The 72089-nt window shown below is 46.8% G+C and overlaps 2 protein-coding genes across 2 annotated transcripts; both read right to left on the bottom strand.

The window, feature by feature from the left end:
- Positions 1–471: 471 nt before the first annotated feature.
- Positions 472–1410, bottom strand: LOC146182484 (uncharacterized). Its single transcript, XM_084575958.1, has one exon. It carries the CDS (start codon positions 1408–1410, stop codon positions 472–474), a length of 939 nt encoding a protein of 312 aa, XP_084432084.1.
- A 103-nt stretch (positions 1411–1513) lies between these two features.
- Positions 1514–58410, bottom strand: LOC146182485 (uncharacterized). Its single transcript, XM_084575959.1, has 9 exons — positions 58041–58410; positions 25182–26761; positions 19346–19507; positions 17181–17291; positions 14978–15152; positions 11653–11758; positions 11357–11483; positions 10130–10389; positions 1514–1658 (listed from the first exon to the last, which is right to left on the bottom strand). The coding sequence occupies exons 1-9, from the start codon at positions 58408–58410 to the stop codon at positions 1514–1516; spliced, it is 3036 nt and encodes a 1011-aa protein (XP_084432085.1).
- Positions 58411–72089: the final 13679 nt, after the last annotated feature.

The raw sequence follows: 72089 nt of genomic DNA on the forward strand, positions 1-72089 counted from the left end.
CGAACAACACACCATGCCCTGCCGTATGTCCGTCTGTTAGTTAGCAGCAAATAGCTGTGTATACCTGCGGCACGCTACTTGTAAAATACAAGTAGCGTGCTTGACAGCTGTCGTGAGCTGGAGCCAGGCCTTAACCTTCAAATATCCAGGAGTATAGTACTGAGGTTTCGAGTTATATCGTGCGGTTGACTAGTGAACTGACCTGGCCGGCATGCGCTAAAATGGCGGCTAAGATCAGCAGAATATCCTATACTACTGGGCCGATAAGTTTACTTTCGAAAGACAATGCGCAGCGCACATGGTGGCCGCCATTACTGGTCAACGTTCACTGTGTGTTCATGAAGTAAAAGACTGCGTCTTCGCGTTACACTAGTTCCAAGCGTGCGCAGCATGAACTGAGCGCATACGAAGCCAACTGTTAGCAAAGAGGCCCTTTCTTTATGTACACGCACAAAGACACAGAGAAAATCCCTACATGTGGGGCGGCGGCATCATGTGGCCGTAGTCCGGCTGCTGCTGTCCGTAGTCTGGCTGCTGCTGTCCGTACTCCTGCTGCTGGCCATAGTCCTGTTGCTGCTGGCTGTAGTCCTGCTGCGGCTGACCGTAGCCCTGGTGCTGGCCGTAGCCCTGGTGCTGCTGGCCGTAGTCCTGCTGCTGCTGGCTGTAGTCGTGCTGCTGAGGCGGCATCTGTTGCAGCAGCTGCTGCTGTTGGTAGTAAGCTGCGGTCGCCGGATCGGCCACGGGCATCGGAGCTCCCATGCCTGGCACACCTGGCACGCCTGGCATGCCCGGCATGCCCGGCATGCCTGCAGCCACGCCGTAGTAGTCTCCGTAGTAGGCGCCGTAGCCTTGAGGCGCTGGGGGAGCGTAGTACGTTGTTCCATAGGGAGCCTCCCAGCCAGTCGCCGGGGCACCAGCTGTGGCGTAGGCGGCGTACGTGTTACCGCCGGTGGCGGCAGCGTAGTCGTAGCAGCCATAGCCGGCTGCGGGGTTCATTGCGGCCCCGGCGACAGCAACGCCACCGTCCATCGAAGGGTTGGAGCCAGCTGGCGGCACCGTGGGGGTCGGAGCGCGACGCATCATCTTCCGCTCGAACCCCGCCTGCTGGTAGGAGCCGGGACCTCCACGACGTGACCGCGCCCGGAAGGCTCCACCGCCGCGAGGGGTCCTGGCCTTGTCGCGGGCCCTCTCGACGCGGAGCAGAGCGCCGTTGACGATGGCGCCGTTCATCTCTCGCACCGCCTCATCCACGAGCGAGATGTCCTCAAACTCGACGAAGGCGAACCCAGGCGGGCTCTGGGCCATCCATACCTCCTTGAGAGCGCCGTACTTCCCGAACTCGCGTTCGAGGTCCTCCCGGGTCATGGCGCAATCCAGCCCGCCGACAAAGATGCGCCCGTTGCCGCTCATTCTGGCACTGGTGGACGACCTGACGCTACTGTTGTGGGTACCGACAGATGGTTTCTGGCCGGCGCCGCGCTACTACGAGCCCCGCTGCTCGGTCTGGGAGTTCCTACGCAGAGGCCTTTCGAACGTTGCTCTGGCGCGCGAGCCCGTGACGGTTGCGCTTTCGCCCGGCTACTTCGTCGTCGTCGCAGGTTGCCGCCTCGTTCCACGAGCCCCGAACGCCGGCACCACTCGTCTTTTCTTCTTCCCGCCTTTGCATATGGCACATACCCACAGCGGAGGATTGGCGAGAGTTCAATGCATGTGTAAGAATTGAATACATGATGCCGACTTAGACTGTATGATACATAACTTGGTAATTAGGAATTAGTGTTCCTAACATAATTAGGAAAATGTTTCAGATGATAGGAAGAGTAATCAATAAAAGAAGAATGTTTTGAAAAACGCCAATATAATTTCTCAGTCCTGACCTTGTGCCGCACTGTCGCACGCGCCTCGTGCCTCGGAGGCAATCTTAAGCTACGGCATCTAAACGGGAAGTGCACGTGGACAAAGGTGATGAGCTGGCCTTCCGGGCGAGGAGACTGGTGCAGCGAATAACAGCAAAACACGTCACCTAAATAATCGCTGCCTGCGGTTCTAATTGCTCGTTGCAATACATACTTTTGAAGGAATCAGTTCTATTTTCCAAACCAAGTTGTGGAGTTAAATATGCGCAATGTGTTACACCCCGATATGAACAGCCGTGGGCTGTGCGCATCTACGAATAGGATCAAGAACGAAAAGGACGAAGTTTGGACGCAGGTTTGGTTTGAGACAACGACAGCCCTTCCGCGCAGATATTTTTGTTCTTATTCAACTCTACAGTCTCCTGTCATACATGTTTTTCTTTATTTAGTCAGTTACTTATTTGTTACACTAAGCACCCTCATCAGCTTCCATACAGATCATGCAGTACTTTTCGCGCTGCTCATTGAACTCTAGCCAATTCTCCCTAATGGGTACGTGCCATGATCTCAGAAACAAATGAACAAATAAACAACAACAGCAAAAGAACGTTAGTAATCTAGTAGCGTCGTTTTGCGCCTTGGAGCCAAATGTTTTGACATTGCTTATAGCACTAAATGGAGCTGCTTTAATTGGCTAGAGGCATCGCAGGCCTTCCGCTCGTGTCCGCGGGCTCCATGAAGCGCCCATGTATCCTGTCACAGATTTGGTCGAAACAAAACGACTCTCGCTATGAGGAACATTATAGTAGAGGGCTCTTGATATACAACCACCTAAGACGTTTAACACGCATTGACATGGTATAGATCGTCGGCCACCGCAGCCGACGCAATTGATATCGAAAACTGGTTCTCTTGCTCAGACATTGCCCCGCCGGGGTGATCGATTTACAAAAAACTGATTGATTTATAGGAAGGGAAAGGCGTGGTAACTGTCTCACTTGTTTTCTGTGGACACCTCAACCGCGCCGTAAGGGAAGGGAGGAAGGTGGGAGTGAAAGTGGAAAGAGAGAAAGAGGAGTCATAGTGGTGGGCTACGGAGTAATTTCGACCACCTGGGGATCTTTAACGTGCGCTGACATCGCACAGCACACGGACGCCTCTTCATGTCGCCGCCATCGAAGCGCAACCGCCGAGGTCGGGTTCGAACCCGGGTACTCCGGCACATCTCCTCTTTCTCACTATCCACTTTCAAACCCACCTTCCTCCCTTGCCTGACGGCGCGGTTTAGGATTCCACGGACAAGTGTGAGAGATACTGCGTCTTTCCTCTCGTGTGAACCGATTATTATTATTTGGTTTTTTTTGTGTGTGTGGGGGGTTTAACGTCCCAAAGCAACTCAGGCTATGAAAGAAGCCGTAGTGCAGTACTCCGGAATTTAGACTACCTGGATTTCTTTAACGTGCACTGACATCGCACAGCACACGGACGCCTTGCTTTTCGCCTCCAGCGAATAGCGGCCGCCGAGGCCGGGATTCGATCCCGCGTTCTAGGAAACAGTAGTCGAGCGCCGTAACCACTGCGCCACCCAGGCGGGGTATTATTATTATTATTATTATTATTATTATTATTATTATTATTATTATTATTATTATTATTATTATTATTATTATTATTATTATTATTATTATTATTATTATTATTATATTTATTATTATTATTATTATTATTATTATTATTATTATTATTATTATTATTATTATTATTATTATTATTATTATTATTATTATTATTATTATTATTATTATTATTATTATTATTACAGCAATTTGTGAAGACGGGCTCCGATAACTACACCTGCATTTAATTTAAAATTATGTAGTTCATAAGCGCTTCGTTTTCTATGATTCTACTATAATTCTACTGCCTTTTGTCCTCAAATCTCAATATCCAATTGATACGCGCCACGTTCAGTACGTCATCCGCGCTCATAAGCGTCCCAATGACGCAGGCATGTCATCACAAGGCAATCCCAGTTAAGTTTAATTGGAGTAAGTACACCAGTCATCAGTCTTGCCAAGAGCGCTAAGTCGTTGCTGTGGAGAGCGAGGTGCCCCGGTATCAGCCGCCACCATTAGAAGCCGCAACGCTGAAACGGCTGAAGAAGTTGCAATAGCGCTCGCGTGCGTCGGAACGCAAGCCAATTTCATGAACAGCGATAGCAAAACGGCTATTTGAATTTTGGAAAGGATAGGGTCTTGCCGGAAGCGGCAAGGATTCTGGCCAGTAGACTACTATACAGGAAAACTCGCCTAATTTGGAGCCCTGCACACACGTCCGTTCCTGGCAACGAAGCGGCCCACGAGTTAGCCCGAGCTCTCTACTTCCGGGTAACTGTGGAGCCGCCCGATTACCGGAACATGGACGAGCGTCTGCAAAATTATACGGAGATTCTTCAAAATTACAGGTTAATCAGGAGACTGGTGCCACCACCGGATAAAATTCTAAACAATAGGGAGGCAGTCGCATGGCGGCGCCTGAAAGCTGGGAACTTTGTAAACCTGGTCTGGGCATATTATGTCCAAATGGAAGATAGGAGCAACGATAAATGCAAGCACTGTGGGGAGAGAGGGACCCTCGACCATATAATCTGGGAATGTACTAGCTCCCCAGGGGCTAAAACAAATATAAATTGTAGAGAAGCCTGGGAAACCCTGCTGCGGAGCGAGGTCCCTGCTTCACAGCTACAAGCCATCCGCCTGGCGGAAAAAGCCGCGAAGAGCCAAGACCTCTTTGCCTGCTTCTGATCGCGGAGGTCTCTGCTCCCGTCCCTTAGGCCTGCGTGCCGGGGGCGGGAACTGGGGGCCTCCTTATCTGGTGGAAAATAAAGTTATCATCATCATCATGAAAGGAAACGGGGGGTGGCTGATCCTGGCTACCACCGTATCCTGGCCCTGATGGGGCTGGGACAGGTAGGTTACTGCCGCTTGCCGCGGGGGCTAGCCTGCCACCGAATGTGTATCTGTTGTAGGCCGTCATTGCACCCGCCACCACTTCGGTGGTGGACGACGGCTGTTGCGGCGCGCGTCTTTCTCTTCGTCTTCTTTTTGTTTCCTCTCTGTTTCCCCTTCTGTCCGCACGAGGCAGCGGAGGTGCCCCGCCGGGGTGGTGCAGTGGTAAGACACCCGACTACCGTGCCGGCGTATCGGGTTCGAACCCGACCTCGGCGGCTGCGTTTCGATGGAGGCGAAACGAAGAGGCGTCCGTGGGCTGTGCTATGTCAGCGCACGTTAAAGATCCACAGGTGGTCAAATTACTTCGTAGCCCTCCACTACGGCTCCTCTTTCTCTCTTTCCACTTTCACTCTCACCTTCCTCCCTTCCCTTACGGCGCGGTTGAGATGTCCACGGAAAACAAGTGAGACAGTTACCGCGCCTTTCCCTTCCTATAAATAATTAAATCAGTCTAAATCAGGCAGCGGAGGTGGCCCAGCTACAGAGCCAGTAGCAGGCCCGTGCATTTTTTTTTTCTTTCTTCCCACAGCCACAACAGTCGTTGCTGGGAGGAGCAAATGCATGTATTTCTGGGGCTTACAGTGACTCGCTCAGCACAGCCTGCATACAAATAAAGCTGCAAAACTCGAGAACTGCAGGGCATACTCCATTCCGCTTTCTAGACAAGTTTTCCCACTAATCAACGAACAACAGCGTTGTTCGTACTTTATGCGGGACAATATCAGGTCTCTGTTTCGGCCATTCATAACGTCTATGCGTAATACCAACGGTGTAACTAAACGGAAGAGATTTCTTGTGCTGATTCCTTTTTGTTTCAAAACATCTTTATGCTTAGTGTTTCAATGTGAAACCCTAATGGTCCTTGGAAGTTTACACACAGCAAATTTTAATAGCGTATACGGAAAGCATTCCAAGTGTACTATTCGCATCTACAAGACGTGCAAGGAAATAGCGAAGGCAAGCAATAAGCAAAACATTTTATTTTGATTTTATATTGCGCATGACCGCAGTTGAATGACCTTGCACGGTGTATTGCGAACGGCATCAGTAAGATGCATGAATTGGGGTTCAGAAACGTCCCGTCCTACGCACGTGTGATCAGCAAGGCAGGCAGAACATTCGACTGCTGGCAACGTATACGGTGCCGCATCTACAGCAGAAAGTCTTCTTTTCTTGAGCTGCCCTGCTTGTGACCTGGTAACGAGTATACTTATTTTCATAGATTCGAGACTGAAACCACTGGCATGCGGAAATAAATTATTCAGGGCGCATTGGTACATACTAGGCGTGTTACAGGGATTCTGACGCTTCTCTCCGTGATTGAGCCCTCAAATGCGACATATAGATTTGATGCATCTGCCTCTTTATTATAAAAATGATATGCATGTCCGGTATCGATACGACATGTACGCAAAGGCTCAGGGGCCACTTCTTCTGTCAAAGAAAGGTAAAGATATTCTTTTTCATGACATCTACACCAAAAAATAGCAACAAAGCAATCGATACAAGCATAATGTACTGCGCCTCCTCTAATCTAGGTATCGTAGTGAAGACGCATGCGATCCCGATGTTCCTCACTCAAAAGTATCTCGACGGGAGATCGCACTCAATCACAAGCTTTGTGCGCCTGACACAGACAATCATGATTTGGAGAGCTTCAGACGATCGTGCCCAGTTGGCTACGTGCTACCATTACATTTATGGCTGTTTCAGAAACGATAACAGTTTCCCAGAAATGAATTGCGTAGGACCATTAACGCCCTATAATTTTGAATTCCTATCTATGCATGCATATCTCGACCACAGATCGCCCACCTATAGGATCATTATATAAACAAACTCACGGGGGCAAGATGTAAAAAAGAAAACAATTTCGAGGCATATTCTGGTGTCGTACACGACAAGTGACATGTAACTACAAAAAAAAACAGCAACAACAGCGCCAACAAGTTCAACACGGGTCGGCTTTTCACAACAGGCCGGGACTTCTCGGAGCTCTGTATGACGCGACTGCAGAGTTCACTTTCTTGCTTACGCACACTGTACAGCGCACTGTCCTTCAGAACAGCGATCCACTTGGCTCGGACGACGACCAACGCGTACAGGCCTCGTATTTCTCCGTGGCTGAGCTGAGTAGCCTGAAGTTTACATCCTTGGACGGAATGCGGAATGAAAGATTCCGCAGAGAGTTGCACCTAGCCGCGTACGGCGCTTCCATCGGTTTCAGGACACCCTGCAGAGAGCGAACAAGAAAATAAATATGTATCTATGACCAGCAGCCGAAATGGCTAAAGGGCCAGTCACAAGAAACTGGGGCAGGTATTTATCTATAGATTACTGTGCTCTAAGAACAGTTGCCCTTGGGCGCTAGTTAGTATGTGGAACATCTTCTCTTCATTCCACGTCAAAGGACAAGACAAGGGTCTCGCTAAGTGACACGAAGATACAACATCTAGGAGCCTATATTTACAAAAATGAACTTGTTCCAAACCAAGAAAGGTAAAAACACAATTAAAAATTGAGATGTCATCACTTATGACCAGCAAACTGCGGTGATGTCGAGATAAGATTTATTTGCTCCTAGCTACTCAGAAAATTCGGTGTCGGTGTCGACATCGACGTTGTGTGCGAGAACCTGGCATGGGGCTGGCAGCACCGTCAGCACGGTAAGTCGCAGACCTAATGGTTATCATGAAGTCTATCGTGGTCATGACGAAAACAGCTTGAAGCGAGAAGCGGGGAAATTTTTAAATCCAAATTTCTTAACAAATGCGCTTTTTCCCCTGGCGAAGCATCCATGTACTTTCTGCGTGCCCAGAAATTTCAGGAAATGGCTCTTTTTCAACAGTATAATGTTTATGAACGCAATTTTCGCGCATGCTCTACAACTGAAGCATAACACTCAGTACATCGTGGATTCGCCCTCAGAAGTCATGCAGTTTACTGCTATTCATCGTCAAAACGTACCCACATCATTTCCTAAGAACGTTTTAATAACTCTGAGCACAGAGCAAATTTTATTGGCAAACATATTCGCTCTGCATCAGGAGATCGTAAGATTTCCATCAATAAATATGTTTCTAAGAATTACCTACACTATTTCACAGTTCCCTGGCTGACAGTTATTGTCGGAAACACACACATTGACTTTCAGTGGCATTCTTTACTACTTCCTGTGAGAGCAGGATGCACTTGGTACGCAAGAGTTTGCTTCAAATCAGATTTCAACTCTCCCACCAGTATGTTCATGACAGTATCTTACACAATTTAGGAGAAAGCTTAAGCTTTGCCTATGTAGACGAGATAAAAGCACACAACAAAGCGGCTTTAAAGCTGTATTTTCATTCCAAACTTTTCTAAATGGCCTATAAGAAACGAAACACACAGTATCTGTCGCACTTCCCCGTGGATACGTGAACCACGCTGTACAGGTAGAGGGGAAGGTGAGAGTGAAAGAGAGAAGTGCCGTAATGAAGGACTGTGGAATAATTTCAACCACCTGGGGTCCTTTATTGGTTGTTTTTGTTGGTTTTGTGGGGTGTAACGTCCCAAAGCGACTCAGGCTGAGGGAGACGCCGTAGTGGAGGACTGCGGAAATTTCTACCACCTGGGGTTCTTTAACGTGCACTGACATCGCACAGCACACGGAACACCTTTGTGTTTCGCCTTTATAGAAGCGCTTTCGCGGCGGTCGGGATCGAACCCAGGTACTCCGGTTCAGTAGCCGGGTGCCAACCACTGAGCCACCACGGCGGATGATTTGAACAAACTGATTCATAAGAAAGGTAAGGCCTGGTATCCGTCACATTATTCGATGGACACCTGAACCACGCCGTCAGGAAAGTGGGGAAGGTGCGAGTGAAAGCTGAAAGAGAGAGAGGTGGCGTAGTGAAGAAGTACGGAGCAATTTCGGCCACCTGAGGATCTTTAGCCTGCACTGACATCGCACAGCACACAGACGCGTCTCTGTTTCACCTCCATCGAAACGCAACCGCCGGCGGATAGGTTCAAACCAGGCTACTACACACAGTACTTGGGCGTCCTATCCACTGCACCAACGCAGCGGGGCAGTGAAGAAAGGGGTGCCGTAGTGGAGGGCTCCGGAGTTATTTCGACCATCTGGGGATCTTTAGTGTGCACTGACATCGCCAGTTAATAGCGAATTTAGTTCGTTTGCATGGTTTTGGGGACAAAGGAAGGGGCAGCACCTCTCTCACTGCTCGGTGCACCCCCACAGTAAATGGTGAAAAATTAGTGGTAGATATGTCGTTGGTTCGAATCACTGTGACAAAGTAGCCACCATCCTCACTAGCAGATAGGCGCTGTATGATTGGTTTATAGGAAGGGAAAGGCGCGGTGTCTCACTTGTTTTTTGTGGACGCCTCAACCGCGCCGTAAGGGAAGGGAGGAAGGTGGGAGTGAAAGTGGGAAAAAAAGAAACAGGAGCCGTAGTACCCTGCCGGAGTACGGGTTCGAACCCGACCTCGGCGGCTGCGTTTTGATGGAGGCGAGGAGGCGAAATGAAGAGGCGTCCGTGTGCTGTGCGATGTCAGCGCACGTTAAAGATCACCAGGTGGCGCTGTATGGGAAGCGAAATGGAATGAAACAGCCTATCTGCACAAAGAACGGTTTCATGGCAATTTCTGTACTAAATCGCGAATGAGGCGACACCAGACGCCGCCTCCGACGGTCACATTTCGAAAAAACTACCTGCATACACTCTCTTGCAAAATTTCGTTGGAGGCACTTAGACTTTCCTGCAACTATTTACACTCATTTGCTTCTCCTTTTTCTCTTTTTTGTTGCCTTTTTTGCTCTTTAGTTTCTTTTTTTAGTCTGCACTGTTTTTCTCTTTTGGCTCTATTTCTCTAGTTCCACGATATTTAGCACATTTTTAACGTATTTTGCATTGTTTCGACGTCCAAGGTTGTTTTGACATCTTCACGCCATATCGACATTCTTGGCTATTTTGACGTTTAATTGACTTTTTTAGCTCTAATTAATTAATTATTTCACATCAACAAAAGTTTGTACACAAGCACTTTTTTTTCACCTTCTACCTCTTACAATCATTCTTTTACTCGTCAATCAATCCTTTTCCCGACAGTGACAGTGTGACACCTTCCGCAGACACACAAACTCTGTCCACACTTATGAGCCTGAAAGGCTTTCGCCTTCATATTGCAAGCTGCCTCTTGACCAAGAGTTTTGTCGAAGAAAGCTCGTACGCTGATACGATTATTGCGTAAGGCCACAACGTACCCTCCAAAATGTGGCTGCATATCGTCGAGCAGCAGGCACGACGAGTAGAAGCTGGTGTCGAAGGGCGGCAGTGGCTGCTGGTCCAGGGGGAGAGGAGAAGCCTCGTCGGCCGAGTCCTCGCGTGAGCTCAGCGAGTCTCCCAGGTGGCCCAAGGCTCGAAGGTCGCACATGTCAAGCGCCGCCAGGGGCTCCTCTTCCTCCTCAGCCGACAGAGACCGTTGCTGCTGTTGCATCAATATGGGCACCTCCAGCGAGCACTGCTGGCTTCCGCCTCCACCTCCTCCTCCTGCGCAGCAACGCGGTCGCTCTCTCTCAGAAAAGGAGACCCCAAGTGGGAAAGCGTCGGGACCGATATAACTGGTAGTCCAGTTGGAGCTATCATCCTCATCAGCAGCAGGGCGTCCACAAACAGACATGTATGCCTGTCTTACTGGTCACCACTTACTCGCAACCCTTACCAGCTGCTGTGATTTGTTCCGGAGAATTGTCTAATTTTACTCGTGCAGCTCACTTCCTGTCATCGCCCGCTGTATTTTATTTCTCTTCCAACACAATTACTTTCCCTATGGATCCATTTTTACTTCGCACTGCATGCCTTGCCTATATGCACATACGTTATTGTTGACATCAAGCAGGATATTATTTCACGTTTGTTCTCTGACCCAGATTGCTGTGTTGCTGTCTCACCGCGTTACATCCATCACTTTTCTCTCCATGGATGTACGCGGTTTCCTGAATTTAATTTCAAGTCTTTTCTCTAGCTTCCATACCTCGTCCACACAGGGTAATGCTGAGAATGTCAGTACTACTTGCTTCTTCTTTCAGATATGCTGGTAAGGTAGGTATATGTAAGATACCTACATATATCTCCCTGCCCTTTTCTTCCAATGGCACAGACCCGCATAAGTGCTTCCATGCCCTGTTACTTTAGGATACGAGGCTAGAATTAAAGCGGAGTCCTAACTAAGAGAGATAGATGATACCTGGCTGGCTTGGTTGGCTGGGGCAGACATGGGACAGCGTTATTTGCTGGGATGCACATGTACCCTTTTTCTTACAGTGAACATCATGACGATGATTATTATCATGATGTGGGCAAGCAGACATTTTCACTCCCACCTTCCTCCCTTCTCTTACGGTGTGGTTGAGGTGTCCACAGAAAACAAGTGAGACAGTTACCGCACCTTTCTCTTCCTATGAATAAATCAGGCGGTGCTCACCTTCCACAGAAGTGAAGTGAACGTCAGAGCGGGGCACTTCGAGCAGAACGCTGGTCGTAGGACTGCGGGGAAGGCTAGTCTCCGTGAAGGAACTCGTCCGGAACAACGGGATGGGGTAGCCCTGGGGTTGTATTCTGCACAGGAGACAAAACCAGCGGCTTAACGTTAAGAAATTGCCGCTCATACTAGTTAAAGGTTTAGGTAGCAGTACATTACGGTTTCTCTTTTTTAACAATGGCGCGGACTGGAACCGCCGTCCCAGATCCATCAAATTTTTCGAAGAATCAATAATAATTTACATACTTGTCATCCCAGAGACCAGGGCTGCGGGCGTAGCGGCTGTTAGGCGACGAGCGGCATCGGATGTCGTTGTCGCTGTGGCTCAGCTGCAGAGCCCTCGACGTAGGACCTGGAACGACATCGACGCGGGCGTTTTGTTCTATGTGTAAACACAAGAAAAATTATTTCAGCTTTGTTTGTGTTGAATTTATTCCTGTTCTCAGAATGTCAAGAGAAGATTCTGGACCCGAAGTGCAATAAAGGCAACATGCCAACGTTCACTCTTATAAGTAAGTTGCCTCTCATTATCTATCCTACCTCTACCAGATGAGAGTATCTTCATTCTGTTACAGCTCAATTTCAAAATTGTATGCACTCTATTATTTAAACTCGTCGCGATGGTGCAGCGGTTAGGGCTCTTGACAACGTTTTTCCCGAGGATACGGGATCAAAACCTCGAACGCGGCTGTCCCTTTTAGAGTGGGGCGAAAAGCAAGTAGCCCGTGTGCTGTGCGATGTCAGTGCACGTTAAAGAACCCCAGAGCGTCGAAATTGCGGAGCCCTCCACAACTGCATTTCTCATTGCCTGGCCCGCTTTGCGACGTTAAACTCCATAAGCCAAATTTTATTATTTACTATTCAGTATTCTGTCCTAGGACTGCGGTGCAGCGCAAAAAGATTTAATTTGCAATGTTCGCGCTAAAGCTCTTAGAGGTACGACGGCCACAGTGCAATATAGATGACGCAGTTTTGATAGAATCCTGGAGAAATCCTGCGCGTTTTCAATAAGAGGCGCCCTAATCCCTGTACTTTAACAGCCTGAGTCACTTTGGGACGTTAAGCCCCACAAACCAACCAACCACAAGCAATTTTTCTCACACTAAAATAAAAGAAAAGAACAGAGTTACGTTATTCGAGAGCAGGCGGCACTGAATGCTATCCACATAGTGCGCATGCGTGGTGGTAAAAAACATTACGAAGGCCAAAAATAAGCGAAATTACAAAGTAGCAAAGCACACAACGCACACGGCTTCACTCTTCCTTCAGACATCTGCTGTCGAAGCCCTGCCCTACTGAGTGGATGTCGGCATGTAGTACATAAAAACGTTGGCTCCGCATTGTTGTTGTTGTTGTGGCTGTAGGAAGCAGGAAAAGAAAATGCACGGGCCTGCTACTGGCTCTGTAGCTGAGCCCCCTCAGCTGCCTCGTGCGGACAGAAGAGAACTGATTAAACTGTTTGATTTAGAGGAAGGGAAAGGCGCGGTAACTGTCTCACTTGTTTTTTGTGAACACCTCAACCGCGCCGTAAGGGAAGGGAGGAAGGTGGGAGTGAAAGTGGAAAGAAAAAGGAGCCGTAGTGGAGGGCTACGGAGTAATTTCGACCACCTGGGGATCTTTAACGTGCGCTGACATCGCACAGTACACGACGCCTCTTCGTTTCGCCTCCATCGAAACGCAGACAGAAGAGAGCGTGATTGATTTATAGGAAGGGAAAGGCGCGGTAACAGACAGAAGAGGAGCGGTAACAGACAGAAAAGAAAATAGAGTAGAAAAAAAGGAAGAGGGAGAGAAAGACGCACGCCGCCACAACAGCCGTAGTCCACCACCGAAACGGTGGCGGGTGTAATGACGGCCTACAACAGATAAAAATTCTGTGGCAGGCTAGCCCCCGCCGCAAACGGCGGTCACCTACCTGTCCCAGAACCGGCACATTCGTGGTAGCCTTATTCCACCAGGGAAAATGTCGAGATAATAATTGGTTCACAGGAAAGGAAAGGCGCAGTATCTTACACGCTTGTTTCTGGGGAAACCTGACTCGTGCCGTAATGAAGGGAGGAAGGTGGGAGTGAAAGTGGATAGATAGAAAAGGAAGCCATAGTGGAGGGCTGCGGAAAATTTCGACCACCTGGGTCTCATTAACGTGCACTGACATCGCACAGCGCACGCATGCCTCTCCGTTGCCCTTCCATCGAAACGCAGCCGCCAGCGGTCGGGATCGAAGCCGGATTCTCCGGCACAATAGTCAAGCATCTTAACCACTGCACCACCACGGCGGGGAAAGAAAAATCTCGAGAAATTGCATATTTTGCTAGTTCTTTCGGACCATTTCCGAAGGCAGCACGACTCGCGCGGCCTGGCTTTGGTGTCGAGTTGATGTTAACTTCAACATAATTACTATTTTAGGCACATATTTTTCTACTAACATGTGTTTAGGGGACAGATTTATATCCGCGATGTTCTTTTACACGACAAGCGCGTTTAGTTAAACCAATATGGTCAAATGTCGGGTTAGAAAAATATTTGGAACACTAGAGCTTCGCATTTCAAGGTGGGAGGTGACCACGTTAATGGCTTCCACCTGAGGGTCCCCTTGCTAATCGATATTCGTGGATATGCGCTTTTTTACTCCCTTAAAGACTAATCATTTAATCCCTTAAACACTAACCGCTTAATTTACGCGTCTATTATCCGACATTAGCGTGAAATTGTATAAGCAATCAGAGTATGTGGCAGCTTTAACTGAGCCGTACGAACATATCTTCGTGTCTTAGGACTAGCGTCTCCGAATAGAGAGCTAAGGGTCAAAGAGAGTTTTGTTCCCTCCTCGCACAGGCATCCGAAAAGAGATGCCCGAGTTGGCATCTGCCAACTCGTCCAATTCACGTGGATAGTAACACCACACGACTCACCGACCAATCAGTGCCCGGCTATATCACCTCTCAACTACCACCTGCCCGATACATGCCCACGATGTTTCGCTTAAACGTCGCCAGCGTATTTTCCAAAAAAAAAAGAAGCCTTTACGTTGCCGTGTAAACAGGTTCACGTCGCCGACGTCTCTACTTATGGATACATCTCTGACGTCACATGAGTGCGGCTAGTTTAGGCAGAAAGAAATACGCTGCAACCATCATGACAGACAGTGGTTAAGATGGCCGACTACTGTCCCGGAGTAGCAGGGTGCGATCCCGAACGCCGGTGGCTCCATTTCGATGGAGGCGAAACGGAGAGGAGTCCGTGTGCTGTGCGATGTCAGTGCACTTTAAATATCCCCAAATGGTCGTAATTACTCCGGAGCCCTTCACTATGGCTACTCTTTCTCTCTTTCTGCTTTCACTCCACCTCCCTCCCTTCCCTTACAGCACGATTCAGATGTCTACAGAAAAAAGTAACAGATACTGCATTTTCTCTTTCCTTTAAACCAACTATTTATTATTATTATTATTATTATTATTATTATTATTATTATTATTATTATTATTATTATTATTATTATTATTATTATTATTATTATTATTATTATTATTATTATTATTATTATTATTACTATTACAAAGGTGTCCCTCACCTGGCCGGTAGCAGCACTCGTTGACGGAGCTGGCCCCGGGCGACCGGCCGATGCCACTGTCAGCATGCTCCAGCTTGGGACGGTCGCGAGACGCGTACGCCGGCTGCAGCGAGTCGAGGCAGCCGTCGATGGTGGCGCCACTGCCAGCAGACTCCACGTCATTTTCGCTGCGTATCTACGGAGAGAAACGTGAATCAGATATAACAACGTGTCTTCATCCTCGCTGATCTCAGTGCTTCAACGAAACGCCCGTGTCTCGCACCGCCTTTCAGCAGTAAGTAACCTGTAAAGCTATGCAGCCATTGGAGGTAGAAAGGGTGGCACTACGGGGCTGAGACGGTAGGTCAACGCCGCTTGCGGCGGGGGCTAGCCAGCCACTGATTTTTATCTGTTGTAGGCCGTCATTGCACCCGCCACCGCTTCGGTGGTGGCGGACGACGGCGGTTGTTGCGGCGCGCGTCTTTCTCTCCCTCTTCTTTTTTTTTCTTGTCTATTTTCTCTTCTGTCCGCACGAGGCAGCGGAGGTGGCTCAGCTACAGAGCCAGTAGCAGGCCCGTGCATATTCTTTTCTTTCTTCCTACAGCCACAACAACAACAACAACAACAGCATGCAGTCATTGTCGAGGCGCTGAGTACGTTTCGACCACCGAGTGAGAACGTCAGTGAGCGACTAAATGAACAGACGAGTTAATGAGGGAGAAAACAAAGTATTACTAAGTGGATATTAACGAATCAGAGAATGAACCAACCAGTCACCAACGTTACCAGTCACTAAATGTATGATAGCGAATAAATCAAGAGATTATTCTTCAGTTCAGTTCAGGCGTTCAGTCGTGTCCGACTCTTCGTGACCCTATAGACCATGTCACGCCACGCTTTCCGGTCTCTCACTATCTTCTTAACATCACATAGCTTCATCTGCAATGCCTCGAGAATGCCATCTAGCCATCGCGTTCGCTGCCTACCCCTTCTCCGGCGACCCTCAACCTTTCCCAACATCAAATCTTTCTCCAGCGACTCCTCTCTTCTCATCAGATGACCAAAGTAGCTGAGCTTTAACTTTAGAATTTGACCCTCCAATGAGCAGTCAGGGTTTATGGTCGACAATATCGACTGATTTGATCTTCTGGCAGTCCAAGGAACTCTTAAGAGTCTTCGCCAGCACCACAATTCAAACGCGTCAATTCTTCGGCGGTCAGCCTTTTTCACAGTCCAACTCTCGCATCCATACATCACAACTGGAAAGACCATAGCACGGGTTATACGGATCTTGGTTGGCAGACTAATGTATCTGCTCTTTACTAGGCGGTCAAAGCTAACCATTGCTCTCTTTCCCAGAAGCAGGCGTCTCCTAATTTCATGGCTGCAGTCTCCTTCCGAGGTAATCTTGGCGCCCAAGAACAGAAAATCTGTCACAGCTTCCACTTCTTGTCCATTGATGCTCCAGGACTTGATAGGGCAAGACGCCATGATCTTCGTCTTTTTAATGTTCAGTTTAAGCCCAAACTTCTCACTCTCTTCTAGATTATTCTTAGAATCCTAAAATTAATCGGTGAGCGAGTGATCTATTGCAATGATCTAGGTGCATTTCTACCCCAGAATTTCTTTTAACGTTTCCCTCGAGCCCACTGGAAGTGTTCGGTGTATGCCTCGCAGTCTGCTTCCATCTACGGCAGACGACGGCATGGGTCAGTTGAGTGACATTCGCTCGCCTTATTCGCTTAGCGTACCTGAAGCTTTGGCTACTCTACAAGAATATCCTCAGCTCACAAGGCGTTCGCCCGTACACAGACAAGAGCGTTGCTCCTGGTTTTCCCCGCCCAACTAGCAAGAAGGTGCATGGAAATTTTGTAGACCTCAAACTGACTACTAATTATTTGTGCATAACGTCTCCAAAGGCGCTTAACCGTTAGCACCAATGACTACAGACGAAACGCTCGAAAACAAGGAGAGAATCTTTCAACTATCTCAGCAGCAGTCAGCATAGTCTGCTTTGCCGACTTTCCTTTTTTGTTATTTATACCGCTCGAATCATACTGCTAGATTGACGCTCGGTGACCGGTTGTCTAACTCCTCCAAAGTTGCGTGACCATGCTTGACGTAAAAGAACAAGAATTATTCACTAAGTTGAGTCATTGTAATGTGGTCAGTGAGTCGAGTGCGTGATGCGCAGTTACTTCATTTGCTGTGGCTTCGTGCTCACCTTTTTCCTTGCTGTGTCCTCGTTGGAGAGGTGGTTCTTGTAGTGCTTCCGCAGCGAGCTAGGATCCGTGTACCTTTTACAACAACCCGGAACTTGGCATGCGTAAGGTTTCTGCGAGGATCGCGTAACACCGATGGTCACAACACTGCCTTTGTTCGTGGTGCCACGTAGAGTCAATTCATTTGCAACACAAAAGAAAGCTTTGTGAACGGACAGGAGCATCAAGTGTACAAATCACTGCGATTTGTCATACGTACTGCGTCATACGTACTACTCACTCTGGCGGAGGTTTTGCATTGATAATTTTGCAATTTGTCCCGCCAAACACGCTCCAGAATCACTATAGTACTCGTGAACTATAGGCTGCAGTCAAACGCTACGCCAAATTCACGTTTACAGGAATTTACGGGCACTCCGAGTATTCTTTATTACAAATTGGCTGAGCTTTTATAGGGTAACGAATCTTTCACGGGTTAGTGATCTGACCGCATGATGCCGAAGGCACACATTACAAGATGAGTGATTGAACACGCCCCGGCCACTAATGATACATCCTGCGGAATTGCAGACATTTATGTGTAAAGGAACTTCTCATAGGTATAGATACCGATACCTAGCAGCGATACTGAGCCTAGCAGGGTGCTTTGTGAAATTAGATATTTGTACAAGTCGCCTGCGAAGGAATAGCAAACCGACCAAGCGCACTGTTTCCACTGGGCAAGGCCATGAGGTAAACCGTCTGTCAAAAGCACTCTTCTTACTCAGCGATTTTTGTTTTTTCAGTAGTTATCCAGGGTTGCCTGTCGAGAAACTGCAACGCTGCTGCCTCGTAAAATGGCGAGAAGATAATTGTCGTATATTTGCAACTTAAGGGTACAAGGGACTTTCTCGTGAAGGGGAGACCATTGCCGCCGTAGTATTTCGTGTCAGCTCAATCAGCTGATACCAAAAAGGAATACGATCGCGACCTATCCACAGGGTAGGACGCGAGCAGCTGTAGCGGTCACCTCTTCGCTTCAGTGGGCAGTGCAGTGTTCGGGAAAGAGTGGCTTGGTGTACTTTCAGGGCGCAAAAAAAGAGCTACCTAAGCTAACCGCAGCATTGCCCAAGTGTACTGTGCGCTTCTGACAAACGATGTGCTTGATATAGTTGCACGTTCAAGACCCGGGCGAGTCTTTCAGCAGTATAGAGAAGAGAGTTCTGCTTGGGAGCCCAACTTGAGTACATTATTACAGGTTGCACTCTTATTTCCATTTTCTATTTTATGCGTTAATTACCGACCCAGCCCATCGTCTTCAGCACCACGTTTAATTTTAACGCAAGTATGGATTATTATAGGATGTTATTAAGATCATATTGATGTGAATGGCATAATCTTCCGAGACGCGACAAAAAAAACAATTACTTTAAAAAAGCAAGCGTCCCGTGGGAGCACGTGTGGATATATTGACTATTATAGAACCATATATATATGCGGAAAAATTGCGTTAACAAAGAATTACTCTTGGAAATAACGTACTTGTCCTCAATTTCCTGGCATAAGTATATAGTATGCAAAAATACGCCAACCTTACAATGAGATTAATTTACATCAGGCACAGCTACCAATTAACAGACAAATAGTACGGAGCCTACTAAATCATAAACAAGCGGAGTGCGAAATGATGCGTTTATTTCCTAATAACCATTTATCGACGCCTTTCACACAATGTCAAGCAGTTTTATGTGCGTCCAACTACCGGCCTTGAGTGCTCGGATGGTCACGAATAGAGTACAGAGCTTCAGCTACCCACCTCTTGCAGTTGTGCATTTGAACTCAACTCCTGCATCTCTGCTAACCGGCAACGTTGAGAAGTTTTGACGGCAAAACCATTTTTGGCAGTTGCAGCGCCATTTAAGGAGTTTCTTCGCAGGTACAACCCTTCTCCCCTTCCCACACGCACGCCAACACACACACACACACACGCGCGCACGCACACACACACACACACACACACACACACACACACACACACACACACACACACACACACACACACACACACACACACACACACACACACACACACACACACACACACACACACACACACACACAAAGCACAAGTCAGGCAGAGAGCCAACAATAATGCGAAGTGACGTTACGTAAGGTGCGCAAATCCCACCGTGTCTTGGTGCGTTCGCTGGTGCTTGGCTCTGTCCGAGGAGTTGCTGAATGCCTTTGGGCAGCCCGGGAACTGACACGAATAGGGCCGCTCACCCGTGTGGGAGCGTAGGTGAATCTTGAGGTTCTCCAGCCGAGAGAAGGCTTTGGTGCAACCGTCGAACTGCGCGTCAGTATACGCACGGGGCGTATGAAAATCTGGCGTCTTAGAAACATGAGCAACGACGATACTTTTTTTTTTTTTTTGCAAGAACATTTGGAGCCAGAAAGTGTCAACACGATTTTCACCGGTCAAATAACTCCCGTGACATGTGCTCTATGGTCGAGCGTTCCTAAAGGCTGAACAGCAACGACGAAGATATACAGGACTTATAAATTAAGGGTGTATCACAAAGCGTGTAAAATACTTAAGAATTCCAAGTTGACATTTTGGTCATTCATCATTAACTCGCACATATGCCTTGACAGTTTGCTTGCGTAATTGTGGCATCAACCCGCATCCATAATGATCTGTAGAAGAACAGCTGATTGGGCGAGTTGGTGAACCATGGCGGACAGTAATATCGCACTTATATTACTGTCCATAATGTTCTTGTATTCAATTCAATGAAACAATATCAGGTGGTTCTGCTACTTAAAATTTTGAACAACCAAACATTAGAGAGAAAAGTACTCCAACCCTTCGAATGCCTATATGCTACATGTGTGCTGTGTGTTCCTCTGGTCTGGTCGATTTCAAAGACCAAGTTCTTATATTTTCGAGTGTTACTGCATGGAGATTACGGTTGCATGGTTCGCAAATTCTACTGTGATGAACGAATGCTATATCGATCTTCTCAGGGTCACAAAACTCAATCACAGGGTTAGATTGTCCCAGAGTATGAAAATGTATGTGAGTGCATAAGCACGAGCGTTACACCTCGTATCTCACCCGAGTGTAGTAACTAATCTGCACTGTGGCTGCGCTAACGTTTTCTAGCCGTCTTTAAAACATTTCCTTTCACTTTCGCGGCGTGAAAAAAAGAAAGAAAAATACCAGTCTTCCACGACGTTGGTCACCGAGGATAATTACACTATCAGGAAGGGAAAAATATTTTTCTGCTCTACGCGTCAAAACACGCACGACAATTCCCACGTCGCATAGAGCCAGCAGAAAAAGATACGTGTGTTAGTACATCTGTGGCTCTCACAAAGGAGGAACTAGATTGATAGTTGTGCAGATGCGGAGTTATGGTCGGAGCGATAACGCGCGTGATCACACGCATGAATGATGTGTTTGTGATAATTGACGAGAATGCTATATGTATATATGTACGTGTTTTGTCGATAAAAATAAACAGTTGTAAGTTTGCGCTTCATTCGTGTGTCGTCTTTCACTTGTCCCTGTCTATCAAGTAGCGCAGTATTCCCCAGTATGATCAACCAACTGACCCCGTGTTTGCATTGTTGCTTAATTCCCACGCCTCATCCACCTCTTCCGGCACCCCTACACCGTCTTTGGAAGCGCTTGTGGAGTTGCGCCTAAATTATTCATATCGGCGGCGGAGGAGGCACACCATGTGTTCAACACTGCACACGTCCGAGTTCCCAGGCCAGCGAGACGCCAAGACATGCAGCAGCTACGAGTCATCAGACCAAAAGCGAACTATATCAGCGCGCACGTTCTTTGCAACAGCACTGCACGCATAACACGCGCGAAAGCATGGAACGTCGGGGAGCCCGACTTTCCCACCGTTTCTTCGCGCGCCTTGCCATGGGAGCCAAAACACCGAGTCGGCTAGTACCCCCCCTTTCATTTCTCAAGCTCTTTAGAAACCTGCAGCTGCCGTCACTGTACCGCGCTCCCTTCCCTTCTGGAGTAATTCGATATGCGTCGGCCCTCGCATCCATCGGCTGCTTGCTGTGGGTGCTGCGGTTCGCGGTCCCGAGGGTGACGACGCCGCCGGCCCAGAACGCACTTCGCACGCAAACGCAGCTACAAACGCTGCTAAGAAAGAGAAAAAAACAGCACAAATAATTCCGAAACGAATGCGGTGCGGAGTGTTGCCAAGCAGAAGGGGTGGAAGAAATAGTCTTGCTTGTTTTTGAGCGGTGGTTCCTGGGGCCTACGTAGCCGGTGGCTCGGACTCTGAAGAGATGGCATGAGAGATGGTATGGCGCCGTCATTTTTATTACGCTCTCCCCAGGCTCCGCAAGTACTGCGTCGTTAAAAGGCAAGTAAAAGAAGGGCTCCCGCTTTCGGATAAGAAGCTGTTTAACGGTGATGACTGCTTTATGTATTGCGCCGTGAGTCAAATACGGCGTCGCGGATCTCGGAGGCTATTAAAAAGTAACCGCATGTGTCTCGGTGCATTCGTTCCAAAACGCGTTACGATTTAGTGACGCCGTCGCTTTTCCTTAGTAGCTGAGCCGGTGTGGGCGCATGGGTGCGCTTGTATATGCTTTTTCTTTCTTGGGTTCGTGTTTGGAGCACAACACACATGCTTCGTTCAGTGAACCTAAGTGAACCCTGCGGAAAAAAACGCCATCACTCCAGCTGAGCAACCACTCGCGTAACAGACTTTGACAGGTGGGGTCAAAGCACCTAAAGGAACTCAGCTGATACTTACACAGCATGCACCGGCCTTTCTAGAGCAGGAATGAAAAGGGCAGTTTTCTCTGCCTAAAAGGACAGTTCTGAGACGGTGGAATAAAATACCTTCGCGTGAACAGTGCCACGCAATTTTTACACTGCATTAAAAAGCCCCCAGGTGGTTGAAACGATTCCGGAGTTCGCTCCACCGACTTCGATTTTGCCCTTTGCTTAAACGCTTTCCCTTAAACTTTTCTGTTGCAGTAGGTAGCTCGATCGTCAACCCGTACAGGCTTTTGTTTCCTTAGAACTATGCTTCCGCGATAACGTAAAGCGTCACAGAAAAGGCGCCGTCGACGTAGTTGGCGTCGACGTAACTGACAGTGGGCGAAAAATGATTGTTCAACAGGGCCATGACGTCACAGTCACATGGCCTCGCGCATAAATTTTAAACAATTTTAAACGCGACATCACGAGTAGAATGAAAGTGATGGTTTATTTGGTTTGGTTTGTGGGGTTTAACGTCCCAAAGCGACTCAGGCTATGAGAGACGCCGTAGTGGAGGACTCCGGAAATTTCGACCACCTGAGATTCTTTAACGTGCACTGACATCGCACAGCACACGGGCGCCTTGCTTTTCGCCTCCATCGACGGAAGAAAAGTGATGAAAACATGACATGTATTGAGAATTTAAGGCCTTAATTACATGTCACAATGCCTTGTGACATAATTGAAATAAGTATACTGTAATTAGAGGGAATGGGGGGGGGGGGGGGGGGGGCAACCCACTATCGTGTCACACTCATAGGCTGGAGCTGAACAGTCTCCTTAATTTTGTTTTACCTATATTAATAGCGTTTCTATCCGTGCAATATTACACCTCGATGCATACTCATCACATTAGCAGTATCTATTAGACTCCCTGAAGCAGTCAAAGTCAATATTTGTGCTGTGCACGAGTAACCATGCTAATTAGAGTAAAAAGTTGCGAGCAGACCTCGTCTCGTGACAATAAAATGAAGGTATGCATTTTTTTTTTTTTTTTTTGTTCTTACAGGAGCAGTAATTGTTTCTCACCTCGATTAAGGACACCAGAACCGAGTATTGAGGGAAAGCACAAGGTTCCATTGAAAGAAAAGAGAAAACGGATACAGGGTGGAAGGCTGCAGAATAATTTCGACCACCTGGTGATCTTTTAAAGTGCGATGAGAAATTGTGTAGAACACGCGCACCTTGTTGCGTTTCGCCTCCATCGAGACGTCGCCACCGTGGTCGGGTTGAAATCCTTGTGCTTTGCTCCGTACTCGGGCGCTCTATCCACTAAGCAGCCGTAGCGAGTGCCTATAGGTACGACCCAGGGTCCGTCCCACTTATGAGTTTGCGACGTTTTCGGAAGCATCGTTATCTCTTTGACGCCAAGTCGCCTGATGGGTGAAAACACCAGAACCAGATGTCACTGCCGCGTCCGGTTTCGGCGTGTCCACCAATCAAAAGATTCGAAGTCAGGGAGATAACTTCTGTAAACGACGCAATAATAAGAGTACAGGCCCAGGAGTAAAATGGAACGCGTGAGCGATAAAATCGGAATGCGGGGTTTTGCGGCGATTAAAATAACGACCAAAAATTTAAGCGGTTTAGCTAAAGCTGACAGTATGTTTTATATGGAAAAGCTAGACCTGTTTTTGCAATAAAGAGAATTGGTTAGACATATTCGGCTTAGCTAAGCTAATATGTTTAACCAACCCGAGCCCAATGAAGCGTTATTAGGCTTAGCTAAGCCTAATAACGCTCCATTGGGCTTACGAAGGTGTAACGACAGCCCATGTTTGTTCACACAGCAATGTACTGTGACCTTAGAGGCAGTCAGGATCTTTCCGCATTCCATGGGGATCTAAAGGAAGCTTTCCAGCTGAAGCGTCTTATTTATTCAGCGATTGGTAGGTGCTTGAGGTTTTTTCGCCATGAATATTGTCGCCCAGGCGGGTTCGCATCAAACCTTGCACTTTAGAATTCCTTTCCGCCATCCATGTCCTCGCGGAATATTTTTACAGCATGCTGTACAAGTCTTCATTTTTTCACATTTAAGTCGATTTTTTACCGGCCTTAAAGAGTATACCGAACGGTAAACAAGCATTATAGGAATTTTGTTGAATTAGTCTTGCCTATACGAAGTCACGTCCAGACGCGATATCTACTAAGCCATGCAAAACACTTGTACGGCTTCGAAACAGGCGAATATTTAATGTATGCCGTGCTTCTTATAATGCGTACAACTGAGCATATATGTTTTTAAAGAGGGATACTGGCCACTATCACGTGAGAACAATTAGATGGTTCTTAATGTCTCCAATTTTTTTTTTCGCTCCAGCATCACACTTGCTGAAGCATGGCGTTTGTCTTGCTTGTGACCTTTTATATATATATCGCCCAGGATGACATTGTAAATGCAAACCGCGCTTACCCAAATTTAATAGCTTGTTTGTTTTTTCAACCATATATTGTAAGGCATATTACAAAATACAGAGTGCAATAATCTGAACAATTGCCATTTATGCTCGCAAAACTACGTGAATTGCTAGCATACTAGATGAAACCATATTTTACATCCGAGTTATTAAAGTAAGGTATACATGAACAGATATGCAGGGGCCTACTCAAAGATATATTCAGGAAGCTTTAATCTGAATGGCAGAACAACTGTGTTTTGGTTATGGCAAAAGTTTTCATTTAATTCCAATTGTTCTATGCGCCTGAGTGTCTGCACGCATTCTTGTCCTTATAGGCTTTGAAAAGTAATCGAATATATCTAAATTAAATTTTCCTGCAAGCACACATTCTAAATAAATCTCTCATTTTATATCGTTTTGACCGATCATTCGCAACAGCATCCCGATGGTTCGTTAGTCTTATACAATTTTTTCAATAACTTGGCATTAAAATGTCAAAGCCTTGCACTGTCAAAGCTACAGGCTTGTGTGCGCAGTACTCACAACAAGAAAAACAGAAATATTTCTCATAATAATACCGTAACCACTGATTGACATTCATAAAACATTAGTAACACAGATGCCAAGGAAAGCTGTACATGGACCGCCGCCTATCCAGGCCAGGAGAACCAGCAGATCAGATGGTATGGTTAGAGCGAATCAACAACTAATCGAAATAGGAATGCTTGCTGACCAACCGCAATGTTTCTCACACCGAATACCTACATCATGCACACATAGTCTCTTGATGGATTGGAGGAAAGAGGATGCGTACTCACCGTGCACCTGTTGGGCTTCTCGCCTGAATGGACGCGCATGTGTATGAGCAGCTTGTAGCGAGCGTTGAAGGGCCGGTGGCGACGAGGACAGCCCTGCCAGAAGCACGTGTACTCCTCACGAACCCGCTGGTCAATGTGACAAGACTCTATGTGGCGCACCAGGCTCTCCTGTTCCTCGAACAGCGCTCGGCAGTCGATCCATTGGCAGTCGTAGGACCGTGGCTGTTGCTGCTGATGCTGCTGGGACACTTCACCCGTAGTTGAGTCGGCATCCGCTGAGCCTGTGCTCTCGAAGCTCGAGTAGTTGGACGGCTGGCTACTGTCCGAGGAATACATCTTCTGGAAGGCCAGTTTCCTCGCCATGTGCTGGTCGTACGACGGTGGCGGGGGCTTCTGCAGATCGACGAGCAGGGAGGCTACGCTGGGGAGAGGCTGCGTCGAGTCGACGACCGATTCGCCGTAGTCGAGTGTGGCAGGCGCGGGGGTGGGCTCATCGGTGATGTCTACCGGGTCAGCGGCCACCGCCTGCTGCTGCTTGATGACGGCCAGATTGTCGTCCGGCTCGAGAAAGTCGTAGTCCCTCAAGTCGGTCAGTTGGTCCACTTCGTCGATAGCTTGAAGGACGAAGCCCGCGTTATCGAATGGAGAGCCCGCTTCTTCTCGTGCGGCCATCTTGAGCATGGTCGGCGAGTAAGGAGTGCTCATGCGATGTCCATTAGAACGAGGACTGGTTGGCCTTGCTGAAAGGTGGCCGTAGGCTCCCGGTGTGGGAGTAGTGAGGCTAGATGCCGAGGGACACCGGTGGCCGTTGAGGTATGCCACTAGAGACGTTGGAGATGACCTGATGATGGTATTAAGATCCATACCGTCCGTAGACGTTGGCGATATGGATAGAGACCTCTTACTTCGGCGGCTCGTGAACGAGGAGTGTGCCGAACTCCTGTTGCTGGTGAATGTGGAGAGCGTAGGCGAGGAACTGGTCATGGCCGACAAGTCCGAGCAGCTCGACCCGACGTCTGGTGCCATCTTGAGTTGCTCGTCGGCCTCAAAAAGAGCGGCGACAGGAGACTCCTCGACGAGACTTCCCGCTCTGGGATCTTCCTCTCTCGAGGCACTCTCTGAAGGAAAGTTGTGGTGGGAGTCAAGGTTGTCGTCACTCTTGGGAAAAGGACCAGTCGGACTGGCCGCTTCGAACACTTGGTCGTGCTGGACAAAGAGACCCAGCGTACTTAGGTCTTCGCAGTAGGGCTTTTCAGGGAAAGCGGAGGACTCCTTTCCCACTACGGCGTCCTGGGCGCCGAAAAACTCTTCCTCCTGGAAGTCGGCAAAGCAGCCGAACGCGTCTTCGGGGCTAGCCGAATGCGGAACCGAGGCCGAGTGGCCGGACGTGTAAGATGAGCAGGGGCTCGGCACGAAGCACCCTTGCGACGGTAAGAGTGGGTCTCCGGAGGAGAGATCGCGAACGCAGCAGTCCTGGGACGGTGACAGGTCAAGGTGCATCGCGGTCACGGCCTTGGACCGAGTCAGCCGGGCTCGAGGACGGCTGCGCTCCGAAGGGCACTTCTGGGATGGGTCCTGGACTGCAAAATTCAAGAACACGAGCAAGGTTATGAATAATAACTACGTTCTGCAGGCCACATTCGCTGCAATGTGCACACACAAAGGCGTGTGTATTTGTCCTTAGTAGGTAGCTGCGACCCTACGCAGAATAAGACTTCCACAATGCAATTACAAAATTTCCCATGAAAATGTGCAGCAGATTAGAACAATAAAATTTACAACAGCACCTGATACAGCAAATTACATACTGTTGCTCTTATACAGTTGATAACAAACGGCAATCGAGGATACCATCACGAATGCCTATAAGGTAAAATGCAATAGCTATACAACTGAGACATGCACATGCAAGATTTTTTTTTGTGCATGACAAAGTCAGTGTTGCCGTCATACTTTACCATACTTAACACCCTAGTCAACTAGATAAAGATTTCCGTCATAAATCACGCCATTTTCGTTGAGTATATTCCTTTTCGTCCTCTTTTTTTTGTGTGTGTGTTATTCATTCAGTGGCCTGATTTTCAAAAGAAATGGTATTCAGTATCAACTAGCACAGCGACATGTTGCTGAAGGCCAGTCGTATGGGCATAGCTTGCACTTGATAGGAAGTCGCCATCGCATGTTTCGAAAATGGGTTATCATTTCCGCTGTAGCACCTCGATGATATTATTTCCTTCATCTCCCTTTTTCGGACGTCGTACAACTGTACTCTATAATAGAAGACGCTTGTTTTAATCCACGTTTAAACTGGGTAAATTAATAATAGCAATCCAAAGTGGTTGCAAATTAGCGTTACTGGATAAATAAGATGAAGTAGCGGGTAACAAAATAGTCATTTTGTCAGTCCGTCGTTAACCGTCCAAATTCTAACGCAAGGTCGTTATTGCTGCTTTAGTGAGGAAGACATGCAAACACCTGCTGGTAGTGGTAAATAACTTGCCTGAATTTAAACGCTACAACCACTGCCGAGACTTACTCGATTAGTCCATAAGCATTTGTTGACAACAACACGGCTGCGAGCGATAGCAAACGCGGAAGTGCATCCGAGTGGAGCTCTGACTCCTTCCTTCCTTCGCCGAGTTCTAGTCACTCAGAACTCGGCAGTCTCGTCAACCTTTGGCCTCCTCCTTTACACTTCAGAAAAAGCAGCATCGCACTCTTTCCACACACAGGACTCCGCCCCCAGACTGAGGAGCTAATCGACCAATCCTCGGAGCACTACGCCTTCATTTTTTCTCGTTTTCTTTTTTCAGCTCTCCACATCGCCTGAGGAGACGCAATTGCAGCTTTTGTTTAGTGATGCAACGCCCGCGCTGGCGGAGAGGAGGGCGAAGACGTTTCGGCTCCCGACGACCACCACCACGTGTGTCGGGTCGGCTGCTCTCCTTGCATAGTCTATATATTTTCTTTAATTTTCGTGTTGTTCTGAGCCGCGGCGCGACTCGTTCGCGCTTTCTCTGGGTCCTCTGCCTGCTCTTGCCCGAAGGAGCGCGCACAGCGGGTTTGAAACCCGAACACACGTACACGTGCGTCGCATGGGGCACGCCCAATGCAAAATAACGCGCCCGTCCTCTGCTCGCAGTTAGTCGTGCCCCTCTTCCGTGTTTCTTAATTTAATTTTTGTTTGTCAAGCCATCGGATCTTACGAGAGACGGCTTCACCAAACTGAAACGAGCTCTGCAGCAACTACAACCCTACAGCTTCCTCCCCCGTCCCCCTCTGGTATGCCTTCTCCAGCCCCTGCACTACGGTGGTTTATGTTACGTCTCGAAAACTGCATTGCTCCAATGGGATGCTGCACGTTCTTTTTACTGGAACGCGTGCACATGTGGTGGTTTCAAATTTTGATTTTTTTGTGTGTGTGCTCTTTTCACTTTTCACGTCGTTACGCATATAGTTCCAGCCACCGGCGCCACTCTGCAAACTAGGCTTCCTTAACTGCGGTCGCTTTGGTTACGTCTCGCCCTATGTGTCTTGCGCGGTGTCTTGGCTCCGTAGTGCTCGTAGCCGGCGTTAACCACGACTGGCAAGCACTTCGCCATTGAAGCCAGACACTGCTAAACTGACGTTAATGGCGGCATTTTTTTGTACGCTTTGCACCACATTGTGATTTTTATAGATTATACTTAAGTATGGAACAGTGTCGTTACCGCATACGAAATTAAAAGTATGAGAATGAACACTGTTTTTGGTTTTGTTCTTCAATAACATCACGATGTGAAATGGGCAGCCTCTGCCCCAGGAATAATTTTTGGATAATTTCTATAGATCTAGGAAAAGCCATTTGGTTATGCCTAGCTTTTGAACGTATCACTTCAAGTCACTCGATCAAAAGCATCAAAATTATCCAGTAGAAGTGTCGCTTTTGCAAGGCTTACTGCAGTTGGCTGATACATGATCCTTTACTTTAGTAGAGTAGGAACAAGGAAAACAGGTTCAAGTAATAGAAAAAAAAACGTATCGAATACCAATACTGTTAACGGTCCTGTCGGCACCTAGAAAAGAGTGCGGCGTAAAGCCGTTGTGCATTGTGTGCAAATAAACAGAGATGTATTCCGTGCACTCTCCTCCTGCGGACAAAAATCTTGCCTTAATACAGTCACACTGCCCCCTTATGTAAAAGTAAATGGGAAATTTGGCTTCATATATGTTTATGAATAGCTCCCTCAGCGTATATTATTACCCACAGAGCTAAATTTTCGAAATTTTTAATGAGTCTGGTAAGATTACGCAAAACAAGCTAATACTATCCCGATGAATAAATGTATAAACTCCTTCGACTTCGCATGTATCAAAGTCACGAGTTCAAAGTCCTTTCAATCAACGTCTGAATTATACTTTTTTTATCCGATCGCTGTCAGGAAAATTTGGTTTCAAAGCGACTCAGGCTATGAGAGACGCCGTAGTGGAGAACTCCGGAAATTTCGACCACCTGGGGTTCTTTAACGTGCACTGACATCGCACAGCAAACGGGCGCTTGGCTTTTCACTTTTCTCGAAAACCGACTGCCGAGGCCGGGATTCGATCCCGCATCCTTGGGAACAGCAGTCGAGCACCGTAACAACTGCGCCATCCCGACGGGCAGTGTATAGTATGTAACGGTATGGCATGGTTTGGTTTGGTATTTTAGGTATGGTATTGTGTAGTAATGTATGCTATGATGTAGTACGGTATGATATTGTACGGCATTTATGGTAACGTGTGAGACGGCAACTGTACGGTACAGTACGATCTGCTGATTTCAATCCTTAGTCTGCACATCCTGCAACTGCATGTAGTCAACGAAGAACACCGCAGTGGAGGGCTGGCGATTAATTAACGCTGCATTTAGCATATCCTCCCGTCGCACACCACAAGAACCCATTCCTCCACCATCCACCAAAACGCGGCAGGGATTCGGTCCCACAACCTTGAGCTCAGCTTCCGAGGGATGAGGGGTAAGGAAGGTGCACAAATTAGCATTTGAAGTTGGAGTGGGCAATTAAAAAAGTAATAGAAATAACTCTTGGAAGAAAGCAGCAGAAATACAAATAACGTTGGCCAGCCGGCACAGCCAAAAAAACAACGGGCTTAAACCAATATAAAATAAAAGACAGGCAAAAAAAGAAAATTTTACAGTGCTGAAAAGAAAGAAAACGAACAAAAAACTTTAAAAAAAAAAAGGTAAAGGCACGGAGGAGTGTACATCAAAACTATAGAGGTGTTTGAAGATAGCGATAAAATTTACCTTTATTTTCCTTGTACATGTTTACCGTCTATCCTTTTTCATGTTAGGTTAGCTTCTCATTTGTCTATTTTACTGTAACGTTATTTTAGCAAATATCGCCTGGTGCACGTCGATGTCGAGGTAACATTCATTGCCTGTATTGTGGTATCGAAATCCTGCTACCTTTCCCTACCACTCTGGTTAGGATGCCGCCAGCAAAATATTGCGGAAAAAAAGGAGCTCAAGAAATAGGATGCACGTTAAAACAGCCTTGAAGTGGAACGACAAGTCTAAACGGGTCGTGCAAGTGCTTGAAAGACGAGAAATACGTGGCGGTCGGGTAAGTGCACGCGCAGACGCCGAATCACGCGCGCAGTGGGGGTCTCGAGAGAGCCAGCGGCCCTCGTATGGGCACCAGCCGTCGCAGTTCAGTCAGCAAAGCACGGTTCCGAATCACGTAGACCAAAGAGAATTCCCGTCTCGGTGTGCATTTCACGAAAAATCCAACGCGGAGGTCAGTCCTCGAAAGTATCGCTGTGAGTCATCTAAACCCTTTCGAGCATTATTGGATCACTGCTGAATCAAGCTAGTGCTGACAGAAAGCCTCCACAGGATAGTTAAGCGGGCGAGTTGGTGACACATCATCCAAAAAACAGCGCGAACAAACGGGGACGAAAGGAAGAAACCACAGGAACAAGATTTCTTCCTTTCGTCCCCGTTTCTTCGAGCTGTTTTTTATGAGAAAGCCTCCGCTTTGTAGCCGTCGTTATTTATGTGGAAAATCTGCGAATAATAGGCTGTTGTTATTTTGTTTCTGAATTTTGTCTTTTGATTCCCACGTAGTGATGTACACCTGTTTTATCCGTTCATATTTTATCACCTTGGTTTTCGTTTGGTGTTGCCTCAACTATTTGTTTTCCTAGTGACTTCAATCTCCAGCAGCTTTCTTCGTGTGTTTCCTCTTTCACCCTTTCTCGCTGGAGCACAGTTAATTTCACTCGTGCACAGAGTTTGTTTGTTTGTTTGTTTGTTTGTTTGTTTGTTTGTTTGTTTGTTTGTTTGTTTGTTTGTTTGTTTGTTTGTTTGTTTGTTTGTTTGTTTGTTTGTTTGTTTGTTTGTTTGTTTGTTTGTTTGTTCGTTTGTTTGTTTGTTTGTTTGTTTGTTTGTTTGTTTGTTTGTTTGTTTGTTTGTTTGTTTGTTTGTTTGTTTGTTTGTTTGTTTGTTTGTTTGTTTGTTTGTTTGTTTGTTTGTTTGTTTGTTTGTTTGTTTGTTTGTTTGTTTGTTTGTTTGTTTGTTTGTTTACACTGCTGGCCTCAAAATGAGGCTGCAAGCACGAGGGGCCAATCGATATTGAAAACCTGAAATTTGCTATATGTACACAGAACACAGCAAACCATGAATGAAATCAAAGACGAAATGCACTCACGAAAAACAAATGACCAATTACGCAGCCACGAGGTGAGGAGATTCGTAAACGAGGCATGTTGTTTCGCATTAATTACATTTTCCAAAAAACAGCGCGAACAAACGGGGACGAAAGAAAGAATGCACAGGAACAACACAGCGCTTGTTCCTTTGTATTCTTTCTTTCGTCCCCGTTTGTCCGCGCTGTTTTTTTTTTTTTTTTTTGAAAATGTATCACCAACTCGCCCGCTTAGCTATCCTGTTGTACTAATTACAATCGCGCCTTCCTCTTTCGGACGTAAAGAAACATTACCTGTCCACGAGGAAGCGCCCTAGCGATCTACTGCTAGACTGCACACACCAAAACTACCAGCTCCAGTTAAACAACACATGAATAATGCTTGAAGTCAGTAGCGGGCTCCGTTTACTGTATTCAGCAACTGTACAAGAGCAAAAAAAAAGTGACAATGCTTTAGCCACAGGGCCAGAGCTAAGCTCAAGTTTTGTGCGCGAAGGAAGTATTCTGGCTTATTGAAAAGCTCTAATATCACTGTGCTAACTTGCTCTCAGGGGCCAAGCCTGTCATCGCAAAGAGCGTGTTTTTCCAATCTACATACTGATACCGAGGGCAAGTCCGTCGGTGGCACCAGAGCACGTGGCTCTAATGCTGTAGAAGCGGGGTTCGATCGCAAGTGCCTCTAGTGAGTACCCCCCGGTTTTGGCCGCATCATCTATCTTTCGAGGAAAACTTTATCTGCAAGAGACTCAAATAAGCTTTGTGTGGTAAAGCCCATTGGGACTCCTGCTTGATCATATTTCGTAAAAATCAGATAGCCAGTGAAATCCGGATTAGGCAGGACTGCAATGGTTCTCTCAGAACTGACGTTCCTCAGTGACAGTTAACTTTTAGTCTACTTGTATTTTATACACGCTGGTCAGAGCGTAGAGGGCGAGCATATTAAATTTATAGTCAGTTTTCAACTCTGTGTGTACGCAGTAAATCGAAGAAACTCTGCACACTGAGGAACTCGAAACTGGGTTTGCCCCCGAAAGAGCGAAGAAGGTTTTGCGGGACCCCTGCCAAACTCCCAGCGCTGGGAAAGCTGACCGACGGTACGGGGGACGCTTGTACCAATTTTTATACAGGCGGGTGTGCGCTTGTGGGTTTCTATACAATCACCTCTTCCAGACATGCCGAAGACACTGGATTTAATGGGGTGTCACCGAGGCTTCTTGTGAGCTTGTTTGTGGGCGGATGTCAATGAGTAATTACACCCTTATTACAAATCTACTCCACCTTGGGGGATTCCCCTAAACATCCGACCAGCACCATTCTCACTTCGAGTTATCGATGAAATTCGCTCTCGCCCTACCATCTGTCTTGCTGACCGTCCTGGTTAGCTCAGTTGGTAGAGCGACTGTCCTGAAAAAGCGTTGGTGCCGGGTTCGATCCTCGCATCAGGACTCACTTTTCTTTGACTACGAAGTTTCTGAGAAAGCTGTATAGCTTTCCTTTGTTGCCGTATGGGTGGATGTCAGCGAGTAATTACTCCTTATTGCAAATCTACTCCACCTTAGTAGATTCCACTAAATATCCGACAATTGGTGGAATTTGTAACTTATAAACTCTTGGAGTGAGCACCTTGCATCAGGTAAGGACTGTATCCCGACGGCTAAATTAAACTTTTTTTTTATGAGCTGTCATAAAAGGCCGAAGCAAGCAGCTATCGGAGAGAACCTTACGAAATGGTTTTGGTGGCTTACCCATGAGAATCGAGGCAGGGATTGGAAAACCTCTGGTGAAGATTACGTATTGAGCATCACGCTATAATTGTAAGATACCAAAGGTCCGTCTTTGATACCGAAGAAGCAATAATTTGTTTCTTGAGGTTGCATATAACGGGTAACTACAATTCAGAATGAATATGTGCAGTAAAACATGTCATCAAATGCCACTGCGTTTTTGCCAAGGCATAACGCATCATATTGCAGGTAAGTTCAACGTTCTTAACCTGCACGTGGAATTTTGAGCATTTGCTTGTTGTGTTCGGCACCTTACCACCAGGCGCCTGCAATGGTATCTCTCCTTCTTGAGTTGGTATTGGCAGGCATCATTATGGTCTTTAATGTATAAATTATCGCTCTATAAGCGGCCGACTGATATCCGGCTTCTCATCATCAGCTGTACATATGTTAGTGATCTACAGCAGAAAGAACACAATGAACTTCCCGACAAGAGTCATTTGTGCTTAGTCATAAAAGTATGGAAAGACAACTAGCCCAACAGTAAGTAATCGTCCCCCAAGTTAGCACCTGAGCCGCGGTGCCAGCCAGCGCTTTGTACTTTCTCTCGCATTGCACCAACCGAATCCGCACCCTAATTAAACACTGTCCCCAATCAACAAAAAAGGATTATCTATCCCATCATCTTAGCGTAATGATCAAGTACCTATTCTTCAATCTGCTTGCAATCAATCCAGTATGTCTTATTTGTTTTCTAATGACCCAAGTTGCCTGTAATTTGCGGTGGCTAGGAGGAACTGTCCTGTACGTCACTCAACAAATACCACAGAATTGTTACTAACCTACCTGCAATACTTTTACATGGTTAGGCGTTGATTACTCATTGTGAGCTCCTCGACTGATTTACGCAGGCTGACTTGGCCAGGACACATACTGCTAACGGTATTTAAAAATACGTATATGGAAAACAATAAATGTCCAACCCGTCTTTACCGCGTGTCCTTGTTCAGTGTTCCGCGTGCTCGTAACATTATTCCTCCAAGTTGCTGGCCACCGTCATAATATTGAACTATCTATTAATATTTTAACCAGTGGCCATGCCAATTAACTGCCGCGCTAATCGTCAGCGCAAAAGGTGTGAATTTCAAATTTTCGGGAAAGTGGAAACAGGAACAAAGTCTCTTACTCAGCAGCAGCGTCTTCCAGGATGGTGTGCCAAGTCGCCGTGCCATCGCCCGTTCGGACTTACAGAAAAGACCGCAGCCACCTCTCGCCCACGTCCAAGCAAGTGTTTCCAGTCGCGGTCGCAACCTCCTTATATATGCCTCGGCAAAACAGCGATGGTTCGGGCCATGATCCTAAAAATAAGCAGGTGGTTTCGGCGTAGTCCGGGCCCTGCAGACAGTCGGTGGGCTCATCTTGGCAACAGGTTGTCTCCCGCCCGTCACGGTGGCGCCAGAGATGGGGGTATTTTCGGGAAACCGACCTCCCCGGTGCACCGGCGACGATCACGCGGCTCCCCTTCGCGACTAGGGAGGGTATCGTTTACATTTCCGCGTGGGGATCGCGCATGCGCCTAGAATGCGGCGCGCACTCACCCCTGGATGGCATGACGTCACCCTTATGCCCCACCGAGGCAAAAACAACATGGTCTGCGTCTAGACGACGTGGCCTTCTTCTTCTTCTGCCTTGAATATATGGCACCCACGAAGGGGGATTGGCCAGGGTTCAGTGTGGACAGCCAAATGTCCTACATAAACTGAATTAGTGCATTAAAGTAATTGTCACAAAATTGATTGAAAGGAAAAATACAAAGCAAAAAATTGGAAGTTTGTAAATTTGAAATACAATTAGCAAGGGAATCTGTCCGTAGCTGTGATGTAGTTATGTAAGCACTGACAAATTTGAGGCAATGCAAATCCTTTCGCACTAACACCGAAGGAGGAGGAGGAGGAGGAAAAAACTTTATTTGCAGAAGAATTCGAGGCACGCAGGCCTCCTGGGTCTCCGCACGACCCCACTCACGATCTAAACGTTCATATTATGTTTATCCATGACGTATGCGGCCCGGCTGACGACGATCTTCTGCCTGGCCGGGTCCGCTGATCGCAGTGAGGTCTCCCAGTCCTCCCAGGTTCGGAGAGTAGAAGCGGGACCGACAACGTAAATCCCAAGCGTGCAATCGGAGTTTCTAAATGCACCCTCCTCTGACGTGAAAATCTTCGACAAGCGAGAAGGAAGTGATCAATATTTTCAATCTCATCGCAAGCATCAAAAAGGTTTGTGGGGCTGATACCACATCTACATAAATAATGATCTAGGCGAGGAATCCTGCATCTCATGAGAGTTATCGTTACCTCACACTGCCGTGATTTACATGAATGAACTTTCCATGAGTTTATGAGATGCTGGTATTCGGATGTAAGGGATCATTGCATGAAGCGGCTAGGTATTGATAACGCTGAAAACTGGACATTACAAAAATGGTGATATTAGGGATGGTACATGAAACAGATGCATCAAGAGCTGATTTAGCCAGGAAATCTGCCACTTCGTTCTGGAAAATACCGCTGTGACCGGGGACCCAGATAATTTGGAGTGTGTTATTCTCCTTCAGAAATTCTTTTTCTTCTTCAACTTTGATTTGTTTATCTGCTCGCTCTAAAGGAAGAACCTGTTCTGCTGCATACTACTCTTCAGTTTATAACGAGCTTTAATGTTCAGGCGTAGTAGAATTTGCCGTGTGTCGATGTATCGATGCACAGATCAAGAGTCATCTGTCGTGCAGTAGATATAGTTGATATAGTGCCTAATGGATTGTAGAAGTTCTAATAAAATGTTAGTAGTTGTTGTGCCAGCTTTTGTAATATTTAAGTGGTTGCAGTATCCGTTACCTATATTCTAACAAATCCAGCCATATAGCACATTATCGAACGGAGATGAACAGTTGAAATAAAGAGGGCTCGCCCTAGCAGCAGTGCTGACCTGTGAACATTTTGTTTTTAGTTGATATCAAGGCAGCAAACTCGTCTCGACATTTTCTCTCGTTAAAACCATCTCTGTGAAAACTGTTGTTTGGATCGGAATTTATTCACGATATATTCGCACTTTTTAAAGTGAGAATCTGTTCTTGTTGCCGACCATAAGTATTTCAAACTTTTAGTGATGAAAATTGACCCAACATTTGGGCAGCATACGCATGCTTCTAGTGGGGAGCACGCTAAAGGACATAGTACTCCCTTTTTAAAGCGAAATCCTTTCTTGGCTTGTGAGTGGCGTCCGAAGTAACGTTTCAAACGAGACCGATCAATAGTCAATCCAACAGTAGCCACATGACAAGCCAACATTGGGTAAATTGGTTAAAGTATGTCAACAGTGAGTAATTGATAGCCAAAAACCATAGGTGAATACAGAAAGGTCGTAGGTCAATCCAGAAGTCAAGAATCCAACCAAGTAGCCACCGATAAATCCAATGATTATAATAAAAATAGAATAAAACATTACCCTAATAAAAATTATAATAAAAATAATAATAATAAGTATGCAAACAATAAAACCGAAATTAAATATAAGAAATTAGCAATTAAAACGAAACAAAGGTAAATAGATACAGAAAAGCTTTCGCTCTACTGCATCTTAGTAGTTTTAAGTGTCTATTGAAATTTTGCTCCCTCATAGGGCCATATGTGCTTAGAGCGCAGTAGCCACCGTCTAGTGTGTCGGCCTTGCCAGGGTGTCACCTGACATGGTTGGCAGGTGACATCTCCCGCATCCTTCTGCGCCGCATGCAAAGTAGCGTTAGTGGAGGCGAGTTCCTCCTGCTAGCATGGCCACGTGTCCCCTCCTCACTTCTACTGAAGTGGAATAAATTATTCTATAGAATTAAATGTGCTGTGCTGTCGACAGTTGTCAGAAACATGTCATAAGATAGGCTAGCACGCCAGACAAGAAGCAAGAAAGACAACAAGTCATGGTACACTTTAAACCACGAAGGGGTTCCTTATTTAAAAAAAAGGAAAAAGAACTTCAACGAAAAACATACGTACTTATAAGGTTCTATGGGAGATCCGCACACACCAGCGAATAAAAAAGAAGGCAAAAAACGCCCGTGATCACCAAAGAAAACCGTAACTATCACTTCTCGTTTTGTGGCAGTCTGCTCGTAAGGGAATCTATAGTTCCGTTTGTGACAACGCAAAGGAAGACGGACTGATACTGTTATCGGTTTCCCTATAAACGTGCAAGCCCTCAAAGATTTCACGTTGTGTTGGTGGGCCTCTCCCACCAAGCACTATTGGAACGACGTAAATATGGCAAAAGCGACAGAGAAACGTCAATGCCGCTGATATTAACAAGTATTTAACGAACTGACTCTCACAAGCTAAATGGTGTACTGAGCACTCCTCTGCGCAAGTTGCGCACTGAGTTCAAAATATCAGAATGTGATCAAATTAATGATTTCGCATTTTTATTTAGCTGTCTGTTTGAAGTATGGGTCCTTGAGGTTTCATGGTATCCGATCACTGAGCGTTTTCCTGCGGGATCCGATTTCGCCGCTTCAAATCGGCCTTCTCTCAATTCTCGAGTGACCGTGGAAATGTCCAGCGCACTTTCACGTTCGCTGAAGCTTTCCGTTGCCGATCAGTGCGTCGCCGGATGAAATTCTTACCACTGCAGCCAGGTTTTGACGGGGGTGACAATAAGAAACAAACATGCGCTGCACGACTCCTGTGTACGTTATAGAAACCCAGGTGATGCGGCCTTTCTCACAGCCCACAAGCAGTTTGGCGACGTTGAATACTGTGTACCATATACACGTACACCCTAAGTTAAAAGCCTCCTCCCAACCGGGATTCTTCGAACGTCAGCGTTCTTTTCGAAGCAGCTTCAACCCATATTTGTGGAAACGCCGAGGCGTCGATACTCAGTTTCTAGTACCAGCAATGAATTTTTTTCCCCGTTTAAATAAGCACATTACCAAAAGCCGCATAGAATTACTAATTAATTCAAATTCAGATTCTTCTATTTCTGCGTTGTAAACTTACATGAAGAGGAGGCGCAGAAAAAGTTGTCAGATACAGCTTGACAAGACCGCAGCCCCCTTTCGCTTGGCAGCGGATTGCAGGAAGGCTTATAAAACAAAGTCAATCGCACGGCTTAATAAACACATATACAATTGTGGACAGGTGCAGATAATGGTGGTTAACTACAACCATTGCGAGGATAGTCCTACAGCTATCGTACACCACCAAGTCTTACCATTCCTATAAACCTTCTTGACGTAATCACGACGCGATCACCCTCTAACAAACACAATTGAGGCATTGCGGAGCTCAACAGCTGTCCGCCTGGAACATGCCTTTCGGGACCTGTCTAGCATTTATAAAACTGTATGCTATGTCCAGCAACAAGAATAGTGGACGGTTCCTAGAGCTTAGCAAACAAAGGCGCCACCTGTGGCGGCTATGGGCGGAGCCCTAGATGTTGTACATATTCACCGTAAACGCGTTACAGAGAGCGTTAACCGGTTGATGTGAATGCCGGGGATTGATGGTGTTCCGACCAGTATACAGCGCTCGAGTGAGATGCACGGGCTCTTTGGAGAGATTCCGCAACTACTATATGATACAAGGGTTTCGAGAACAGTGGAAGAATGATGTCACTGAGGGTGTTGGTCGAAAATAGATATCACCAACAACAGGTTAAGGTCCCACCCCCTACAATTACTTGGAGATTGACTTTCGTTTCAAAAACTTTATTCTGTATTTCCGCTGAAATAACCTTTCAGGGCGCCTTTTATAAATTATTAATTTAAACAGCGCGAACACGAAGGCAAAGGACAAGATAAAAGAAAGCCACAGTACAAGCGCTGACTCACAAGTATGCCTAAGCCCTTTACCCCAAGGCTTTCTTTTATCTTGTCCTTTGTCTTCGTGTTCGCGCTGTTTAAATTAATAATGATTAAGTACCAACTCGCCCAACAAAGTATCTTGGTACACCTTTTATAAGCCCCGCCGCGGTGTTGCAGTGATTAAGATGCCAGACTACTGTGACGGAGTGCCCAGGTTCGAACCCGACCACCGGCGTGTGCGTTTCGAAGGAGGCGAAATGATAAGTTGTCCGAGTGTTGTGAGATGTCCGCGCACGTTTAAGATCCTCATATGGTCGACATAACTCCGCAACCTTCCACTGAGGCACCTCTTTCTCTTTATCCACTTTCACTCTCACCTTCCTCCATTCCCTTACGGCGTGGTTCAGGTGTCCACAGAAGCAAGTGTGACAGATACCGCGCCTTTCCTTTCCTGTGAAAGAATTATTATCATTATATCACTATATAATTCATCGAATCTACTAGATAGCACATTAATGACAGCATTACCGCAGCAAACCGACAGCACATGTCGGTAGCCGGCTGCTGCCTCCGGCGAAGAGGCGCTAAAATTGGCACCGACGCCGCGCCTTTGTTTCGGTCGCACTGCCGCAGAGTCGGCGACGAACCGTGGACGCTGTGCGACTGTGCGTACTCCAGTCAGGGTCCGCTGGGGGTCTCCGCTTCTCGCTGCCGTCGCTGCTTCTCCCGCCCCGCTCTCCTCCCAGTCGCCGTATTTATAATTTGAAAAACACTCCTCGCGCCACTACTGCGGGGACATCGCGCGTTTGTCGTCACCGACTCTCCGTCCCGTGACGCAACAACGGGGCAACGCTAGAGCACGTCTCTCGACCGTAAATCAACGCTGGCGTGTCGCTCGCTTGGCCATCAAAAGGCGCTGAGCCGGCGTTCTCTGTCACCCGCCAAACTGTGGACGCTAGCATGTAGCCCAAAGTGGTGCGGAGCTAAATGCGCGTCTGCGCCCACAGCTGCGATCGACACGTCTATTGTGTCGCTCGCATTCAAGCTTAACCTAACGAAATGTCAGCTCGGTACAACGGGGCCACTATCAATACCGCGTGTAGAGAGTGAATTGAAAGAGGTGCAAATGTAATCAATGAAAGAGAAAACGAGAAAGCCTGTGTTGCAGTGAGTACAGCCAACGTCACCCTTGTGTAGTGCGCTCGATCGGCGCACTTCCCTGCGTAAAAATCGGTACCGCGTCTCAGTTTCTACTTTTTACAAGCAATGCTTGTACCGAAGTAGATCCACACAGACCTGTGAAGAAGATGAGCATGAGCACTTTGTCCTGGGCTGATTTTTAATGTCAGTTTTTATTGAGGGATGAGCACTGCCCGAGCACTCTACATAAGGGTGACGTCGACTGTACGTACAACTAGCGGCCACGCCGTCTTCGAAGAAAACGTAGACTACAAAAAAGCGTGAAATGGCGGTTTCGCCGAACCTGCTATAGTAACTAACCAAGAAATGAATTGTATTTTATTGTATTGGTTTTAATGGCGCATAAGCAGCTAAGGCTATGATGCGCCAAGCACACGGTTGGAATTTCTGTTTCTTGTATTACGCTTCATTTATTCTACAGTTTAAGAGATTTGCTTCCTGTACTGGAGGCCATCTAGAGCGGGCCGTCTGCATCTGCATTTTGACGAAATAAATGTTTTCCAATCCTGTAGAAAACGCAAAACACAAGACAAATAAACAAGTCAATTCTCTCCTAAAATTAGTTTTGGGGAAAGGGAATGTGTTCTTTGTAAAATAGGTGAAATATTTTTTTCCTTAGTGTTTCAAGGCCTGTGCACGACAATAAAACATGGTTAACAGTTAGTTCCCCTCCAAAGTTTTCGTACTGGGGTTTTTCTTATTTTGTCAAAAGAAAATTATGTGTCATGTGGGTGTGTCCAATACGGAGACGGCATAAAATTACTTCTATGAAACGTTCTTGATGCCGGCATGACTTTCATTCTCCCAAAATGGGCTTTATTAAATGTAGTTTATTATCCACTTCACCATTCCAGGAATGCTGCCATTTGTCTTTTAGTTTGCGATGTACAAGATTCATACAGTCTTTGTGAGGCATGTTTATTTTCTTCATTTGCTTGTTACCGACTTTAGCAGCACATGTGTCTGCTCTCTCGCTGCATTTAATGCCCACGTGACGGGAACCCAGCAGAATTTTATGTTATATCCTCTAGTAATGGCTGCTGTTACATTATATGATGTCTCCGAGTAAGGGGGCGACAGCAAAGAAATGAGGTCGTCAGATGTCCTGTGCAAAGTACAGGGACTTGCGGCAACGGCATTTCCTATTCGAAGAACTTTTTCGCTATCGAAGTGAATGCATTATTTATTAAGTCAGAACTTGCTATGTACAAATCGTAAAGCTCTGCATAAGCGTAAAACACAAAACCTCAGGAGGTCATGTGAAATTACTAAGGTCCCGTGCATAGAAAAAAAATTTATTCAACATTTCAAGCCTATATATATATATATATATATATATATATATATATATATATATATATATATATATATATTCACAGTAAGCTGTAAATATTTCACATGTGTAAGGGAGACCGACACACAAACCACATGAACACAGTACACGAAACGAAAGCTCTGCTTACTCGCCATTAAATTTAACTCCATCAAAGGGTTTTACCATCCTTCCTTGTGAAAAGCGCATAATGTCCCCCCATATAACACAAAAGAAAGATTGCAGAGGCGATGCCAACCTGCCTTATCCACAGCGCGGTACGAACAGAGCAGGCCAGAATGCGATATAGCACTCTGGCTTAGGTCTTTTTAGTTCCTTGGTCAGACATAGCTTGTTGGGCGGACATCACAGAGTACTTAAATGGCTGAGCGACATATCTTTGATGATTATATCGATATCTTGACGGCCTTTTCCTGGTGGATTGGCAAAAAACGCTTCGCGGGTGAGGCTTCCCGCCATCTCGTTGCGTAGTGCCGATTGCTTAACTTTTGAGGGGAAGATTTCGAATCCGACAGGAATCGAAACCGAAGGGCTGTTCCATCGGTCCATTGAAACTCAGTTCCTTATTTCTGATTGAACCGCGATAAGAGCATTTTGGGCACCAATTTCAAGTCACCGCTATCGATGCGTTCTTTGCAGCGATCGAGCACGCGTTCGTATATGCCTCACTCCCACGGGCTCTTGTCCGCTTTAACCCGCGTTTGCAGTGTCTGCGTTTATCTTCGTGTGAGGTAGTTTTTACGTGTCTAGTCGTCACCACCGACAACTGGACAATGCCTATTCATCACAGTGTTTCCCAGCAGCCTACATATCGATTATCGAATGAGTCGCGACAGGTAAGCGAATGAAGTTGAGCGCGCGAATTTAAGTTGAATCACGACGCTCCCTGCACCCTTTGAATCCAAGCCTCGCGCAGTTTCCTTTTCTTACCTTAGACCGTCCATCCCGTAATCGTTGCGTAGGCTGCTAAGAAAGAGTGCCATGCACCAGACTCGTCAAGCTTAGATTGGTGGAGGCTTGGGCTTGTTTGTTGGTGATTCAAAGAGAAAACAACGTAGCGTGAAAAAACAAAAAGTGAAAAAGAAGCGCTTTTATGTCTTCTTTCGCAGTCCTTGTCTTTATTAAGTACTCAGTGCTGACGCTTTAGTTGCCTCGCCACTTGCGTAAGTGAGCTTAAGATTGTGAAAACACTAGTCTCCTCATTCTTTCCATCCGACTGACCGACCTCATCTATAGCTCGGAACACTGTTGGAAAGTAGATGAAATTCGAAAATTCCCAGCCAACCATGCTACTTATGTGGAAGCGTATGCGCGAACAATTGGATTTCGACAGCTTGTTCGATTTGTGTTGAACTGACTCGGTAAGTTTCGGTAAAATTGCAAGGCCATGCCAGTGAAGAGCGCAAGAAGCAAAAAGAGTAAAATGTGTTTTCACACCCTCTTAATTCCCCTTTTGGGAAACTCGCTGTCCCATGCAAGGCGACACATGCTCTGCTCCGGTTATCACGATGGCTGGCGCAAACGCCTAAAACAGGGCGTCTCGGTGCGCAATTATCGAACGGGCACCTGATGCCAGTTTCTGTTTACGAATGGATGGCGCACAATATGAGGGACTGGATAGCGGGCATGAAAGGTACGCCTACCACGATGCTGTCCTACGTCCTGCAGTATTAGAAAGATTTAGGTTGCCGGAGACGTACTGACGTAGACGTATGCCAGTTTACCATACCCCTCCTACGCAAGCGCAGTGGCCACGATTGCATTCATCCTTGTCAATGCGCGTGCGCAGGAGTGGTCCGGCAAACCGATATACGTCTACGTCAGTGTCTCCGGCAAGCTAAATCTCTCTATTGCGATCGCGACAGTAGGTGACTTTGACCCTCTTGGCAACTATGCGTGACGCAGATTCTTAAGGACTAAGACAGGTCCGTAACTTAATGCCTGTAAAATTCTCGCGTGTCTTTCTACACCAATGAATGATGACCTATTTGCCAAAGAGGAAGACTGGACTAATGTTGATCGCCTACACACTACCGGAAATGAATATGAAGTCATCCAGGTGAAGCGACGACTCAGTTGCCACTATGCCTGCCTATATTCAGAAGTGGCTACTCAGGCCGCATTGTGATAACGCTGAAACAAGCTCCATTCAAACTGTTCCAACCCATATAGTTATTGCTTTTCGCCGCAGGGTGTTGCATTACTTGAGGGCCATTTATCAATTTTTAACCGTCATTCTAGTTTTTGTCACTCGTAATGGTCACTTTCAACAGAGTCTCGGCTCCCTTCTCCACGGCTGCCACGGTCGATACAACAGGATGGTTGCCGAACTCTTCACGACTCGTGCGGTGCCGTTATTTATGTAAATTCCGTCGTATGTTGTCCCCTCAATCGCTCTTCTGCTAAATACGTTAATATCGGAGATTAAACCTCTTTACTGATCCTCAAGCTGCATAAAGCTAACATATAAAGAAGTCTAGATGAACTAAGAAAGACTAAGGACAAATAAAGCCAGTCCAGTTTGCTCCACCGTAACACGTCTGATGCAGGTCATTCCAGCGGCTGCCCATTCTCGTTCTCGTCTTGGGCTCGCTTGAGTAGAGCACGTTGAACTTCGGCAGGAACGTCACCCGTCGTAGGAGTACCAGAGTCTCCTGCCCAGACGACTGCTGCGGAACCATTGACGGCGATCAAGTCAGCTGTGACGTAACCGGCCGCTGCCACTTGCTGAAGATTGAAGTCCAGGAGGTAGCGCTGTCGTGGGCCACCGAAAGCAATGCCTAGAGCAACGCACATGACCACCAAGGCAAGAAGGCTGGCTGCGACCATCATCGTGATTTTCGACTTCCGAAGGCGGTGGGAGGTTGGCGAAGGTACCGGGTGCTGACCGCGCTCCAGGAGCCCCGCGAGCGATGCCGTGCGATGAGACATGGCGGAAAAGGCCGTTCCCTGCGTTTCCTAACCGGCCCGTGCAGAATACTGCTGTTGGAAGGACGGGGAGTAAAGGTGATGGAGTGAGACTGCGTTCCGGGCCCCCAGCGACCCGTTCTGCCCAGGCTCAGCCTTTACACTTCCAGGCGGCAGGCGTCTTCTAGGAGAAGCTGGAGGCTAAGGCACCCGCACCGACAGCAGATTCTTCTTCTCTGAGGCGCGAGCCTTGCGGACCGCTGCTCTTCTTCTTCTTCTCCCTCGTTGTAATGGCACATACCCACAGTGGGGGATTGGCCAGAATTCGTTGTAGGTGACGCTGCTCAAAAGCCGCGTAAATTCTTCATCTTCGCTTCAATGGCTGAGGGGTCGCACGAAGATCTCTATTTTCTGGCCTAGTTGTATACGACAGTTACAAAAACTGTAGGAACAGTAAAATTTTCCAAATAAGAACTCCGCAGACATTACAACGTATTGTCGTTTCATAATGTAGCCTTGTTAAGAGGGTCTTTTAAGGTCTTGGATGTGACAATATAGGTCTTCAACATATATTGTAAAATGAAACGCGAAAGGAAGAACGAGGGCATAATAAGGTTAATGTATATATATATATATATATATATATATATAGCCCTTGGCATTCCTTGACGAAGGCCGGGCCCCGACCGAAACGTCGGAAATAAACCGTTGTTTTCGTTTGTGCGCCCCTACCTCATCTTATACAAATTTTTGGATCCTGGAAGACTTTTATGAAATATATATATATATATATATATATATATATATATATATATATATATATATATATATATATATATATATATATCTTTATTGAAAGCGGTAGAAAACTATCTCTACTTGATGAGTTTTCGGATTAATTGTATGCGCCTTGTGATCAAATCTAATTCCCAGTTGCCTGATTCCAGCTAGTACAGCTACGACCTGACTTGGAAAACCACAAACGTTATAAAGAAAATTATTCCTGCACTGTATGGGTCATTCCATAACTTTGTCACCTGAGAGATGGGGCTCAAATAGTAGCCCTCGATAACGCCGCAGTCGTTTCCAGCCGTCTAATTGCGGTAATCTCGAGTACATAACTGGTCTGCTTCGTCACTATTACTTTTCCACCTAATTATAAATTACTTCGCCCCCACAATGTCCAACTTCCTAGTCTTACAGTATGCCGATGACAGGTATTTTTTTTTTTTTAAGGACCACATGTTTTCTGTGTATGATCTTTCTATAAGCCAGGAAAAGCCACATTCTTTTTGTGCATTCAGTGTGAACGATGTGCTGCATTTTGATCAGTAATAAAGTAAAGTATTGATCAGTAGCAATTTGTTCATGTACGCATGCGACCGTTTCGATGTACAAGGTTGCAGAGTCACCATCAAGTCACTAAATCTAATTGACTTGCCCTCCAGTGTCGATGATGTTGAGTAATTGTTTACTTTGATCCCGAGCTGTATTTATACACAGTCCACATAACGGAAGACAGTGTGAATTGTATTAGTGGTATAGTGACTGCAAGTGCCCTTTGCACTTCTGGAGCCCGTGCACGGTATGCAAGCGCGACATCATGAGAAATCGCCTGTGAACATGCACCGTATCCTACGGGGCCATGACGGCAGTTTCGCTCGCTGGTCTAGCGGTCATTGTTATTGGAAAATTGAAAAATCATACATTAGAAAAGCATAAACCGCGAAAGCATTAATTGCAAATGCATGCAGCAGGAACGCTGTACACGCGCATCAATCATAGGAACAGTAATTGTGACATCTCACTTTTTTTTTTTTCATCAGACGCTTTGCGAATCACTGCCACTAAACCACTTAAAAGTGGACGGGTACCGGCCCCAAAAGGCGCAAGTCTTGCCGTGGTAAACTCTAGACAATATGTTCAATTAGTAGAACCATTGTTTTATACGCTCCATTATTTCAAATAGGCAACGGCATCAGTTTTCTTTTTCATATCTGTATTTTTTTATTTTTTACCTACCCTGTCATGTCTCCCTGTCGCTCACTTCTTTGACTTTCTCTACCGCTTCCTCACTATCGCTTTATTTCCGCCGCCCCAGTTCAGATGCTTCAAATATCAGATACCGGGGCTGGCAAACATGAATTTACTTCCGTTTTTCTTTTTATTTATTTCAATAAAGCCAATTACTATTACTAAGACTGTTAAAGGGGCCCGGAAGGACATGGCGGAGAAGGTCGTTGCCAAACCGTTCAGCAGCGGTGTGGCAATGGTTTGATAATGCATGTCCAGGGTCGTCCACTACTAGCTATGACATGGTCACTGCTTTCAAAGCAAGATTGCGTCTGACGCAGGCTCACATCGAAGCAAAGCTATACAAGCGCAGAGGGACACTGAGGCTGTCCTTCGCACGGCTTGCCACAACTTTATTGCGTGGCCGAGCCAGGAGTAATGGCGTTTTGAAAAACGTGACCGTGTTATAGCTAGACGTGGACGACCCTGTACATATCGGCGTGTTCAGTAGTGTCATGCGATCACCGAGTCCGTTTCTACGCTTCCTCTAGTTCATGTTATGTTGAACTAATCGGAACGGTGCGCAACCAACTAGTAGGCTCAATCTTTCGCCGAACTGTACACCATCCACCTTAAGGCATTTTCTTCGTCATCCACCGACGCACTCTTTCAGCTCGAAGCTGAAGATCTGATTCTAGAAGAGCTGGCTTCTAGAATCAGCGGCTGCAGCTGTGCAGCGAAGAAGGAAGCCTTACCGACTGTGGAAACTCTGCCTCGCGACCCCCACGTGGCAGGGGGCCTCTTCAGAACGAGAGCGCGCGCGCGCTCCGTTGCAGCGTCGCGTGGGGCCACAGCGCACGAGCACGCGAAGAAAACACGTGCGCGGCGCGAGATGCAAGCGCGACGCCGATTTGAATGTTCTTTTTTTCGTTCCTTCTTTGTAGGCATTCTGTAAAGGAGACGAGAGCTTCTTTGTCTTTACGTTTCACGTGGGCGCGTGCCGACTTCGTAGGCGCAACCTCCGAGGCCACAAACCATAGGCCCAACATTGGCACTGCCTTGACAATGCACTGGTCCATGTTGAGTCACACATTGCCAATATTGGACCAATGGTCTGTGCCAATGTTATACCAATGGTTTGTGCTGCCTGGGTTGTGGTTGCCGGCACTGCATGAGGGTCTTCTCCAGCCTTACTTCTAAGGACGCGGCAGCAAGGGATGTGACGAGTGAAGCTGCCGCCTTTAGCTTCGCGTAAGGCAGCAATACAACATTTTTCTTGTTTGGAAGGAGAATTGCAGCTTCATTGACGGGTGCTGATATAGACGCAAGATCATTTCTCAGCGGAAATGGTTACCTGTAACTCAAGGGTACTCAATGTGAATCAATGCCTTCTTCCATATTCAATCACTAGCGAATGATCACGGAAATAGGCCTACGTTTCCAGCCTGTCGACGAATCGGCTTCTCGTACTTTGCCGCTCGCAGTGATAAGCTCGGACTCCAGGCCATCGAGCATAAAACTTATATTTTGCCAAAGACCAAGGACTAGTGGCCACCTAGCGCGGAATCTCCTGCCTGATATTCACTCCTCGCCAAATAAAAGTTTATCTTCATCATTCAGTTCTTCCCGGACCTATGCGACGCTTCAGCAATTCAAAACTGCGGCAAGATGACGGAACAAAAAGAGAAATGAACACCCGTGCGTTTTCACATCTCTTTTCGTCCTGCCTTCACGCAGTTTCGAATAGCCTCAATCTATGAAGCGACTGGTCGAACTTCATGTCTTACTACGACGCTTAAAATATCAATGAATGGCCATGCGTCCAACGCTCCATTAGGTGGCCATCTGTCTCACAGCGAATCATTTAAATTGAAGAAGACTCGAAAAAAAAAAAAATAACCTTCATTTAACGGTGGATCTGGAACAGTTTCTTCTTTTTCTTTTTTTTTTTTTTTTTTTTTTGCTGTTTTATTTGCAACAATACTTCAAGCTAGGTTCCAAGGTTGGACCGGTCACTCTGTCAAAGGTAAAAAGGTGGGCAACTTTGTTTTGATATGCCGGAAACTTGTTTTCAGCCCAAACTAAAAGTACAACACACCTGAGCAAACGTTGAGTCTATGTATTTGTCCTATGTGGCATGCAAAGGAAACACGTTGTAGCGTTTGTCAGTGTGCGTTTTCTCCGAAGCCCCGTCGTTTTCAATGTGACAGCGTTAGAGCCCCCGTTCAGCAGAAACACTGGTGTCGGCGTTGGCTTTGTCGTTGTCAGCGCAGTGATCGAAAAATGCCCAGCATGCCTCTGGCAGCTAGTATAGTTGCCAGGTTGCATGGTCGGGTGCTGATTGGTCGGTGGGTTGCATGACGTCACGAGAACACGTGACATGGCGTAGCTGGCAGCAGCTCCCACTGAGGCAACTCGTTTGAGATGAAGAAAATGGCGGGGATCAAATCCTCCGGAAACCTATAGGATCCCTAGTCAGATACGCTATTCATATTCCACGCAGGCACCTTCATACAGCGTAACTAAAATAATGTATTATATCTAAATTCTGAACAGGAATAAGCGTATAAGGGAGTAAAAAGGGAGTAGCGTGTCCTTTAGTACGCTCCCTTGTAAGGGGAATGGTATTCTCTTCATGCCCTCAGGTATATTTTCACCACTAGCTATACGGAAAGCTATACGTTGGCAAGAGAAGCATATTCCCTTTTCAAATAGTATTCATTTAATCTAATTAGCAATGAAGTAAGCCTTTTAACCATTGTACAAGAAGATTTGACGTTAGCAATTAGAGGGCGCAAAGCATATAAAATCTTCGTAATTTCTACAATTTCCATATTCTCATGTGACAATTGGCTTCCATATGTCTAATGATGAAAATTTGCCACAGGGGTCGGGCAGTATGCCCTGACTTAGAGAGTGCGCTAAAAGAGAAGCTACTCTTTTTTTACTTCTTTAAGGGCTTATTCGTCTTTTGAGTTTATGTCGGGTGGTTTTTTAAACATGGCAGCTGACGACTATGTGTTCAAGAGTGTGTGTTAGATAATATAGGTACACACTTAAAATTACTTATTAAACAACTAGCAAGGAGAAATACGCGAATGAGATCAGCAGACAGGAACCATCATCATCGTTTATTAACCCTTAAGGGCCCCTGTTGGGGTATTACATAAGGGGGAGCGTAAACAAAAATAGGTACAGAGCAAAGGTCAATATAAATACAACAAGATAACACATGCAAAACATAACAAGAAGCAAAAAACGCGCTATTCATGAACAAGGGCTATAAACACCGCCTTAGTACCAAAAGCGTTGTCGCATCATAACATTAAAGGCGGAGGTTAAATGGCCGCACGACATTTTTTTGCTTTGTTTTGTTTTTTGCGCTGAAAATAAAATACGCGTTCAGATCACTCCTTTCCCTATGCGTCATTGAACATTTGAGCAATTGAGAAAACTGCCGCTTGATGGGGGGGGGGGGGGGGGGGCTGCAAAGCTCATGCCGTTTCAATGAGTGATCTGGCGTTAAGTCAGTCCCGACACCTCCTTCTCAAGCATACTTGAAAGCACAGAAGCAGTATAGTCACCTTGTCAGAACGAAAAGAAATCGCTAAGAAATAAAGGGATGAATTCAGCAAAATGTGTGGGAATATCCATGCGGCCAGCTCTCGTTGAGCTTTCAAAGGCACTTCATAATAATTAGGATTTGAGGTCTTAAGTGAGCAGTTCAACTTATATAAGATGGTGGTAGTGGTTAAAACATTTATAAACCCTTAATTGGCTACAGAGAGGTGATTGTGTTAGGGCCCTATTGGCCTCCTCCCAAGACAAAATGGCGGTCGACAGACGCTCCTCACCGGACGAGCCAGTAAAACGTTTCTCTCCTATGTGTTCTCAAATCACGACAAAAATGTCATTGTTTGTATAAGTTAATCCTACAGCCGTTCGCTAGCAGCATGAACGAAATTAAACAAACGCCTGAAATGGCACCAGATTGGGGCCAAGCAAGTAAACAAAATATCCCTCTAATATCTATCTACCTGATTGTCTTGGATCGATGTGATAATCTGTTTTAGCACGCTCAAATCAGAAAGCTTGCGCAGAGATTTATATTAAATTATATAGTGTGCGAAATTAATGTTTAAAGATCCTGAAGTGCAGGCATACTTTATTCAAATATTGCTTAATCGTGATGAATTCACGTGACCCAGATGTTAAACTCAGTTTCATGAAATGTGCATTGTAATTACAGCCGACTGCCGTTCGGTTCCATGAAGCGTTAAAAGATGAACTACCCTTCGATTAAATGCCCTTGTACAGCGCGGAAGAATCATATGGAGCATTATTCGTCGTTCAGACTTCTCTGTCACAGAGCGGAATGGATATATGTAAAAACGTTTTCTATATTTATGTACAAGGGCAACTGTAAATATTTCTTGCTTATGCATATCAAACATCCGTTGTGTCGGCGACTCTCACATGTGTCTCAACTTATTCCACTCTTCTTTCTCACTTAGTCATTTGACTCTCCAATATACTTCATTGTCGCGGTCAGGAAATGAGCAGCCCAGTGAAAACGAGCAGTCCACTGCCACACACATCTTTTCTCGACATTCTTAAAAACTAAAGCGGCTAACTCTCGCCTTCATTGAAATCTGAAAACATCTCTTCTGAAATGGAGGCCGCTATGATGTTCCGCTCCATATTTCAAACGCAAACTACGTTCGTGCCGTGCTCTTCACCTTGAACTTAAGAAGCAACAATGTATCAATCAGAATTATCGATACACTTTAGGGAGAGCACCCCCCGAAAATTTCTTCAGTGAAAGAACCGCTGACTTCAGTCTGTTAAGACACGGCTTATATCTAACCGATAGATATGCGACACGTAGCGTCACCAGCGAAGCGGTGGCAGCATACGGAACAGCACAAAATGCGGGTCGGGTTCCCCACATCCACATCCACTGGTTCCAAGAAGCCGCGAGTCGAACGAAGGTGGGCGGCAATTTGGCTCCCCTCCCCTGGTCTCATCCCCCTCCATATCCTGAAAACCGCGAGAGGACGTACTACTGAGGGGTTCCCTCCTCTGCTCACCCTCTCTCCTTGTTTTTCAATGCCGTCATTCGCCGCTCGCTGAAACAACTGCGCCGCCATGTCGCGAAGGTGCCACCGTGCTCCCGCTCTTACGCGTTTCGCAATCTCAGTCGTCATCAGCGAGAGGAAAGACCGCATCACCTGCGCCAACGTCACTGCGCAGTTGCGGACGATTCACCTTTTTTATTCCGGGCTCGGTCGGTGCCCATTCACACGACGGCGATGACGTTACGCGCGCTGGCTCGCCGGAACGCCCGCGAGAGTGTGTGCGCTTGCAGTGCTTAGTTCCAACAGTGAAAGGAACAGCGAACAAAGAATACAAAGAAGAGCCGCTGAAAAGAGAAGAGAGAACGGGTACCAGGAGCCCGTAGGCCACGAAAATACCGGCAGGCAGAGCCGGAGTCTCAGCGTGTTCTGGAACGCGGCCATCTTGGCTCAAGTGCACGAGGTCTCTGGGTGCCCATCTGGACGCATATCTCCAGTTCCTCCTCTCAGAATACGCCACGTGCTTCGAAAGAACCTACTCGGTAACAACGGGACCATTATATACATTTCGCATTACGTTCGAATAAATGGCGGTTTGCTTTCATAGGGGCGATAAAGTGCCCTTAACCTTCACATGCAGCATCTTCGTAGTAGCACCGAAACGCTTGCACAAAAAGTACAAAATTAAAACTCAAGGCTTAGAAAGCTATTGTAACTTGTTTAAACGGGTTATTTTCATACCTCAGAGCAGTTCGATCTCACAAAATATCGCAGAAGCGCTGTCTGTGCCGGCCGTCATTGCAGCAGTTATAATCACCTGATCGCAAGAAATCGATATTGCGAGATTACTACCGCGTGTGCGTTTTTTGGAGACCAGCGATTGGCTGTCGAAGGCACACCGAAATGGCTCCACCCTTAACAGGGGGTCAGAAAGAATGCGGCAGGATATTTATACTTAATATAGCCACCTTAATATAGCCACCTTAATATAGCCACCTCTTTCGCTGTGAAGTCAGTATACTGGCTAGATTACTTGACGTCCCTTCTTTTTATATCGGAGACGGGGCGTTTCGAAAGGGTAAAACTACCTGAACGGAGTGCATAATGAGATGTACGCCTGTTATGGAATTGGCTGTTCCTAAGGTATACATTGGGATATGAAAGACACCGCAATGGATGATTCTGTGTTGATTTCAACCAACTGGGAGAGTGCCTTAGCTAGCGCCCACCTGGCTCAGCACGAGGATGCCTTTACATTCGGTGACCTTGCTCTCAGTAGGCGAATGCCATAGTCCTTGGGTAACCACTGCGGTCAGAAATAAGTAGCAGAAATAAAAGTAGAATCCAAAGTAGAATCCAGTTATACCAGCGTCATATAAATAACATGCATGGTTTACTATTTATAGTGTTGAATGTCCCAGAGAGACCCCAGCTAAAAGAGTCGCAGTGGTGGAGGGTATCGAATATTTGAAGAACTTGTGGTTCTTTAACGCGCACTGACATCGCACAGAACATGGGTGCCTCGCCTTTTGCCTTCATCGTAAAGCGGGCGCCGCGGCCTGAACCAAACCCTCGTCCTTGGGATCACCAGTCGAGCGCCCTAACCAGTGCTACCGCGGCGGGTAGCATTAATATTTATTATCACCTGGACAGGAATAATAGGCTTCAACGTTCTACGCGCCTATACATCACGCAGATTGAGATAGTATGAGAGAGAGAGAGAGAGAGAGAGAGAGAGAGAGAGAGAGAGAGAGAGAGAGAGAGAGAGAGAGAAAGCTGTCGGTTGAGAATGCGTGGTTGCCATGCATGTATCGGGCTGCGTTTATTAAGCGTTACTCTCGTGCTAATTTGTGTCCACTAGGTTGATTGACGACGATGAGGATAATGGTAGTGGTGGTGGTGAGTGTTAATGGATTAAGTGCAGATTATCAATGTGAGGCCATATACTCATTTCCAAGCCCGATACTCCAGAAAAGTGCAGCTTGTAACCAGACCAATGGGCGCAGAGTAGAACTGGAGTTCGAACCGAGCACCTTCGGCATGCGAAGCTGATGCTCGAATCATTCAAACGTCACTGGTGTATATTGCTCATGAGCAAAATATATGTATATTCATAAACCCAATTTCCCCGCATATACGGGCTGTCCCGGTTCCTTGACAAGCGATGGAGCAGGGCGACACAACAGAAACAGAACGACGGGATGACATGACGATGAAATATGCTTTAATGGCCAGCGGGCCTAGCGCGAGCACTCCGCAACGCGCCATTGCCCGCTTCTTCTTCCCTACTCGTCCATAAAAATATTGCGCAGAATCAGAGCACAAGTGTACATCGTTCGGTCACTGTGCATGCAAAGAATCGGAGCGTAGGACATTGGGTATTCACTGTCAACAAAGATGCTGATGCTGTCGGATGAGAAGTATGGGGAATTGTTTTTCTTTTCTACATTTAATTTATATACATAGTGACTTCGTTCTCAAATACAAAAGTATACCGTGACAAACATCTTGTCTGTTATAGTTTTGTAATTTCCTAGGCCTTTCGTTTATATTTTTTGCAAATGTAAGTATATATGCCACGTAATTCATCTACTACCTATAGATATACATCTATTCTTTCTGTCTACCCCTTCTCCTATGAGCCCCGCCGTGGTGGTGCAGGGGTTAGGGTGCCCGACTGTCGTGACCAAGCATTCGGGATCGAATCCCGCCTGTGGGGGCCGCTTTTCTATAGAGGCGACAAGCAAGGCGCCCGTGTGCTGTGAGATGTCAGTGCACGTTAAAGAACCCCAGGTGGCCGAAATTTCTGGAGCCCTCCACTACGGCGTCTCTCATAGCCTGAGTTGCTTTGAGACGTTAAACCCCCAAAAACCAATAAAATCAAACCTTCCCTATTATGCCCACTGATCTAACAGAGGCATGGATAAATACTCCATCGCTTTCCACAATATCGTTTAAAATTATTTTGTCATATATCATCATCGTCAGGCCAATTATGTCTGCAAAACTGACCCACGTGCATATTTTTATTGCTAGTATACCTTCCCTACCGCATTAAGTGAGCGTCGCACTGGCATTTTTTCAACCGCACCAGAGACCAAATATAAAGCGACGAGTCAGGCAGGTGAAGTGGTGCCAAGGATTCCAGACGTGACTCAGGTATCGCGCGCCGGTAAGCTGCAGGCCGCCCCCTTTTTCTCGCTCTTTGTCTACATCCGAGCCAGAATGACGTCAGCGCTTGTTTGTTGGCGACTCACGGCCACGCTTATTTGCATGTCGCTTTTAATCTTCGTTTCCGGCTCATAGCGCGCACAACAGACAGCTAGGGGAGAGCAAAGATGGCGGTGATTTGTACCGACAAGCGAGGGAAGAACACCGCATGAACATAGGCGTATTATAATCACGGTCAGGACTCTCTCTCTCTCTCTCTCTCTCTCTCTCTCTCTCTCTCTCTCTCTCTCTCTTGTTCTCTATGACTGTTGACAAACTAAAAACAGCGCAATTAATCAGGTACACAGCTAAATGCACAGACAATACAGCACACATTTCGTGCTGTCTTATGCGTGCGTTCCATTCTCTCTTAATTGTGCTGTTTTTGGTCTCAACACAAGTGGAGGTGGTGGTGGTGAACTCTTTTATTGCGCCCAAAAACAGGGGACCAGTCAAAGGACCGGTTGCGCTGACTTAGAGGAGGTCGGCGGGATAAGCCAGCGTTGGTCTGCTGGCTCGGAAGTACACAGGAGAGACTCCCACGTCTCTGGGGTGTTTGAGTTGTCTGTGTTGTAATGTGTACAAGTCCACACCACGTGTATGAGTGTGGCCGGAGTTGAGCAGTGTTTACACATGGGGGACAAGTGGAGCAGACTGAGATATACGGACACTCGGAAAATGAAGCCATAGTCCACGATGGCCGCATAGGCCTGCGAGAGAGACTTTCACAGTAGCTGCCGGCAATAAGCAATTCGTTGACTAAAGGCTTTTGGGATGCAATTTGTGAACATATTGTTACGAAGAAGATCGGTAGTGGCGCGAGAGGAGCTCTCGCGCAAGGCCAGCCATTAAATCATCCAGAAGAATAAGAGAAATACTTAGCACGTACTAGAAAGCCAAATTAATTATCACTGCATGAGGCTTGAAAAAGTATAACCATACCACATCACACCATACCATGTCATACCGCACTATGCCATACAGTGCCATACCGTAACCATACCGTACCAGATCATGCATGGAATTGCGTTTCTTCTGCTGTACGGCGAAAAAAACTAAACATCATCTTTTATCGGCGCAAAAATATTCTCAATGCTTACAAAAGGGCTGACGCGGGAAAAGGGCATCAATTTTTACCTCATGAGTACACATGCTGATAACACTATTCACGGTTAGCGGTTCTCGTGGTCTTGAAAAACACGTGCAATTCTTGCATTGACGAGGACATTGTTCAAACAGAACGAAACCATTTCAGCGAGAACACGTATTTCTCATGACATGTTCGAACTAGCCCAATCCCAAGCACCTCTTAACGTGGTAGTAGCGTTGTGTAAGTACCTCGTTCGTTTGGGTTGGCACGCTTGTGTTTACAGCACCTGATATGGAACGTGCTTGTGCAACATTGATATTCGAGGTATTAGGATTCTTGTACACAAGCTAGCCGTACGCATTTATCTGCGAAACAATGAAGCGACCTTACACGGCGGCACGCTTACATCCAGAATATGTCTTCAAGGTATATATTCACCCCTCGCTAACGATTTACGGGTCGCTACCAATCTGTATAGGTCTGTTAGTGGTGCGCAAGTCCGTCTGGAAACTCCGTTTTTTACAGCGGTCAACAATTTGGTCGTCGATCCAACGGTCGCCTGGCGACTGCAAGTCGTGAGTGGCTTTCAGCTGGTTTTTCTTAAGTAAGTTGGGTGGACGCAAGAGTGCTGTAAAACTGCTGCGGGCTTCTATCGTTGGATATCATCTGCCATTTTCATTAGGATGTCCATGCCTCAGCAGCCTTAAACAATGCTCGCGCTTTTTTTTTTTTTTTTTTTTTTTACGGAACGGTAAGTTTCACATCAAGAAAAAGGCACACCTTGTGTATGAAGTCCTTTAGGTGAAATGTCTTCATAACGTCATGTAACGAACCACATGCATCGTGTAGAGAGGCCTATCAGAAGTTTCTGAGGATATTCTAGATTTTTTATGAATGTTTCGAGCTTCTGGCTTCTCTCTCCGAGGCTTCAGATTCGTCGCTTGGCTATTGGAAGCAAATGGCTGCGCACATCACCAGGAGAAATTCGTTACTAATTCAAAAACCCTCTCTTAGACTCGATGTTCTCAGCCAGGCTCACTGCATTTTTTTTTTTTTTTTTTCAAATTGGAAACGAAGTCTTGAGGGCGATATGCTCACTGACATAGATTTAAAATATTAGTACTCTTCTGAGGGCTCGTCAGCATTTTTGATAACAGGAAACGATTAGAGCAATAAATTGTGCTGGCGAAATCTATTGCCGGTAGTACTAATCCCAGCAAAAAGCGGTTATTTCCGGTTGTAATTCATTCCATTTCTTTGCTTCACTGGAAGATGTTCAGAAGCACTTTTTGTAGAAGCTGAAACGTACACGACCTACATCCCCGTCAGCGCGCGACCTTATCTCCAATGCAGGACACACGAAGCGACTTACCTTATGGACGTGTTCCTGAAATCTGCACTCATTTCACAAACAGTGCAATAGCGCTTTCACTATAGACAGCACGATGCGATCCGATCGGGGCGTTTTCTAGACGCATTATTTGCCAACAAAGTATACTTCGTTGCGGAACTATAGGTGTATAGGAATTATAGAAACTATAGGCATATAGGGCGTTCAACGTCTTACGCCACTTCAGCCGAGCTGCTATTCCATTGGGTCCAGCGAGGAATCCAGGCTAAAAAGTTCGCCGCCATGGTTATCTCCTGAATGCAGGTCGTATATGAATTACACTCAGAACACTGCCCTTCACTTGCATGTATCATGGTCCTGCCTGGTGCCGTAATATCTTCTTTAATAGTACGCGTAGAGAGACAGAATGAACTCACATGAAAGGAAGTGCTCGTTGTCCCCCCTGCCGGCCTGTGGTGCGGTCGGCAGTTGTACAGGCAGACCAGGCAGGGGTCTTGGCAGTGCTGGCGCGTCTCTGTCGTCGCGCTGTGGAATGGCGGGGTGCTGGGGGACTCGGTAGTCCACTGAATCCAGGGAAGCCGCTCGGGGTCCTCCGGCCTGGTACCGGAGGAGGAAGAGCTCTTGCCGCCGCTGCTGGTCGTATCGAGAGGCCGCCGAGTCCTGGACCAGGGAGCCGTACTGAGCCGACGGCACAGCAAAGGACGCCTGGCGGCCCTCCGAAGGCGCCCTGCTGCCTCCGCGAAGACCTCCGCTGCAGCCATCCATGCTTGAGGAAGGGCAGGACATCCTGGTGAGCAGATACATTGAAAAGTATTAGCGTGGGAAGTAAAGCGCAACGAATTTTAGACTTATAATAAAGAGAACTTAAACAGGCATCGAGGTCAACCTTTTCTAATATCTGTTATTTGTAACAATCAATTTTTCGCTCATTCTCAATATGCTGCTGCTTTCCCGTCCAAAAAAAAAAGCACTGTTATTCATCACATCACGGCCAGCCTGACTATACCCACTGTAGAGCGATGGCCTCTTTCATATTACTCCAATTAACCCGGTCCTGTGCTAGCTGCATCCACTTGACCCCTGCGAACCTCGTAACCTCATCCGCTCAACTAACTTTCAGCCGCTCCCTGCTACGCTTTCTTTCACTTGGAATCTAATTTGTTACCCTAAGCGACCATCGGTTATCCCCTCTTCGCCCTACATGTCCTGCCCATGCCCATTTCTTCTTGATTTCCACTAGAATTTCAGCAACTTCAGTTATTTCTCTGACCCACTCTGCACGCTTTCTATCTCTTAATGTTACCCCTACCATTTTTCGTTCCATAGCCTTCTGGGTTGTCCTCAACTTAAGTAGAACTCTCCTGATTAGCCTCCACGTTTCAGCCCCATAGGTGAGTACAGGTAAGATGCAACTGTTGTATACTTTCCTCTTTAGCGATACCGGCAAGCTGCTAGTCATAATCTGTGAGTGCTTGCCAAATGCAAGTGCTTGCCATACGTTATCACGGCACGTGATCTCTGGACGCATAGAACTGCATATTCTAGTGACTGACAACAGAGTGCGCGCTTCACCACCGGACCATCGCACCTCCCTCGGTCTGAGCGCTTCAAGCTTTTACATGATGAACCATTCCAAGTTGGTGCATTCGGTACAAGAAGCTAAAAAAGCAAGAAGAGCCATGGACATGAACTGAACCGGTCCGTCAGCGTAAGCCCGTAAAGCAGGCGACACCTCTCGATCAGTTCAAAGGATCTGGTGTGGTCTCGTTCAATAGAATAAAGCGTCTCACATCCAACCCGTTCGTGTAGCATTGGTAGTACTTCATCTGTATCCTAATTTCGACCATCTTGCATGCAAAATTACAGGACGCTTAACGATTCCTTAGACGCGATAAGTGTAAAACATCTTTAATTGTGTTTTTGTTTTTGTCGTGGGGATGGGGATGGGGGAAAGAAAGCGCTGTACCTGTTTAATTTCTCGCTGGAAACCTACACCATACGAGTGCAGGTATATGTCCTCGCTTCAAATATACTATAGAAATTAGCCTCAAACTTGAATGGCAGATGGATACTAAATGAGAAGTTAAATGATATGACACCAGTCAAGGCTACGTGGCAAAAACATAGTCGAGAAATGTCGTTAGCTGCATGCGTGGTTCTGATAGTTCAGAACGCGGCTGCGCATTTGTAGCAACCTAACGTGTTAGGAAAGTTTGGAGGCTCCCAGTAGCGCTACTTTTTCTGTAACGGCACAAATGTTCCTTATGATTGTCGTGCGTATTTTTCCGCCCATTGCAAAATATGAATTGAGAAAAGGGGAGGAACAAAGCAAAAAGAAAAAAAAACAAGAACAGAAAAAATAGTTTGACAGTTTGAAAAGAAAGAAAAAAAAGCTCAGTAATTCTGCCTGTTATTTTAAATTAATTTCAATTTTATTTCTATTTTATTTTAGTTTAATAATTTGGCCACTTGCAAGCTGCTCGGGACACGTACGGGCGGAGAGTACGTGTCCCGGTCAGCCTGTAAGTGGCCAAATTATTAAACTACCGAGGTGCGTTTGGCTCTTACTTTGTGGTTGTTGGCTTCTTTTGAAATAAAGGAGCCAACAGTCTACGAGTACAAGGCAGATGTATGTGGATGTTATTTTTTATTTGTGTGAGTGTGTGTGTTTTGTAGTTGATCTTGGCCAGAATTAGTCCTGTGATGATTCTAGGGAGAAGGAACATAAACGCAAAGCGGTAGGAAAAGAAAAGCTGGCATCTCGACCTCTGGTTGATGCACTTCCAGGTACCTTAATTGCATATACGGACGCATCAATTATAGAAAATGGCGGTAGAACAGCAGCTACTAGTCCAACACACAGCGAACTAAAGGTACATAAAGAATATCTTTTAGAATACCCGGACCCGCTTGTGATGGAACTCTATGCAATCCGCGATGCTATGGAGGCCATAAATAAAATAGATTCGATAACAGAAGCCCACATCTATACAGACTCCTTAGCCGCCATAAAACAACTAAAGAAAGTGACGAAGACGCTATTTGTTACCCAGGAAATCCACGCACTCAATAAAAAAACAAAGATAAGCATCCAGATACATTGGACACAAGACAATGCTGAGAACGCTGAGCAGAGAAAAGTTGACCACCTCACACACGAAGTTCCACACACTAATGCGCCCCCCACCAGGCTCCCTTTCGATGCCCGCTCCGCTGTTTCCATTTTAGCATCCTCTTTAAGGAAAAGTACACGTGCCCTCATTCCCCCGTGTACATTCCCACTCCCTCGTAACTTAACGAGATTGGAGGAGGTTTCCCTTAGAAGGATAAGAGCTGGGGCGGCCCTTACCCCGTCGGTAAAATGCCGATGGGAATCGCAAGCTGAAATTGGACCAACCACATGCCCAAAGTGTTCCACACCAGCTGCAGAAGTGGATGTTCGCCACCTGCTATGAACTTGTGCAGGGACAAGGGAATCAAGGACAAAGATTCTGCGCGAAGTGGGTCTAACCACAACAAGGGAAGATGACTTTTCTAAATGGCTCACCGACAACGCTAAGAGCGGGAGCCTGCTCCGGTTCCTCACGGAAAACCACTTACATGAGTTTATATAATATGCTTTATGGCAAGTTTGCGTACAAAAAAAAAAAAAAAAAAAAAAAAAACGCTCCGATGGCTTTGCGTTTATATTCCTTTTTCCTAAAATCATCACAGAACTAATTCTGGCCAAGATCAACTACAAAACACTGAAAACAAAATAGCCTCATACGTTTGCTTTGTAGTCATAGACTGTTGGTTCCTTTAATTGTATCACAACGAGCGCCTCATTTGCCCTTTAATCTTTTGGAATAGTTAGGTAGCTGTAAACAATTAAGAGCCATCATTTCTTTGGCACATAATCGGCTTAGCTTTGCCACGAGATATTAACGTTACCCGTAATTTTTAATTTTTTTTAATTGGTTCACAGGAAGGGAAAGGCGCGGTAACTGTCACACTTGCTCTGTGGACACCCGAACCGCGCCGTAAGGGAAGGGAGGAAGGTGGGAATGAAAGTGGAAAGAGAGAAAGAGGAGCCGTAGTGGAGGGCTACGGAGTAATTTCGACCACCTGGGGATCTTTAACGTGCGCTGACATCGCACAGCACACGACGCCTCTTCGTTTCGCCTCCATCGAAACGCAGCCGCCGTGGTCGGGTTCGAACCCGGGAACTCCGGCACAGTAGTCGGGCGTCTTACCACTGCACCACCCCGGCGGGGAACGTTACCCGTATGGTCGGCTTTTGTGGCTCATGGTGAATGTCTTGCGTCTGCGAGATGTGTCCGCAATATTCCGCGAGATGTGTCAGCGAGACGTCGCAATAGGTCGTGACGTCAACATAACTTCCCCGGTAAGGACGTCGCAATAGGCAATAACGACGCAGCCATAAAAAAAGACAGTAATGAAATCATAACGAGTACACAAACACGTAAGATAGATGAAGAAGAGAAGAGGTAGGCAGAAGAGGAAAACGAGAAGGAGGAGGAAAGGTTTTAAATAAGTTAAATTGGTTCACAGGAAGGGAAAGGCGCAGTAACTGTCACACTTGCTCTGTGGACACCCGAACCGCGCCGTAAGGGAAGGGAGGAAGGTGGGAATGAAAGTGTAAAGAGAGAAAGAGGAGCCGTAGTGGAGGGCTACGGAGTAATTTCGACCACCTGGGGATCTTTAACGTCGTTAAGCTCTTAAGCGAAGCCAAGTGCAATCCTGTAGATTTTTTAGTTACTGCGGTCTTACGCCGGTATTGAGAGAATGGGTACGCCTACCTATAATAACTGCCCCACTCTGGTAGCTGCACAACGAACAATTCATCACAATTTCGATATGAAGACACGTGGGTATTTCTTTCGACGCGTTTTTCTCAATGCTGGGTTACGGTGATGGGGACGCATTTTTGACCGAACTAGCTGCATAGGCTATCGCGTAATGCCGCACATGGTCGAAGTTTAGTACACGAGGCATCCAAGACACTTCTTTCTCTGTTTCTCCCTTTGCTCCCTTCTTCCTCCCTTCCCTCACTAAACGGTTCGCGTATTTACATCGAGTTGACCCAATTACTCCACCTTGACTCTTTAAGCCAAGTTTAGCCTCATAATGGGCGTATGCTTGCATTGAGAGTACAAAATAAAGAAGGCCTGGTTGATGTCATCGTGAGTAGGCCAAACATTCCAAAATATATAAATGCCAACCAACGTAGATTGAGGATCAGGCTCTAATAGAGTTCACTCAGAATTACACAAGCGATACAAACACTTTTCGCACTCGCTCGCTCTCCAATCGGTGAAGGCAATGTCTTTTACAATACTTAGCTCTAATGTGCAAAATTTACCAGAATCGCTCACCCTTTGCATTTAAAGCTTCGCAATACCTTCACCGTGTTCCTTTCGTTTAATGACTGCTCATTCCTTTGCTTTTTAATCCACATAAAGAGTCTCTGTCGTTCCAGTTTCCGCTCAGCTCATTTCAGTGACGTCACTCTTCAGACTTCTCGAACTTCTCTGGCACTCTTTGGAGTTAACAAAGACAAGCAACGGCCGTGGGATCGGTTAAGATTAGAAGCTGAAAGCCTTGCGTGCCTTATGCTGCTCGGGGCTTTCTGCAGAGGGCAAAAAAAAAAAAAAAAAAAAAAAAGGTTTTTTAAACGTGCATTGATGTTACATCGCATTTAATGACGTAATTTCACAATTAGTGTCGTTATTGCTTAACGTTTTACAAACCGGCCCCTTTTGAATCATTACCCAACGCGTTTTTTTTCACGTCCCTGTCGAATGGCGCCTTACAAGAAGCTACTTGACATGAAACTCGAACCCAGCCGATCATCCATCCTTGCAAACATTAACGAATCGCTGAGGTACGTTAGGTTTAGTTTCGAAGGGTTAGGACCTTCAGTGCGCCAGGCCGTTCGTCACTTCTGACGAAACTGTAAAGAACAGTCACGAAAAAACAAATCCAAACGCAGACAAATGCGATGTTAGTGACCTCTTCTGAAAGTGACGAGACAACGCAGAAGAGAAGTAAAGAAGCTTCGAGTGGGCAGACGAGGCCTTCTGCGGAGGCTAATTTTTAGAGCACCGTTTATTTCGCTACACTCTCTCCGTTTCTTCTTCGAGCTCCGATCTAAATAAACGACACGGCCGCTTTACGGCGGACCCGTTTTACGGCCGCCCGGAGAAGAAGCAAAAGAAACGACGGCGGACGCTAGAGAAAAACATTGCCGGCAGCCATGGGTTTACGCTGTGATCTGAATAAACAGCGACTGGGCCTGTTCGTACAGGACTTCGGAAGAGAGATAGCGGTATACATATTCGTGTCCGCCGGTTTCTGCTTGCTCTCTGAGACATGCCACGGTGCTTGCGCCCTGGCAAGTTTCAGGGTGTCGAGAATCTCGGCGAAGAAGACCGGGCCAGCAGCGACTCCGGGAAAAAAGATTCCGGTGGCAACTTAACGACTCTGGCTCTCCCGAGATGCTGCTCCCACGCCTGGCCGTTCTTTAGCTGGGCGCTAGTCCAAGTTTGTCCCGTCACTTCTCAAGAATTTTCATCTCTAGAGAAAAATTCACTTAAGAAGCGGTCGGGATCCAAGCGAAAAATGTGTGTGTGTGTGTGTGTGTGTGTGTGTGTGTGTGTGTGTGTGTGTGTGTGTGTGTGTGTGTGTGTGTGTGTGTGTGTGTGTGTGTGTGTGTGTGTGTGTGTGTGTGTGTGTGTGTGTGTGTGTGTGTGTGTGTGTGTGTGTGTGTGTGTGTGTGTGTGTGTGTGTGTGTGTGTGTGTGTGTGTGTGTGTGTGTGTGTGTGTGTGTGTGTGTGTGTGTGTGTGTGTGTGTGTGTGTGTGTGTGTGTGTGTGTGTGCGTGCGTGCGTGCGTGCGTGCGTGCGTGCGTGCGTGCGTGCGTGTGTGTGTGTGTGTGTGTGTGTGTGTGTGTGTGTGTGTGTGTGTGTGTGTGTGTGTGTGTGTGTGTGTGTGTGTGTGTGTGTGTGTGTGTGTGTGTGTGTGTGTGTGTGTGTGTGTGTGTGTGTGTGTGTGTGTGTGTGTGTGTGTGTGTGTGTGTGTGTGTGTGTGTGTGTGTGTGTGTGTGTGTGTGCGTCCGTGCGTGTCTGTATGGCTGTATGGGGTGGGGAGGAGGCTCACTGACAGAACTGGCTAAGTGAATAGCAAAAGGTGCCTCCCTCAGGATCTCAACGTTGCAATTCACAAACCTGTCCTAGACATCTGTGTTCTGGGTGGCCATGGATACATGCGGGAGGGCAAGCAGAATCTTGGGACCCATATTGGCCCAAGGATGGATTCTTAGGCCACCCTAACGGCGAGGTCGCTCGAGGGGAAGGTACTCTAAGAGCTCCGCTCTAAAACACCATCCCTCCTCAGAGAGACCACTCTTATACACTATTTCATCACTGGTTCTTAGTGTATTCACTTTCGTTGGACAAAGGGAATTCAGAACAGGTTTGTTCAGCAGACAACATGGGCTTACAGCAGGTAGGTGAACAAGGTTAGGAAGCTTCTGGGAATATTGAGCACAGGTGATGCAGGGCAGGTTTTACTGAAAAGATGTAGAAGTCTTTTGGCCTTCCATAGGTGAAAGCTGTTTGATTATGCTGATAGTAATGATTATATGAAGCTTTTCTTTGCGTTTCGCAAGTGTCATAACCAGTACGCCGCTCGTCTGGTACATACACGGGCTTTATACATACACAGTCGATTGTCAAAAGCGTAAGTTTTCAGATTACTCGTAACCCCAGAAGGCTGTGAACACATTTTATTTTCTTGCTCTTTGCTCACGGTTGTCTAGAAAGCAATTTCTGTGCGCCGGTAATACACTTCACGCCTGCTTATTCAAAATAATCAAGTCATGAAGTGCAGGAATGAAGATAAAAGATAAAAACAATATTATCGAACAAAGCATGTCACTTAATTTCGAGGCAGTATATGATCGTGCTTGGGCTAAAACCCTGAAGACGCGAGAACCTTCTGCCGATTTGTTCTATCTGTTCCAGTTTAGTTAATTTAGTTCTTAGCGTTTAACGTCCCAGAGATACTCGGGTAACAAGAGGCTCCGTAGTGGAGGGCTCCGGATCAGTCGAGGTCAGTGTGCTGCGTTTCCTATAGTTCTCCATCCACATATTCACGAGATACGGTGCCGCCGCCAAAGTTAGTGATGTCTGCAAACAGTATGTTGTAACGGAGAAGCCAAAGATTCCTCTGGCTTTTCTTTTTTCTTTTTGGCCGCACTGCAGCGCACACAATTACTTCGAAGGAAACTGAGCTGAACTAAATTCAATCAAAAAATTATCAAAAAGCGAGTGAATTGCGAGCCCATATGACGGTCTCAACTGCGCTTCGCTGCTCTTAGATTAGTTAGCTTTAGTTAGCTTTAATTGCTTTTCAAGGAACTGTGCTAGCGCATTAATTATAGACACGGAATTCATGTTTGTTTCTTGTTTTGTGCTATAAGATACTTATTCGAAGACGCCAGCATTGCTTGGCCTTTACGATACGTACATTAAACAAATTAGTGAAACAGAACGTTGCTTTTCTCTTCTTTTTCCAATGAAATTAATTTGACGCGGCGAAAACAGCTGCGATGGTCGAAATACAATCTGGACGGTACATGATTCGAATCGTCATTCGTTTGTGATCCTGTAGAGAGGCACAGTGCCAGAGTTAACTGACGAGGACTCAGAAGACGATATAGAATCCATGCAAGCCTCTGTGATGTTAACCCCCTCTTCAATCTTTATTACTGATATGTATGTACCATCCATTGTGTATAATAATTGGTTCACAGGAAGGAAAAGGCTCGCTATCTGTCACACTTTCTTCTGCGGACACTTTAATTGCGCCGTAAGGGAAGGAAGGAAGGTGGGAGTGAAAGTGGAAATAGAAAAAGAGGAGCAGTAGTGGAGGGCTGCGGAATAATTTCGACCACCAGGGGATATTTAACGTGTGCTGACACCGCCCAGCACACGGCTGAGGTTTGATGGAGGCGAAACGAAGAGGCCTCCCCCGCCCTTGGAGTTCCACAAAACGCAGCGGAGTCGCTACAATTCACGTTGCAACAGGCAACCACCACAAGAAGCGGGCCTTCAAGCAACCACCATGAGAAAGCGGCCTTCTTTTTCGTGGTTCACCTTCAATGGCACCGCAGTTTGTGTGAAAGATTCAAGACAGGCGTGTCTGTGCCGTTTCGCTTCTCTCCCGAGAGTCGGTTGCGCGGAACCCTGCAGACTAAACGTCGTCGTCGCCAAGTTCAATGATTTTGGCACGGGTCCCAACGGCGGCTCGAGACCGACTCTCGGGGTGGATCGGCCACGAGCTCATCTCGGCTAAGAGCCGCCGCCATGTGCTAAGCGGGCCGGATGCGACCAAGGCCGGAAATGCGGAAAAGTTGCCAGTGCGCTCTTGCGCGAATAGCTGAAATGACCGCAGAGCGCGCGCTCTCTCTCTTTCTCCGGCAGCACTGGATACCACCCAACCTCTCCTCCTCATTGGTGTTCTGCGCCTTTTCTGGGGCGCTCAGCTCTTTAATCATCACAATTGCAGATTTCTTCGCACAATGCACCGCCATCTCATAAAAAACTGACCAGACACCAGCAGGTCAGATGGAGACTCTCCCCAACCTAAACTACATATCAAAATTGATAACCGAGAATGTCAATCCCTTCTGTCGCTTTTGTGGCGAGAAAAACAACTTCGACCGTATGATTTGGGTGTGCAAAGTCCGTGGCTTCACTCCGAACTCTTTTCTGATTCCTCTTAAGAAGCTTGGGATAAACTAAACCCAGCGATGACCCGGACATTCAGCCCAAGGTCGTGGAATGTGCCAGCGTCACCAAAGATCTCCACGGCCTGCGGCACGCTAATTTGTCTCACTCCTTCACCATTGTTCTGATTAAATTTTGTCAGCCTGAGCTCGCACAGCGCACGCTGCGACTAGGGAGGGTTCATTCGTGGAAACGTCAGAAATGTTCGTAATAGAGTTAGAGAGCTTTAGCAAAACTGTATTCGCGTCATGCTACTCTAATCGGCTTCCACGGGGAGCTGTTGGCGCAGGCGCATAGTGCCACAAGAGAGCGCACATCTTCAATTGTGCAGGCCTTGTTGTGGACGTGTCAGGAACGGCTCCAGTTAGACAACGGCTACTCATGAAGGTGGGCCTGCGGTGGAACCGCGATTGTGATTACGAGAAGTGGACAATGGACAATCACTACACCGCCAACCTCTGCGAATACCTAAGTGCAACTGGACTTCACTCCTTCTTTTAACTTTCTATCTCCTGCATCCCATTCCCCCTTTCTCAACGTATGCCTTGTGGCAAACTTCTCGAAAAAAAAAAAAAATTGTGCAGGCAGAGCTGGGCGCCCGCGTGAGTGTCTTGTGATAATACCAGTTGATGCCTGTTTTACGTGACCCCGTATACAGCTCGTTCGGTCAAAAAGCCTTCGCCTTATCCCAGTTTCGGCTCGGGTTTCATCGGGATTTGTCGGAAGTGTTCGAACTGAGGCAGGAAAATTGTCGGAAGTTATCAGCATAAGGACATGTATTAGAACGGTGTCTATTCTCTTGCGGCGTGGTTAAGGTGTCCACCGAGAGGCGTGGCAGATGCTGGGCCTTTTCTTCTTTATACATGTAAACCAATTAACAAAGACGCTATCGCTTCCACATTTAAGGCGAAGCTTGAGTGTCCCCCCGTTCTTTTTTTTTTCTTTCTGGAGATGGGCAAAGATGTAAGCGGATGAGCTGGGTAAGAAAACAAATACGTGATAAACAGGCCAAGACGAAAGATGGCGCTGATGACTAATGATGATGGCGGCGAAGTTGAAAATAATGTTGCTGACATACAGTCGCAGGCAATACAAAAGGGAACACTTTTCGCATCTAAGGAGGCAATTTAATCTTACTTCTCCATCGAAGCTGAAACTAGAATTTTTCAGCCACAAGAAGATTGCTGAGAAAGATGAAAATCTAACTTTTCTTGTATTTGGTGAACACTTCGCACGCTAATAGGGCTCATTATTTACGCTGTTTGTATTTGCAAGTACTGTCACACCCCCTATGAGGAATCGAATAAACTACTTGGGGCTGCTCAGTACGTGTTAAACACCGCGTGGAGGTTATTCAGAGTTCGCAGGGAACGAATTGGTCTCTAGTCTGCTCCAGGAAACAGACGACCCTACACAAGCCCTGGCTTTGATGCTCTGCACCTCCGCCAAAGACGCACCCAAAAGCAACAGTGGCGTTGCAGACAGCCAAGAAAAGGTTATTGCAGCTGCGGACGCCAACGTGAAAGCGATGTTGCACTGTGGACGCATCTCAATCTTCATAACTCGCTCCTCCTTCCCCGTCGTCTTTATCTTCCTGCAGTTTTCTTCGGTCACTGCGATTTTTTTCCTCGGCTTCTTTCTGGGCCTGTTGTTACATTTGCCCCTTCTATCCTTTGGTGTTGTGACAGTGAAAAACACCGCCTCCGACTTTATTTCCAATTGTCTCTAGAAACTACTTTGTCGTTCGCACGGTGGATGGAGTGGTCTTCCTGTTCTTCCTTGTTGTGCAAAAATCTAGTAGCATACTAACGTTATCTCAGTCATCCGTTACCATCGCCTATACGAACTTCCTGCTCAGCTACTCCTCTGTAGGAAACCCGAATTGACAGTGACGTCTCTTTTGCTTTAGATAGTGCAGATGGGCGAGTTGAGCGTTGGGTGTAGAAGACGAACTCTTGCAACTTCCGCTTGAGCCTGTCGACAGAATTGACTGAGCGTGTGCAGTATAGAATGGTTTTAACTTTGTCATCAACCAAGGAAGCTCGAGAAAGGAGAGCGCGCGTACGCAGAGCAGCCATGAGGAAAAGAATTCTCAGCCCCTGGACAAGATCTGCTTTATACCGCCGGTGTCTCAGCCAGGGTATACCGTCCAACTTGCTATTCGGACAACTTTAATGAGAATCTGTTGAGGAAATACTTGTTTTAAAAGCCCATCATTACGATGACACAGATGATTTGACGCTGATCGCGTCCCCAACGAGTTCCTGTCGACATCAGTCTTCGCGCCTGTGTGCTGTGCGATGTCAGCGCACGTTGAGAAACACTGCGTGCCTGAAAATTGATCCGGAGACCTCCACTTCATGTACAACACATCTTTCTCTTTTTCTTCTTTCATTCCAACTTCTAATCCTCCTCTCACAGCCCTGTTGAGGTGTCCGAAGAGAAGTGAGGCAATTACTGTGCTGTATATATTATTTAAACCCACATTTTCCTATTGGCACCCTTGCTCCAAATGTGTCCCCTTTGTTTCGATCCCGTCAACAATTCACAACCAGTAAGTAGTCTTTGCCAGTGAAGTGCGAACGCCGTCTATTACTGTGAATGAGAATCATTTGCTGTGTATGTGTGTATCGGGAAGGGGGGTGTACCGTTTCCTCGTTGCAAGTAACACAGATCAACCACCATCGCTATCTGCACTGCACACATAGCACTCGCCTTGAGAGTCTGCGAAAAGCAACAGGCGCTCATCGAGGAAGGGAAGTGGGAAGAGAGCGCAGGGTTGACTACAAGAGAGCAGAAAAGCGGGTGCCCGTTGAGAAGGGGGGGGGGGGGGGGGGGGGGCTTGGACCAGGGGCGCATTTCAAGGCCCTCACCTTGAGTTCGCGCCGAGACGGATGCCGCCCGCAGATTAGAGAAGCGAGCGGCCCGTGATCCGGCGCCGACGCGCAACGCGCGCTGTCGGGGCGCGATCGGGAACCTACGAAGCCTCCCAGGTCTCCCCCTCGCTCGTCAGCTGGGTTGCCGCTGCTGTTCCCTCGTACACCGGAAGGCCGCGGCGCATCTCGAATCGTGTCAGTGTCAGAGCGACTCTGTCTCGTATTTTTATCGTACGCTCAAAATAGGCTAGCGTCGTCGCCCATCGCCCGGAGTCCGAAACAGCCTGCCGCGGTGGCGCGCTCCCCAGCTACTACGAGTGGTCGGGTGGTAGCAAAAACACCCCGGCAGCAATTGCCTTGCGCTGCCGCGGCGCAAGAAGGAAGTGTACCGCAATTTTCGGCTGCCATTTAGTGCGTGAAGGTCCCTTGTCCGCTGCTTTACAGGCAGCATTGCAACGCGCGCTGAAACCACGCTTGGGAGGTGGTTTCACTTGACGCGATCTTAAATTTACGTGCGACGAAGATATTTTTACTATCTGCATGCGTCTGTGGGTCGCGTAAACAAACATTAAGCAGTTCCTCCTACTCTAATAAAGGTGATTATGTATATTGCACATCTACATAGAAAACAATTGTGAAGGACAGCTCCGCCTTTAAGAGTGCAACGCGACAGCGAAGGCGACCACCCAAGCCCCGGTTTAACCAAGCCTGCACGTCTTGCGTGGCCTAGGGGTAACGGGTTTGTATAATGGTACTGGAAGGCTGCTTCTAATATCGCCTTCCCATATGAAAGGCCCGAGTTGGCAGCTCCTGACAAACGTAACGCCAAGCAACCCATCAGTGATCGGTCAAGTCAGGTGCCAGTGCCTTGCTCGTGATTTTTAATGCGGTGACGCTAAAGCCCCCATTACCGAAACTCCGGGTTCGACAGCCGACAACCGGCGTTGGTGTTGTGTGGAAAAATCACGAGCATGGCGCTAGCAGGTGGTAGCTGGCAGCTGACATGGCCGAGCGATAACTGAGCGTAGGGTTGCCTGAAATTACGTTTAGCAGGAGCTGCCAACTAGGGTCTCTCCTTTCGTACGGCAGGGTGATATCACGACCAGCCTGCCAGGACACTTGCATCCGCATTACCTCTAGGTAATGCAGGCACTTTTTTTTCTTTATTGCGTGGAAAAACTTCCGTAAAAAGGAACAACTCCACTTACCTAAACATGTCCATATCTAAAGTTACCAGGCTGCTTAATACGAGCCCGTCATATCCCCAGCCCGACAATGCACAATCATCAAAACATCAAAAGTCTGGGAGACATACACATGCGTGTAGATACGGCATCCAGCTTGGAGGTTCTTCACGTGCAGCATATACACTTCTCACCAAAGCACACTGCTCCCGAAACACGGATTTGGACGATCTTGGTGGATCTGCATGCCTGTCGATCATGCGGCTTTTCCAAAGGCTGAACAGTCCCATCAACACAAATAGATCGTAAGGCACGACAGAGTTTTTGTCAGGAGGCAAAAATCTAATTGTATAAGGCGTAATTTCAATGTCCTTTTTAAGAGTTCTTTGTAGTATGTTCCAAAAGAACATAGCATCATGGCACAGAATAAAGCAATGATCAATTGTCTCAGGCACGTTACAGAGACGACAATTTACCGACCAGGGCACAAACATCTCCTTATTGTGAAGAAATGTCTTGACAGGCAACGTCGCTGTATGTTATTTGAAAAAGACCGTTTTTGCAGCTGCCTGAATGCACATTTGCCTAACACGCTTTAGAACAGTGGTGTCC

Source organism: Amblyomma maculatum, chromosome 8 (genome assembly GCF_055883805.1).
Source record: "Amblyomma maculatum isolate TAMU_Amacu chromosome 8, ASM5588380v1, whole genome shotgun sequence".
Classification (NCBI taxonomy): Eukaryota; Metazoa; Arthropoda; class Arachnida; order Ixodida; family Ixodidae; genus Amblyomma; species Amblyomma maculatum.

Coding starts and splice junctions, on each gene's coding strand:
- LOC146182485 (XM_084575959.1), bottom strand. CDS start 58,410: ATGTCCTGCCCTTCCTCAAGCATGGATGGCTGCAGCGGAGGTCTTCGC. Junction 26,762..58,040: donor CAACGAGCACTTCCTTTCAT/GTGAGTTCATTC, acceptor TGAATTTTGCAG/TCCAGGACCCATCCCAGAAG. Junction 10,390..11,356: donor CTGACGTTCACTTCACTTCT/GTGGAAGGTGAG, acceptor GGCGGAAGCCAG/CAGTGCTCGCTGGAGGTGCC.
- LOC146182484 (XM_084575958.1), bottom strand. CDS start 1,410: ATGAGCGGCAACGGGCGCATCTTTGTCGGCGGGCTGGATTGCGCCATG.